At 44.9% G+C, this 72089-nt stretch overlaps 2 protein-coding genes across 2 annotated transcripts; one reads left to right on the top strand and one right to left on the bottom strand.

Moving 5' to 3' along the window:
- Window positions 1-12190: 12190 nt before the first annotated feature.
- LOC121590325 (antigen 5 like allergen Cul n 1-like) lies at window positions 12191-13958 on the bottom strand. Its single transcript, XM_041909904.1, has one exon. The coding sequence runs from the start codon at window positions 13662-13664 to the stop codon at window positions 12870-12872; it is 795 nt and encodes a 264-aa protein (XP_041765838.1). The 5' UTR covers window positions 13665-13958; the 3' UTR covers window positions 12191-12869.
- Window positions 13959-21757: 7799 nt separating this feature from the next.
- Window positions 21758-63145, top strand: LOC121589638 (homeobox protein slou). Its single transcript, XM_041908717.1, is given in 7 exon segments — window positions 21758-21802; window positions 31109-31183; window positions 39185-40453; window positions 41895-42333; window positions 61459-61615; window positions 61713-61836; window positions 61936-63145. Coding segments are annotated over 7 exon segments (2328 nt in total). The 3' UTR covers window positions 62155-63145.
- Window positions 63146-72089: the final 8944 nt, after the last annotated feature.

Raw genomic sequence — 72089 nt, 5'->3', positions numbered from 1 at the left:
GGTGTATGGTGAAGAATTTGACGTTAGAGATTTGATTCTAGGTCCAAGGATAACTCCTAAATAATTAAAAAATAATTCAAAGGAATCTGCACACATCACATCTTTCGTGACAGTTGAATTAATATTTTGTTTTTTGTTTTTATGTTTTTTTTTCTTACATATTTTAAAACTGGTACCCAACTCAAGCTGTACAAACCTGCCCGCGACTCAAAATGGGTTTGACATCACCGCTCTAAGGCATCCATTTTTGACAGTGCGCAGCAAATGTTTGACCCTAAAGCAGCGATGTCAAACTCATTTGATCCCGCGGGCCAAAATGCCACTGAAAATAGTAGCACGGGCCGCAGCCTAGTTTTTACATTTTATTATTTGTTAAAAAAACACAAGTCATTAACTGATCTTTGACGTATGAAAAATGTATAAAAAGTAGCTGTAGTAGATTATTTTCAATCGGTAATAGGCCTCTGATATTTCCAACATTTGCAAAGTTGAATGGCAACTAACAAGATTCAGCGTTAGTTCCAATACAGAGCAGTTAATTTTGTAAAGTAATTGATATTGGTTTGGATAAGTAGTTGATATTGGTGTGCACCTAAATCGTGAGTTATTTCTGTTAAGAATTGCTCATCAAATATGTGTTGCTAACAAATTTAATCGTCGGAAAGGGTTTAACATAATTTACATTGATTTTTAACTAGTTTTATAAAATTGGGCTGAATTCAAATGATGTTTGATTGTTTTTGTTTGCAATAAATAAAACTAATAAAATTTTATACATTTTATAGACAATTTTTACACCATAACATACATGCCATTTTCTTCTTTTACTCCTTTTTTCATATTTTAAACTAGATCAATGAAACTATTAATTTTTTAACTTCTAGCTAGTAATTTTGGAACACACAGTTTCAGTCGTAAGGTTCAATTTTGAAAGCGAAACAATTAATCTAGCGGCAACGACTATAAAAAAAGGAGAAAAACTATTTTGGTTTTATTTATCATATCATCAAAAAACAAACGGTATCGGTTTTAAAAATTATCGCAATAAAATAGAGGAAAAAAGCCGTCAAAATCAAACAGTGGATAAAGATTAAGAATGTAAATACTTTCTTTTTGGAGCCTTTTTTTGTGGTTAAAGTATAATCAATCAAACGCACCTAATGCGTTTTAATCACTTATCCTAAACGGCTTGTACTGTCGATTACCACCCCTGTCCCTTCCCCACCGGGCGCAACAGGAAAGCAAAGAAAACCAGTGTAGGAGAATAAAAATCAAAACTGTAAACATATTTAATCAACTGCTGCTCGGTGCCACGTGCCGCTCATTACATGGTCGAGGCCGCAGCACTCACCGCCCGGCTGCAGAGGGCGTACACACGCGCGGCGCGTATACATCTTCACACTCACTCCGGGCGCTGGGAAAAGGAGTACCAGCACAGTTCCCTGGACCCGCTCGCAACCAACAACCAGCGCTTCTTCAGGGCGGCGTGGCGAGAGGATGCGTACACAGCGAGGACACAAAACCATTGAATTCCCATAACCTGCCCTACCCTCGTGCGCCTGTTCGGGCAGCAATTTAGCGCTTTAACTAGTGTGCAAGGGCTGCGGAAGGGGCACTGGCAGCACAAAGCAGTCACAACGGCAGCAGAGCGCACCGAGAAACGAAAAGAAAAACGCAATCTGCTACCAACAATCTCCGGCCCAGTGTGTGTAGTGGGTTTGCCATCTGTCCTTGATTGTTTTTCCTCCCGCTCCGCGGTTCGGGGTCCATCCCTGCCGGCACGGGGTTGACCTCGCGCGAACCTCGAGGGGTCGGGCGGAATTTCTCCCACTGCCATGCAAATGGAGCGTACAGCGACGGCCTTTCATCATTCCTCATCTGCCGCCGCCGCACCATTCCCCGGGAGTACCTTGTTTGTTTTGTTAGGTTGGCCTCTTATTGTTGTTAAGTACACAGCGGTACTGAAGGACCTAGCGAGAGCGCGCGAGAGAGGGAGAGAGCGAGATAGTGAAGGATGAAAACCCACTTGCTCAATCATAATTGATTAGTTTTTCCAACCAGTGTCCCCGTGACGAACCACCCGTCTGTGGTTTTGAGGGGTAGCGCTGCTAAAACGCTGCCTTTGCTGAGATTTAACAGTTTATCGCACAGCTCGGAGCGCTTCTTTCTTCGGCATCAGCTGCAGTGATATCAGCAGGTCAGATATCGTTCTGCGCATCGGCGGAGAGGCGTTTGGCATACATAATTACTTTTGCATTTGTCTGCCCCTGCCCCTGTCATTGGCAACGGGGATACAAAAGGATGATACATATAAAGGAGTACTTGTTGAGATTGATCGATGGAAAAGAAAATGGTTCTGGCTGAACGCATGATGACATTCTTTCAAGTACGAGAACACTTGACGATGTTACTAACAAACAGATAAACGTGTTGAGCTCGTGAAATTTCATTTTGGAAGTAACACACTGTACCGCATGTGGTTCTATTCTTTCGAAAGGCTTGCGAAAGAGGGTCTCCTAACCGTAGTCCAAACCGCGACCCACGAGAGTCTCCTACCTCAGTGAAAAAGTGGGGTTGAGCGATATTTTCTAAAAGAATTGCCGTGTGAGAACGCGACAAATGAAAAATATCCTGTTTTAATAATAAGGATAAAACAGATTGCATGTGAGTTTAAAAGTATATTAAACATTTTTTAATAAAAAAGAGCACAATGAAAAATAACATCGCAAATTTTTAAATAAGAAACGATTCCAGATTTGAAGCGAGGAGTACAAAAAGTCAATTTTATTCAACAATAATGATTTTAAACAGTATTTTATATAAATATTGAGGTATGTTTTTTATTCTCAACTTTGCGGCCCGCGAATCACTGAAAATTTGTTTTTGCGGCCCTCTGATGAAATGAGTTTGACACAGCTGGTTAAAGGTAACATGTTAAAATGGCCATCAAGAGCTTGATTTGCCATATGATGTTGCCTGCGAACTGAAAAGCTTGTAGACCCCTCGAAAGCTTTTAATGGATAGGACTACTTTGAACTGTAATAAGAATAAACGTAGTAAGCCTGTACAAATCCAGTGTGTCCACGTACTCAAGTTACTAAAAAGGTGAACACAAAAAAGGAATAAAATAGAAAGAACAACACGAAAGAAGAAAATGAAAGAGAAAAATGGACAAGGAGCAAATGCAAAGAACGAAACGAAGGAGCAAATGCACGAAAGAAGAAAATGAAAGAGAAAAAAGAGAAAGATAAAATGCAAAGAAATCATAGATATGATAAAACGGAAGAGGAAAAAGAATATGTATTAAAATATAATAAAAAATGCAATGAAATAAAAATACAGTTAAAAAGAAACAAATATGAAAAAGGAAAAAATATTAAAAATATAAATAACTAGATTTGATGTACCTAAAAACAAGACAATAACAAAAACAAACACAATCAATGATAGAAATTGATGAAAAACGTAGCAACCAATCAAGTTGAATAGCGTTACTACAAAAGAAAAGGAAAAAAAGACCAATAAAGTAGATGCAACTGAAAGCATAAAATGGCAACAGTATGTAGATTCCATTTAACGTGTCCATTCAACAATCCAACAAGAGTACACCATTCCCAACAGTATTTACAAAGCAATGGGCCAACAAACAGACCGGGAAGGCCATCAAACTGTTTTGAAAAATGCAATCAAATCTTTCAAGTGCTGTCTGTTCGTAAAAAAAGCGATCGAAAGACCTACCACACACCTGCAAGTATGCAATTTGCATTGCAAAACTACTCCATTAGCGCGCAAAATCTATCGCCACGCAGTGATAACGCTGCACGGCGGGTTCTGCAGTTTCTGCTTTTGCCCATTTGCATCAGTGTCCTCGGCTTTATCAACCCTCTCCCATCGCGGCTCTAACGACGTCCAAAGCAGCAAAGGAGGCAAAGCAAAAAAAGATGATGAATAATAAGTTGCTTTCACTGCAGAGCACAAGCGACACCCGAGCCTGCAACAGGGAAGCCTCCGTAAATTGGCGATGAGCAACGAAAAAGAACTTTTCTACCACCAAACGTGCGCACCCTCTCACTCTCTCTCTTTCTTTCACTCACACACACACACACAAGGACTCGTTTCATCAGTGGGTTGAGATCTTCAAATTAATGATTATAACTTTATCGTTAAATCAAGTATGTTTATCGGGGATCACGCCAGAAGTTAATTTGGTAACAGAACTATGTAAACCCCGCTGCTCACTTGAGCACCCTTAACATGCACACGGAGACACACACACACACATGGAAGTCCTTTTTTTCGTGTCTCGTCTTGATGCAGGGTGCGGTTTTGCTTGTGTTCCGTTTATGTTTCCACAATCCACAGGCCGCACACACAAATAAATACAGCAAGAGAGAGAGAGAGAGAGAGTGAGCGGGGCTGAGATAAAGAGGAAGCAAAAAACATTCTAACAAAAATACAACCCAACAATAACTACAAAAAGATCCACACACACACACACACACAACAGCACACAAACATACTCACACCCCTTGGTTTTGGTTGTCTTGCTTGCCGTTGCTGCCTTCTACTGTCTATCCAGATCTGTGTTTTGTTCTGTCGTTGTTGATGCCGCTGCTGCTTCCCTTCGCTTCCTGTCCCTCCGCCGGAGTTACCCTCTCACCAAGGATCTGTATGTGTGTGTGTGTGTGTGTATGTGTTTGTAGATTGAAATTAGAGACATAATTTTTTTCCGACTCTAAGCTATCTTTGTGTAAGATTTCACTGTTCTATAGCTCCCTTTCAGCCCGCCACCGTTCCCACAAAACAGGGGTACCCCCTCCCCTGCGTCCCTTGGCTTTCCCGAGCACCCGAGGAAATGAAAATTGGACAGTGTGTGTGTGTGTGTGGCGCGCGGTGAATAATAACAGCCAAAGCGAGCGAGCGTACGATGATTTATCGCGTGGATGATGCCGGCCGGGGAAGTGGTGGAAGGGATGCGGAACAGTGGATTTAGAGCACCAGGTTCGGATCGATCCACTTCTTCCACCATGTGTGTGTGTGTGTGTGTGTATGCAATCGGATAAAGGGCCGCATTGCCATCCCCTTGCCCACCTACACAACGGATAAGCGCAGTCGTCGTCGTCGTCGGAGGGGATGAGGGGGAAGAAACATAAAAAGGTAATAATAATAAAAAAAAATACCCCCTCGATGCACAAAAAGGGAAACGGTCATGGAATGAGCAGTCCTTGCAAGGAGGGGGGGGGGGACGAAGAAGATACCTTTTGATGAATTAAACAGCAATAACATCGCACACAAACGATGAGTCCGGGGGAGCCGGCCGCAGCACAAAGCGGCCTAGCAGTGGAGTAAAATATTTATCTCTTCTTCACCTCCTAGCTACCTCCACCTACACCCCACCCACACCCCTGTTTTATTACCTGTGTCCCTTATTTTCACGCTGTTTGAAAACACGGCACCGCGGGGCAGCGCAAAACTTCAATGTGCATCTCGACCGCATCCGCATTTGATGCGCTTGGAGCGGGGAGGATGAAGGAGGTGATAATCGTACCAAACTTCCCCGCACCCCCCCCCCCCCCATTCTGCCCTTTCCCTTACTAACGCTTGTTAATTTCTTTCGATGGTTTTATGTTACATGCTGCGCATTATGCTGCGCGCCCGATACAATCAAAATATTATTCACATTTAGTGTCCTCTATTTCCGCTTCCTGTACCGTTCCAAGGTTGTTGGTGTGCTCCCCTCCCACGTGTTCTACGCGTGTATGATTTTGGTTCGGCTTTTTGATTCGCTTTCCACCCAATGGTTGCCTTTTAAGCAGCTAGTTTGGGGTTGCCATATTTTCGAAAGTGCGAAAGTGTTGCGGTGCCCCTGCGGGAAGCCCAACAGTTTGGCTGAAACTATCATGTGGCGGCATTTAGACTCATCCGTGGTGTTGCCGATGGAATGCGTGGTCCGTTGTGGGCCAGTGACTGTTTGGACGCGTTTTTTGAAGTCAGATGACCCTCCCAGCTCGTTGAAAGCAGCTCGTTAGCTGCTTTGCTGGTAGCTAACAATGTGGTGAGAGGTTTTGTCCCAGTATTCGCTTCCCCTATTATCCTTAAGCTATCCTTGATCCGTCTCGGGTATCAGCAAGAATAGCAAGAATTCAGATATCCTCAATAGTGTATGCTATTTGCTCTTATTTTAGTACCTTGTTACCTCTAAAACATTTGAAGTATCTTGATTCCAAAATCGAGTTTTGTATTTTTTGATCTTGGTTCTTGGATTTACATCCAAATAACTTTGTCGGATCCAGTGTCTGGAGGACGCGAGCTGAAGTTTTCTTCGCTGCTCCATGCCACAGTTGTAGTACTTGTGTTTTGGAGCTGTTGCACCAAGTGCTGGAAGATACATCCTACAGCATTTATTTAGATAGTCACAACTTCAGCCATTTTGTTCCAGCTACAGATTCGGGTCCTTTTTCATGAAGTTTTCTGCACTGATTGCACCTTAGTTTCCTATTTAACTATAGCTTCCTAATGTCCCGACATGTCATCGAAGTTTTCATTCGATCAGTGATAATCTTTTATCTTTTCCTCTTTGCATTGCTTCATTTCCCGGGGTCTCAGGTCTCAGCTTTCATTTCTGACCCTGAGGTCTCGATGTGAATTCTGTGGAAGCAAGCTTGATACTTGATCCCAACCATCCTGGGCAAAACCTTGCAGATAACTGTGTCAATAAACAAACTCTTTTGTTGTATAAAAACGATGTACATGATTATGGCATCTGATTTTGCTTCCAGTTGGAATTGAAACACGTCAAACAGGAGCCTACGCGTCTACTATAAGTTTTTGCGGCCATGGTTTAAGCACTAGGCCTAAAACATCCAGCAGGAAACGAGAATTCAATGTCCCTGCATCAATGATTTGCCTAGTCCTGGTTACTGCTTCTGTTTCAACTAAACATTTGCTTTTATTGCTATCCACAACTAGGATCTCATTACGGACCCAAGCATACATCTTCAGTTCCGGAGTTTGACTTAGTTTTTAGTATTCTGACGCGTATTCCAGCTCTTTATGAGTTTTTTGGGCCTTTTGTATTTGGTTACATAACGACCACCTTTTTAGCTATCACATCTCTGTCTGTCAAGGTTTAATCTTCTTCATTTTCCACTGCCCGTGCTAGTTTATTATCTCGACTAGATGTTTAATTTCGCTAGAACAGGTCTGTCTGTAATTCTTCAAGATTTTCTAAATTTAAGTTGTCGTCTCAATCGAGGCTCAATGTGAGTCACTACCTTGCCTATTCTAATCAAGAACTTTATCTCTTAAGACGCCTCCAGTTTTAGTTCACTATGTTAGGCTCCTCTGGTCCTCCTGGAAATTGATCCGACTAAGTCAGTGCTAGTTGCTGGTCGCTATGTGGTGGATCTTAAGAAATACTGTAATATCAACGTGTTAGATTTTAGTATTTTTCTCTTCCTATGATTACAGACCCTGCCCCCCTCCCAACACTGCTTGCAATTCCTTTTCCGTTATTGCTTGTGTAATCAACATTAATTCGGTACAGCTATCTACATTTACAACGCTTAATGGTGTTAGCGCTTTAGCTCATGTTGATTGGCTTAAAAACGCGCTCGAAACAGGCACTGTAAAAAGCGGATCAGTGTTCGCTTACCTTTCCGCTCGAGCCGTCGCCGTCGCTTCCAGTGGCAGTGAGGGGCGTTTACGGCGTGCTCGCATTACAAATCATCTCCTGCCTACTGCTTAAGCCCCCGGTGCACCGGATCATGACCCGATCAGGCAGTAACGGCACGACAAAACCTTACATGCAATACAAAAAAAGTGAAGCAAAAAAAACACACACACAATCCGTTCGGCCAAACAGTACAGCTTCACGCCCCGTCCGGCTCCGGCACACACAGACCGGTGCCGGCGTAATTACATGCCGGGTCTGCATAAAAACGTACCGTGGGCCGGAGCCACGAAGCAGCGGACCCCGCGGGAACCGTTTCCCGTGCGCCAGCGATACCCAACTGGAAGCTTCCGAAACGCGGGATTTCGAGCCAGCTCCTGGGGATGCCCCCGGGGCACTGCTGCATCTCGAGGTTGGAAATTATCGATTGTTTGCTTGACGGGGACCTATCGGAAGTAGCTGTATGACAGATATTTGACCTTCGAAGGCCCGAGGTGCCCCGGTTAAAGGTGCCCTCCGGCTCTGACGGCCAAACGTGTATGTGTGTGAGTGTTTTGTTCTGTTGTTTTGCTGCTACTGTTATTCCCACCAGCAGCAACGTAAAACGTAATCGGATTTCCCGCAACCGTGTACCGCGTTTAACAGTGTGCTGTGCATGCAACGGGTCACCGGAGAGCGCTAATGTAGGCTGATTGTCGTCAATTGGTTGATAATTGGTTGCAACTGACATTGGCCAACATGCCGGTGGGCAAGGGGGGAGTGGGGGTCACTTGGCTACAAACACGATCGTGTGATTACTTTTAGATGTTTATTTGTTTTTTTCCCCCATACCACTGTTTGCCCACCATTTTGCGTGCCTCAAAGGTAAAGGCAGCATCAAGCATTGCCGATGAGCTATTGCTTTATCTATAAAAAGCTGATTTTGTGCGGCTAGTAGCCTACATCTAGGCGTCTTGCGATAAATAAACCAGAGTGGAAGTAGCTGGTTGATTTATTTTCCCTTTTATTTCCCTTTATTAGATTGACAGTTATCAACAACAATTTCTGCCAATCGACAGCTGCCTCCTGGAGAACGCACGGCAGAGCTAAATTTAATTGGCGGCCATCGATTAGCTGAAACAAATCCGCCAAACTGCAAAGCGGAGCGAATGATGCAATTAGACAGTTCAATTATCCGCGCCCACAAAAACTGCCATCGGCGTTTTAGTTTGTGGAGGTGTGAACCTCTAATTTCTCTACCATCGATTGAACAAAACAATTACATCGGCAATGCGTGTAGCTCGATCGGTAAAAAAAGAGTCAATACTGTAAAGTTTTTAAGCTTTCCCCCGGAAACGATATCGGGCGCGCTTGTTACGTGCGACAGTACGACGAACAAATGCTTCCCGTATGCCCACGCCAAAAAGGTCAAAGGCACACAATCGGTTTGTGCTGGGGTCGAATTTCCCATGCTTCCGATCCCTGGGGTGGTTACTCCTTTTGTTTCGGCCAAATTCCGCCTAACCGGAACCGGTGGCGATCCGTTACAGGGCAGACGAGAAACCACTTTATTCGCAGCATAGTGGGGCCACTTTAATAACCGATCAATCTGTTTTCCGTGTAACCGTGTGTGGGTGTGTATTTTTGTGCCTAGGTATGCACATGTCCTCCTTGAACGTTCGCACGCAAACTGTACCCTTGCTCGCTGAAGGGCAGGGGTTTTCATCCGCGAAAGCTGGAAAGCGAAACTACTGGAAGCTGTGATAAAGTAGCGAGCAAAAAGCGTGTTTGAAGAGCCGGCAGCTTTGACGCTGCAGCTTTCCTCCAAACAATTGCTGATGTTTTTATGTTTTTTTATTATTATTTTTTGTTTATTTACATATCTATTACAATGCCTTTTAAATGTGAGAAAATAAAACAAATACTACTACAATTGAAAGGATATTGAAAGAACCGTTTATTTGGTTCGTTTGGAAGCTCCAATACCAATAAAGCTTTTCATTGTTGTATGCAAGCTGCACTTCAAAGTTAATGAAAAAACAGGCATGTATTGAGTAAGGCAGCGCACTCTTTGGTCCATCAGGCAGTTTCATACGTCACGCAGATGTTTTAAAAATGTTCATCGAACAAACCAGACAAATCTTCCAACAAACAAGTTTTTCGTACGTTACGATAATGTTCATTATTGAATCCTGTATCACCTGCTCTAATTAAAAAAAAAGTTTGCCATATTACACCGTTTACGAGCTTAAGTAAACAATGTTGAGGTGCTTTGGAACATTGTTCTATCATAAAGCAACCATTTGACGTCCTGAACTGAAATGCTGACCCAAGCGTCACGGATTAAGTTTAAACGACTAGAAAATCAGATATTCATAGAAAAAAAAAGAAAAAAGCTCCATAGCTTTGTTGGTTTTTGCTCAATAGATATTGCGTATTATATAACTCATCATTATATTGCTGTCCTTTTCTTGCAATGTGTTTCGACAAGTTTCATCTTATCGTGACTTAAATAGCGTTCTAACTTTATGAACAAAAATCTTTATGAATGGTCGTGTGGTCAGATACGTGGGTATCAACACCAACGACCATTACTCGAATCTCACTTGCTTCAGTGCTGGTGGTTTACATTGGAGTTAAGTAATTAAACAATCGTATCGCCGTTCTAGTTCTAGCGATGCATAACCTCAATGCGAAACCAAACAACAGTACAGAGAGACGGAGGAAGCTTTCAAAGCGAGAAAAGCACTCCACTAGTGGGGTGTCCCACCAACAGATGGCGCTACCAGCTTTTTTCTATTTTTATCAGTCGTTCACCGTCTGCTAAACGAAGTCTTTCTATATTCCGTTTAGGCAGAGAGCTTGAGTCGTTTAGAACCCGTTTAGTGGTCGTTTAGATTCGGATTTAGAGGTCGTTTGGATTTTTAACACTTGGGGATGCCTTTCTTAACCTTGTTAATTGATCAATCGCAAATAAACATTTGTTTTCTCCAATATTAACATACGTTTATATTCCTGGGGCTCGTCGCTTTGTTGTACATTGTGTTGCAATTAAATTATGGGGAGCTTGAGTTTAATGGAGCTCGAACTTATTTTACTGTCAATGAAACATCTTGAAGGTATCAAGATAAATTATTGCCAAATAAATTAGAACCTTCAGGGGGGATTTTTTACGATATCAGCCACCTGTTTTTTTTATATGGAATTTGACACTTTGCGGCAGAGTTCATGTCAACACTCCATACAAAACCAAACGTAAAACTATTCTCACATTTTCAACCTTGATTGTTTAGGCCTGAATAATATAAATAAATAAACTCCGATTAGAGGTATGCTCATGAAGTATTAACTTTTTTCTGAAGAATAAATATTTTACATAGCCGGTCTCGTCGTACGGTCGTCAACTCGTACGACTTAACAACATGCCTGTCATGGGCTCAAGCCCCAAATGGACCGTGCCGCCATACGTAGGAGTGACTATCCTGCTAACGGGGGGGATCAATAAGTCACTGAAAGCCAAGCCCACAAGTAGTGGTACAGGCAGGCCTTGACCGACAAGCCAAAAAAAGAATAAGAAGATAAATATGTTGCCAGGTTAAAGGTTAAACATTATTTGGATCGATAGTTTGAAAGTGATTAAAAGAACTATAACTCATTTCAAACAGTACCAAAGAAAGAAACAAAAGTAGTGAAATTCAATGCGGGAGACCGTAGCTGTCAAATTAATACAACCCGGATGATGAACATACCGCTAACAGGTTGAAGTTTCCAGCTTGTTGGCTTGACTAGTACTATTAAATTAAAGCACACACAAAGGCTAAACTCCACGAAGTAAACTGATCAACTTAGGCGTTTTAATTGTTTAGTAACGATTGAACGAAGTTCAGATATTTATCATTTAAGTTGAACGTTTACTTACAGTTGAACAACACTCAAAAATAGCATAATATTGTTTATTAAGGCTCGTAAACGGTTTAAAAAAAAATGTCTTTTAGAAAAAAGGTTTGAAAAAACATCTCTTAGGATGCAGATCATGCAAATTGAGCGTAAATGTATAGTTTTAGTTTTTTGTTACCTCAGTAACCCGTTGCTGAGTACATTTAAATGCATAGCAACCTTATACAAAGTTCCTAAGAATCGAATCCCAATTACTCGATGGAAAATTTAATATTGATAGTGGAATTATGCTAGCAATTTCTAAAGGTTTGCAATCACGTAATCGAAATCTAGAAGCTATGTTATGCTCGACCTGCTCAATGCATCATAGAGCGCAGCCTTACTTTCCAAAGTATAACAGTCTGAAGCAGTGCTCGCATACAATTTCGCACTGCCTGCATGCAACTGGTATACAAACTGGCAAAGCTTTCCCACCCAAATGGCTGCATACGTGGCAGCCAAAGTGCAAACAGCTAACAAGTACGCAGCCTAAACGAAATTAGCGTTTCAAATCTAAACGCGACAACGAGCAAATCGGCAAGACGTAGACCACCAACGGAAAAAAGGCAAAGGGAAGAATGAAATGAAACTCTTTTTGTAGCGTTTGCCTCTTCCTTCTCCGCCCGTTAAAGCCTCGGTATATGTCGAAAAGAACGGGGGGGTTAGGAAGCGGAGATTTATTTTTCTTTTCTGCCAGTAACAATGCTTTTAGCTATCCCGTGAGTCAGGTCTTATTTATTATTGGCTACAACAGAAGCGCAGAGTTGAGATGAATGAAATGAGCTTCGACACACACACGCACGTACAATCACATACACATACACTCTAACACATACACACGCGCAAGGTTATGATAACTGGCATTCGTCATGGGCGAATATTACTTAATGAATACTCCAAACAGCTACATTACACGAACACAACAACAAAACGGCAGCTACAACATCCTATAACAGCTGCAACACGTCACGAATGGATTGAATGGTTGATGCGATGCGATATTGAAGGTGAGAGTGTCAGTCACACCTGCCCGGTCACGCCTGATAAGACCGTTCCAAGCAGCTGAGCAGCGCGCCGTCCCCACCGACAGAGTAGAAGAGCGTCCGACGAGATCGTAGGGTGTGCTTTTGCAGAAATTAGCATCGGAACGGTTTCCTGCTACTCTTCCCTTGCGTTGATTGCCTTCGACAACTCTTCCGCTTGCAGCGCTTCCGCCAACCAGAGAGACAGAGCGAGAGAGAGAGGGAGAGAGGGAGAGATAGACAGAGAGAGAGAGATCGGTTCACAGACAGAGGCCAGGATAGACGACGCTCCGGCCGGTCGTGCAGCCGGCCGCTACCGGTCCCTTCGTGTAGGACCGGTCGCCGATCACGTTCGAGTAGCCGTAGTTGCACACGAGATAGTCGTTCGTCCAGACGTACCCGTTGTACGTCTCCCAGCTGACCATGCCGCAGCCCATCCGCACCGCCCGGTCGTTGACGATCTGCGTGAAGTGGGCAAACTCCGGCCCGACGTAGTTCACCGGGTACTGGTCGACGAAGGTGGTCGCGAGCGGATACTCGTTGTACCAGTGGTCGATGATGTACGTGTACACCGACTCCTTGGTGAGGTTCAGGCCGAAATGGCGGATGATCGCAATGTTCTGGCCGGCCCGCGGGAAGCTGTACGTGTTGCGGCAGTGGTCGTGCGCGTACACGCAGGACCGCGCGTTCACCTCCGCCAGGTACTGCAGCTCGTCGTCCCAGTACAGCTGCGGCATGTGGTAGGCCGGCCCGTACCCGGGCAGCGTGCCGAGGGCGAGCCGCTGCCGCTGCCGGTTGTGCTGCTGCAGGATCATCGCCTTCCGCTCGGGCGTCATCGGCACGAGCTGCGGCTTCTGGCCCTGGCAGGACTTGCCGAACGGCAGCTCCGCGTAGCAGCCGACGTGCGCATCGCCCCCCGGGCAGATGCTCCGCTGGCAGTAGTAGTTGCTCGTCTGGGAGCGATGGCCGGGCAGCAGCAGCAGTAGTAGTAGTATCAGCACCTGCAGCAGCACCATGCCACCGCCCAGCGTCAGCCGGTGCGTCGATCCTGCCATCACAGACGGCTGCTTCGGGGAAGTTCCTTCCACGGGGCAAGTCCCACGTCCTGGTGCTGGTACTACCGACCCTCGGGGGGGGGGCAAAAGCAGGCACGACACACACTTAGCACGAGCTGCGAGCAGCGACTGACGGTGACGATGCTGCCAAGAACGGTGCCGTGCTCCAGCATGGTGCGAAACTCGCCCAGCATGGTGGGGACGGTCTTGCACACACAACCCGCCGCCCTGTGCGAAACCGGATCCGGAGCCGCAGGAAGATACCAGAACGGGTTGGGGAAGCGGGTGGGGAAGTGAGAGGCTCGAGCGGTTCGGGATTTTAGCCCCAAAATTTCCAAACCACGGGAAGTCGCCCGCACGTGTGATAACGCGAACGAGTATCGGAAATCGCGCTCCAACCACAAGGCCAATTCGTAGCTTTTCTTTTTTGTGTTGTATTCTTGGCTTGCCCCACAGGTTTGGCGAAACCGGTTCTCCGATCGCACGACCAGAATCAGCGGGCTCAGGTCTCGGGTGGCCGTGGTTTAGTCATCCGCGGTTGACTGCCGAATCGGTTCGATGTCACCAAAGGCGAGAACAAACAAACAAAAAAGCAACAACGAAGATGCTAATGTAACTGTATCGGGAAAGTAATGCCCTCCCGAGACACTCTGGCACTGGAGTGCCAAGGTCAGTGGGTGCGATTCGTTTGATTGCTGGCGTTGTCCCGCACACCTTCCAGTGTTCGAATCAGCTGGGCTTAACACCTGCAGATCCCGGCCCGGCAGGTCGCTGCTGGCTTCGGCCTGGACGGTTGCGCTGGAGTTTCTTTTACTGGGCCGAAGGTAATAAATGGGAGTTGATGGATGGACGGAGTTGTGACACCGTATCGATGACAGAGCGTTCGGGTCGGGCGGGTCTGGCGGGACCTGATTCAAAGAGGACGCGAGAAGACGGCACGGCCCGATATTTGCATACTGATGGTGGTCCCGGCTCGCTATGGCATTTTAAAAGGTTGATTAGCTTACTCATCTTTCGGGAGATTGGGGTGAAAGATTTCGAAGACGCGAACGAGCTGGTGGGTAGAGGCCGGTCTATTTTAGAGGGTGTTTTAGTTTGGAAGTTTGTTGGCATCAGGTCGGTAGATCTCCATTTCAGGAAAGGTAGTATATCCCAGGTTGTCTACTAGTTGGGGTCTATGTGACGAGCTCTTCTTGCATCTTTATTAGTATACACATCTTTAGTAGACATTAGTGTACTGGTCTATCCTGATAACCTGTATTATTGATAGATTCACTGGGGGTCATTGCTTACTCAAGAATCCTTACTGTCTCAGAGTTGGATTAGAGAGTGTATTGAACATCAAGAATTAAGAATTAAGACAGGCTCTCCAATACAATGTGCTTTACTGGCCACGTCACATCTCAACTATATAAAAAAGAGAAGCTATTAAAAATTCTAAGTCTAAACATTGATCACTTCAGGTCACATAGATACAAGAAAGTGCGCTAGCTCTATACGATAGGTTAGCGTAAAACCTCGTAACAGCACGAATTTAATATTTCCATCGAACGCTCAAGGTAGTTAAGCTTGACCCAAATCTTATAGATCCAGAAAGCAAACCGCTATCTCCAGGGGGAACGTGGGGAACCCCTCGTTATGCTCAAATCGCTGTGATGGTTGTTCTGTCTAATTCAAATTCTGTGACATTTTACGAAATTGTAGCGCGAAAGTATTTGATTTGATGGCAGCGTTTTGAAGACCTGGGGAATAATATCTGCTGGTACTTATTTGCATTTCTTAGGAGTTTTCATTAGTTTGTGCTGTACTTATGCGGCCTCTTGCGACATCATATCATGTGTAGAGATAAATTGAGAATCTCTGTCAAACCTGTCCGTATTGAGGGAAAGTTCAAGGACAGCCAAGAGTTACAATGGGTAGACGCACCGGCTCCTACAATACCAGGAAAGAGAATAATACTCATGATGATGTGGCCGTGAGTTCAATCATATGTCATGGTTAACCAGTTGCTCTAAAAAAAGCTAGCGATGACTAGACTTACTATAATTGGCGTTCCAAATAAGATAATGACAAGTACATTGATGTCATCTAGATCAAGTCATTTTTGTTCTAGAAGAACTAGATATTGGGCAATTAAAAACAACTGGCTCGTCTATAATATCTTGATAGTAGTTTGAAACTCCAAGCTAGAAGGAACTCCTAGCATCAAACGAGTACTCGATTTCATCTGTACCTTCATTCACACTTTTGGCTCCACTTCACTATTCTATGAATGAAACTGTTGAAGCTATGTACGCAGAAGAAGCAGCAAATCAATCCTTCCCACACCATCATTCTCACTGGTTAGCATTCGGTGACATTTTCGTTACTTGTTTGCACACTTTTTCTGTTAATCATACACCAGCGAGAAGCGAAAGCGAGAGAGAGAGAGAGACAGACAGGGCGAGAGGGTGCTAGTTGATGGCCGAAAGAAAGGTTGGGAAGAGGATCAAGCGGCACGAAACATCTGCCGATGGGCTGCCGAAGATATTTACTGCCCATGATGGGGATGGTGGTGCGCGCTAGTGTTTGCCGATGATCGGCACGGATCTAGCCGCTGGCGCAGGGTAATGAACTCACCGCGTGACGCAGACGCCTTTCTGCCACCGAAACCGAAACCGGGTTTCGGGTGCGTTCGTGGAATCGTTGTGTGTCGTATGCGAAAGTGTCTCTACCGCACCGGCTAGAAGAGGACCGCACAGTTGCTTGGGAAAGGTAAACTGTTCCCATCATCCGGCTTTCGAACTGACGTACTTCGTTCTCAACGCATGCACGGAGACTCGCCCAGTTTTAAGCATCGCTGGACCTGGATCTGCGATCTTACCTGGTGCTGATAAATGGTTCGCAAATATGACACGTTGGTGTGTTTGTTGTTCCAATCAGCTCTTTCGAAAGCACCGCGCATGAATGAAGAAGCACCGAGGCAGCGGATAGGGTGGCATAATTTAAAGATCCCTCTAGAGGCCCCTTAGATGCAGGTCACAGACGCGTGTGTGTAGTGGGACGCAACATCTGCATCAGTTGCCGTTGCCCCTGGAAACTGCTACTGCTACGAAGGAGCGTACCATCATAAACCAACAAAGAACGTTGCGGAACCAAAAATAGGTCCTCACAGATTCCGCCGCCTGCGAAATGCTGCCAATGCAAAAGCAACAAAAAAACCCCTACACAAGAAGTGTTTTATACTTAATGCCCCATCAGCAACGCAATCGATTAATTACTCCCTCGTAGTGCTCGCTCGCCGCTCGTTTGCGACTGCGCACGGGAAATCCCGAGGCACGAAATGTGTGCAGCACTGACAGCTTACTTCGCCCACCAGTTTTGCAGTTTTGTTTACTCCCAGGCGCGCGAAAAGCGGAAGAGGCGAATTTTAAGCTGCGAATGATGGATGGGAGGGAACGGCTTTGCTCATTAGTGTGGAATAAATGGGCTGACAGTTGGTAGTTTATCATTTGAATCCGCGATCGCAGGGTTTCCACAGTGGCTGGCTTTTTGGTAGTTCCAGTGACGCTGCTAGTCGGATGGATGCCACTTTAAAGGACGCTGATGGAGCGCGATCGCGGACGGAAACGGTTGACTGCTAGCCAGCGATACCGGTTGATGCCGTTTAGCCTAATGTTGTCCTAATGCACGATGAATGATCGGTGCCCGCTCGGCTTCGGTGCTGCTAATTTGCGGCCTCGCCTAGCAGACGGGTGTGGCATGGTCGTCGACTGCAACACTTCAGTCTGCATCATGTGAGGTGGAAGAGCTGCATTGGCATTCGGAACTCGTCGAAAATCGTTCTTGATCGCCTGGAAAGTTCGTCAAGGGTGTAGCTTGTGCTATGGAAGCATTTTTTGTTTTACTATAGATGATATAGTTCAACATGATATGGTTCATGGGGAAAATAGCTGAAATGTACAGCAATCCTTTTGAGCCCAGGAGAAACATGTTACCTTGCAAAGTATGAGACCCAATCAAATTAATAATTAGATTTGAAATAAAGCCGTTTAAACGGAAGATTTGGAAACGACTCTCCTTGTCTGGTCAAGAAAGGCATCCATTCTTTTATTTTACTCGCTATCAGCTTCTTGTTCCCAAAACTCTATCAAACAGACGCTCAAAAGTGCCCAAGTACTGGCGACTGTTACACTCTTCTTAGGTGATATTAGCGCTCTACATCTCTCATCTTTTAGCTAATCGTATATTTCGTCTAATGTACGATAGTCTTCCTCATGTTCAACTAAATTAAGTACTCCATAATCCGCCTTATTGTCTTCATGAGTTAGTTCCCTTTTTTAGCATATTTTTTTCGTCTTCTTATTGGGCACAACAACCGTTGTCGGTCAAGGCCTACCTATACTTCGGATGGGCTTGGTTTTCAGTGACGTATTAATTACCAGAACAAGATAGTCAGTCCTACGTATGGGAAGATTTGGGGCTTGAACCCATAACGGGCATGTTGTTAAGTCGTACGAGTCGACGACAGGCCCAACGTTTAACATTTTTACCTTTGCTGAAATCCTCAAGTCTTACGAATTCTTACCAAATACCCAAATCTGTGCCTTGCTTAAACGATTGCAATTTGGAAGTAGTTTTGTTGTACAGAACAGGATATGTAAGAGAAAAAGTATATTACAATATATACTTACCCAAATATCCCACACTGTATCAAAGCCTAGCTGGTTAGCTCATCGAGCAGTGCGCAAAAATGGAAAGTTGAGCATATAAGAGGACAACTCAACTGGCAATGGAGAGGCTTAGCTTGTAGCCTGCAGATGAAGGTAAAATAATATAAACTTTTGAATAAGAAAAAAATAACAGCTAATATAGAAAAATCAAGAAATTCTTGTATAAGATATATACAAATGTAATGATTCCAGAAAATGTGAGACTTGCAGAAGGCATCAATTTGAAGCTTCAGGAAGAAGGTTGTGATATTCTGGCTAAACTTAATAGCCAACTAGTATCCTACTTCTTCAAAATTTCCATTGGTAAATGAACAGTTAACGCCAGCGACTAAGGCTTCAGAGAGCGCTTATGATCATGTTCATGTCCAAGCGAGTCAACTCCCTAGCCCTCTTGGAGGCCTCCAACTCACAATAACATGGGGATCTTTCTAATCGCCTTGGGCACCATTGAGATCCCATTCTTCTTGCCACAAACAAACATCATAACCTATGATCCACTCGGATCTTTTGTTTGGCCGTCAGCCAAAACTTCCAAAATGCCGCCCCAAAACTGGGATGATCCCGTCCCATAAACTATTTCTCCTCTGCATTCCATCACTTGCCGTCCTTTTTACGAAACGCGCGCGCGTGTGTGTGTGTGTGCGTATTTAACATTCCTTCAACGGAATGATCTATCACAGGATCACGGACCCTTAATTCACGTTTCAAACGAAGCGAGCGAGCCCTGGAAGCTGAACCTCCGGTAGCAGGCGGTGTCACACCGCATGAGGACGGCTGTCAGACGATTGATAGATGGAGATGTATGTGCCCGCCCGGCACGCCCTGCCCGGGGACCGGCTACGATGACGAGGTGACACAACCGAGAGCTAATTTTAATTAAGCGAAAACAAATTACGCATTCCCGCCGAGCGGCAGAGCGCGCAAACAGGGATCGGGACCCCGGTCCCTTCCACGAAGCGAGGCACACAGTGGGCTCAGCTCGGGTGCTCAAATGGGAAAAGATGGGAAAGATGCCGGCAGGCTCGCTCCCGGATGCCAGGATGTTGTTGTGAAAGTATGAGCATATTTTAAATTTATTTCAGTTAAACAGCGAAAAGCAGGTCAAATGAAAAGCATCAAAAATACTTTTTTTGAGTTAAAAAAAAACCCTTCAAAATAGGACCGGACAAAACAGCGCTTGCACAACGTTCACCGTGCGGCAACCGCAACACACACACTTGACACTGGCTGTGCCTCTCGCGCACCCTAATGTGGCCGCTGGCCAACGGGTGCGACGAAGTAATTTCCCAAAACATGTGTTGCGGGGCGATGAAGAAAAAAAAAACACCAAAAAAAGAAACGAAAGAAGGAAGCACTCCATCCCACTCTCCATCGCGGCGGCGGCATTCTCTCTGCCATCCAATCATGCGTGCCCGACCCGATTGCCTTTTGCCGCATGCTACCGTCGGGCTTGCTAGGGGCTACGCTTACAATCACGGCGCGCCGTGTCGCTTTGTGATTTATGTGATTTATTACGAACGATGTAAATAGCTGATTATCTCGGGCGGGTCGGCCGGGCAAGGTGCCGGGTGCTGCCCGTGGTGTAAAATATGTATAAAGCTGGGCGGCGGTGGGAAGGGCGAAAAGCAACTATTTACTTTTACGCCTAATCGATCGGATGGTTCCGATCGTAAATTACCTTCGTAACTGCGGTTTGGGAGGGTGTGTGTGTGTGTATTTTTTTGGCAAGAATAGTATGGATGTAGGGGACCGAAAACCTGATGTTGCCCGAAAGAAGTTTGGTTGAGGTGTACTTCTTAAAACAAAGGTGCTAAACAAATTTTGAAACATGTTGCAAACGATGAATGTGAAGCCAAAATAGTACATTTCAAGCTTCCCAACGCAACCCAACCGAGCGAAAATTGCACAAACACAAAAACGGAAAACGGAAGGCCGAAACACGCACCAAGCAATAAAATAAAACCAGCGAAAAGTGTACCAGTTACAGAAACTGTAAAGTGAACCAGACATCAACCCCGGCCACCCGGCCAACCCAGTAGCACGGAATGTGTGCATGTGGAGAGTGTGGAAATAAAATTTAAAAGGCAACACGCGGCAACAACTACAGCCCCCGCCAGCCCGGGGTGCAGCAAAATACGTTTACGTCGAAAACTTTTACGTCCCTCGGCTTTGGTGGAAGGTGGGGGATGGACGTAAAACCCACGCGCCACCGTCCGCTCGCCTGCAGGTGGCAAGGATGTGTAACAGTGCAGGACGAAAAATAAGAATCATTCAACGTTGCGCCTACAGGTATGCAATGAGTGGTTGCCAGTGAAGAGCATTATTTTATAAAATTTCAAGATAAGTTCGAGTACACTGCTTTATGTTTAATCTAGTCTTGAAAGACGTGTCTTGCCACTCCAACGCTTTACACAAACAATGTGTTGTAGCATCATTCTCCTAACCACTTTAGGTTGCAGTGCTTGAAGGAAATACGCCTTACGTTATGCCACATGCTTAACAAATGACGGTGATGTTGATGAGATGCTATTTTCGGTGAAAATGTAATTATTTTATTTATTGTCAAAAATATAAAAATCTTGTTTTTGCTTCAATCTACATTTACCTGCATACCTTCAGGGTGTAACAATAACTATCCCTAATGTATACGTTGCATACTTTAAGGTGCTAATTACTCCACATAGAGTAGCACAGGGTTTTCCGAGTCAATTTGCAATGTCAACAACATTTTTCATTGCTTGCGTTATGTTCATCACGCATCAGCTATCAGCTCATCAGCTATCAAAATGTGCCATCTCAGTACTCCCACAAGATTTTCAACACCTCTCACGCTGGATTGAGTTTGACAGTTCTTTGTCATGTGTAAGAAAATCATGAGTAAGAGTTGCAATTTTGACGCCGTGATTTGAAAATACCTGTAACAGCGCTGGTTTTATTATGCGCCTAAATGTATGCAATGATACTGACTTTGTTTTTGTTTTATTCCTGCAGAAAGGGAAAAATTGCTTTGATATTTTTTTCATACTACTTTGCATAAAAAAATGATTTTTTGCATTGGTCCTACCAACAAATTTCTTTGAAACGATTATTGAAAACAGTTTTGATTGAATTTTGATTAAAAAAAAGGGTAACTGTATTATGTTTGCATACTTTTAGGCGTTTTAAAACAATATTATTTGTGGATGACTGAGACGTAAAGTGACACAACACATCCATATAATTAACTAAAAAAAAGTTATTGATTCCGAAACAAAGATTCGAACTAGCGTCCGACTGAGTGGTAGACCCAGCGCTTAGCACGACACTTCCGTACCGGGCTGCTTTAAGGGACGCTACTAAGCGTTAAAACTCAAGAATCACTGTTGCAAAACCAAAACAGCAATGGAGCGAAACATATTGCCACCACTGTGGCAACGATTCCGTCCGGTAAGTTGTAAGTCCACCCATCGCTCCATCCTTTCCCCCTTAGGACGAATGAAAGCTTGTACGCCGCGTGAATGTGTGTGTGTGTGTACCGTGCCCGTGAATGAACAGGAGGAAACAAATCCTTGCGGTCGTTTCCCCCCCCCTCCCCACAAACCCGGTGCTGCTGTTGTTCAGGGGGTGTGCCGGTGCTGTTGTTGCTGCCACATTTTATCGTCACCGTGTTGGCTCTGTTGCTTCACAGCACGGATCGTTTTGGCGGATCGGTTGGAAGCCGATGCTGATGCACGGCAGTCTCGGTATGCTGCCATAACATCTGGCTATCAGCTCCTCGTCCTGCTGCTCCTCCCACCGCGGTGCCGCAAACCGCATCCGCATTTCGCAGCGCCTTCTGCCCGGCCCGGGATGGAGTAGCATCACTAATGCTCGGTTAGTTCGGTTTTTGGGCCGTGATGCTGCCACCCCCGCCTGCTCGCCTGAACGGCGGTCGTGTTCCACATGGCGACGGTGAAGTGCATTATTAAATATTTATTTCGCAATCTACACGCGTGAGCGTGCTGAATTTTTGATGGAGGCGAAAATGTTCACCCGCTCTACGCCCCGTGTGTGTTTGGTGATATATGTGTGCTTGTTAGTGTGTGTGTGTGTGTGCGGGTTGCAATCATCATCGCCACCGGTGAGAGTGTGTTCGAAGAAGTGGCCACCGGTAAAGTCTAAAAGCGGATACACGGATGGCGTTCGGGGTGTGTAGTCGCGAATTTTGCTGACTGGTGAAGGAAGCGACTTCTAGGGAAGGAAGTTGAAGCTACGGGAAACCAACGGGAAACACGGACAAGGACAAAGCCACACAAACATGCAAGCAAACAAACGATACAAGCAGCTCCCGCAACAAATAGAAAAACGAATCCTGCGAGAGAAAAAAAAACACACACACTAAAACACAAAAAACCACCATTCGGCAATTCGGTTTTACGGAGGTCTTGGTGCCGCAGACCGTGAGATCTCCTGTGACGCGGCGCAACGCACTCAGGCGGTTTGGTTTTTGTTTCTATTTCTTGCCCGACCGGTGCTCGCAAAAAAAAGGAATCGAAACGCATCAACAAATCAAACCCGGGGTAAGCAAGGGCAAATAAAAATCAAAATTCAGCCACCGACGAATGCAGACCCCCGGCGCAGATCGGGCGGAAAAATCTGTTCCCTGCATAATTTAGTGCGGAGGGAGAGTACAAGAATGAGAAGCGAAGCCATGCCGATGTATGGCACAGTGCGGCAATGTGTGCGTTTTTTTTGTGGGTGGCTGTTATTTTTATTGAGCTCGAACGAAAAGAATGAGTTTTCCATTGATATGGCAATTGATGGAATGTTGACGACCACATTATCTATGGTTCCAGTGGCACTGGAGCATCGCAAAACAAAAGTAACAACAACTCAAGGGAGAGAAATGGAAGAGAATGTGTTGGAAGAGTTTTAGCAGCTCAACCTCAGGGTAGCTATTTTTAGTATTATTAAGCCATTGTTTAGTACCATTAAATTTAGCTTAAAAGAAAAAAAATAGGAGCAGTTAGCTGTAGGCAGCATTTGCTTTAAAAAAATAAGATTAGATGTAGTTTTTGGGCCGTTTTCCGTACAAAATAACCGATGAAAAGCATTTTTTTGTTACACAGATGGTAAACTTTATGGCAGATATGTGTAATACTTATAATTTTAATAAATATATATTATTGCACCGAACTGTAAAGGCTAGGTAGCAATTGGTTAAAAAGAAAAATATAAACAATTCTAGATTGCAAACATTTTGGCGGATTAATCTTTATCTTTTTACGCGGTAAATGTATAAACAATGACGAATTGCATACATTTCGGCGATTTTATAGGAGCAGTAACGTTATTGCAACGACAGTTTGCTATAAAAAAATCCATAATCAATGCTTTTCCCTACTTTAACGAGAATCTTTGCATTAATTTAATGAAAAACTGTTGAACATTTCAAAATTGCAACAGCTTCTGAGGAATCTGATTGCTGTCAGTGTGCAGTACTGTCAGACGATAACCGTATCGAATGGAAATTCCCTCACACACCCTCTTCGAAACGAAGCACACGTACACATTCACTCCCGAAATAAAGAAACCATTTCGTTCCACCTTTCTCCCTCCGGAAAGCAGGAGAAAGCTATTGGGGGAAAAAAAAACAAGCTGTCAACTGTCGGTGCAGCACCCGCGCACCGAATACAGCTCAATCCTCAAAAATTATTACCCTCGACGAAGCGGTGGCCGCCGGAAGTGGTGTCAGTGGCCACGCCAGCGACAAAAACATCCCCCCCTCGTCGGCCCACCCAGCTCGGTGAACGGGAAAAAATCGGAAAAATCGGAATCTGATTAGAAGCGGCGGCGCGCACGCCGCAACCCGAATCGGAAGCAATAAAGTGTTTGCGTGTGTGTGTGTGTGTGTGTTTGTGTAGCAGCAGTAGTAGTGTGCCACGGTTCCACCGGCGCTCGATTGCCTTTACGGTGACATCATTAAGCAACTCATTTATTTATTATGGTCCCCGGCCCCGGCGGTACGGCAGGCCTCGCCGGGGCGTTACTTTACGGTTGTGCGAGCTCATTAGTTAAGCTACGGTTGGCACTCGTGTTTGATGATTCTTTTCTCGCTTTCTCGGATTGCTGCGCTCGGGCTGGGCGCACGGGGTGCGAGGATAGTGGGGAGAGTGTTTCAGTAAGCGAGGCGTTTACGATCGCTTGCTTTCTCGCGGGAAAGTAGCGCAGGATGCTGAGATATTCTTTTAATATACTGCTGGTTAGGTTGGCTGTTTTGGGTCTTTGTGTAAACTGAATCTCTGAAATTCCAACTTTTAAGAATGTTTGCTTCCGCTTTGTTGATAAAAAAAGACATAAAAAGTGAGACAACACTTGGTGTGAACGAGATGGGACATGATAAGACACTGGAATTAAGTTCCGAGACAGGACTATCTAAATAATGGGACTCTTCATATCGACACTGGGAAGGAAATGAGAAGATCAAAGGCGGTAAACGGTGGACAGGGACTGGGATATAGACTGGGAAAGGAACAGACGACCAGGACAGTTTTCAGGTTATAGTCGATGGAAGAATTGGAGAATAGAAATTGAAGAATTTGATCAATTCCTGGACCCAATTACATGATCGGAGTAGGTAATATATCAGTACCTAGCGCAGGAAAGGCTTGTGATCTGTTCCATTACTAAGACTGATCTAGATACAGTAATGGGATCAGTTTAATAAGAACCAATAGAAGTTCAGAATCAGTAGCAGGTGCGGTATAGATTCTAGGATCGGTGTGGACTTAGAATCAGTTCTAGGGCTGAAATAAGTTCAGAGTCATCTCAAGGATCGAGATGGATTTCTGGACTAGTTACAGTATCCATGTAGGTTCTGTATCAGTTTAACAATCGCTATGTACTTTGGATCAGATCTAGAACGGATATGGGTCCAGCATTAGTGCCAGGACGTATGTGGTTCCTGAACCGTTTCAAGCATTTTAAAGGGTTCTGTTATTAGTTCCAGGTCTGGATTGGGTTATGTATTAGTTCAAGGATCAAAATGGATTCGGAATGAGTTCAAGGACGGAAATGGATTCGGAATCAGTCCCAGGGCCGATATGGATTATGTATTAGTTCTGGAATCAGTATGAGTTCTAAGACCAGTATGGACATATAATCAGTTCCAGGACGTATAAGGGTCAAGAATTAGCTTCAGGAAGAATAGGGATTCGAAACCGTTTCCAGAACCGGTATGGGAGAGAGATCATTTCTAGGACCGTTATGGACTTTGTCATCTGTTCCAGGGCTGAAATAGGTTCGGGAGCAGGTGAAAGAACGACATAGGTTCAGAATTAGTTCCAGGGCCTAAATGAGTTTTCTATCGGATCTAGGACCGGTATAGGTTATGTGTCAGTTCCAGGGCCAAAGTAGGTTCTAGGACCGCTATGAGCTGAGGATCTGTTCCAGGACGGATATAGGTTCGGCATCAGTTCCAGGACCAAAATGGAACCGGAATCAGCCTTAAAACCGATATGAGTTCTGTATCAGTCTTTGAACTGGTATGTGTTTCAGATCAGTTCCAGTTCTGAAAGAGGTTCGGAATCTGTTAAAAGACGGAAGTGAGCTCAGAATTAGTTCCAGAAACGATATGAGCTCTGTATCAGTTTCAGGAACGACATGGCGTAAGGAACAGTTATGGGTCCAAAAAGGTATCTGAACAAAGTTCCTGGAGAGCAATCTCAACTCCAGGACCGACATTGATTGACATTGATCTGGTACAGGACCAGTCCTAGCACCAATAAAAATAGAAAACAAGTTTTACAATCTTAGTATGAATTCAGGATCTGTTACAGGACATTTAATGGTTTGGCTTTAGTACACCAAATGGAATTTGAGAGCTGTTTCTTTTGGTGTATACCAAGCAGTTAAAGGGTATTTAAAAATCTGTGCTCTGTAACTGGGCCAAATGAACAAGTTGATTACTAAAATAAACAACAAAACAGGTTACAAGTTTACTTTCCGTAATTTTATTTCTTTCCTCCAGCTCGTCGCACTTGAGTTAAACATCGTTTTGCCTACCTTTAGGCTGCTACGCGGTAAGTGTATCAGTCACAAAGCGGAAAAAGCCACACACACACACACACACACACACACACGAACCCCGAAATGAGGAAAGGGAAAGCAATATTAACCGGATGATAAATTTAAACGCGTTACAGTTGAAAGTCATTAAAGAAATCATTGCCTGCGCGTAATAAAGTGTCGTCATGTTTTTCGACTTCCCCTCGTCCGTTCCCTGTTTGCTCCCCCCCCCCCACCGCTGCACAGTTTCCCACTGTGTTCCGGTGGTTGTTTGGGGGCAGGAGGGCAAGGCAGCGAAATGAGTTCTCGAGGCAATCAACGCTCGGCAGAACCGGGCCGATCGTTAGCGCTGGGCGAGCGGCAATTCTCCACACACTCGCGCCGAGCGGTTTCCCCGTTGATGAGGTTGTTTGTTAGCTCGTTGTATCAGTGTCTCGCGAAGATGACGAGCCTGATGATGTTGCCGTTGCCAAAGTGTATGCTACACACACACACACACACACATGACAAGAAGGGCGAAAGGAGAAAGACAAGCAGACGAAAAGGTGGAAAGCGGGGAAAGCGGGCGAGCCGTTTTCCACTTCGAGATGTCGCAGCCAGTGAAGCGTGAAAGCGGTACCGCGTCCCACCGCGTCGTCCTCCCCATGCCCGACACTGTGCACACGGGCGTGCAAAGGAATCTGCCGACGCGGTGATGCAGGCACGATGATAAAATTTAATTAGTATGTCCAATTTGTTTTTAATAAATGGTTCACAGCTCCGAACCGCGGGCCTAATGAGGAGCTCTCACATGTGTGAAGCAAATGCTCACAAAGAGGAGGAGGGCGGGGGGCTGAACGCGAGCGGAAGTGTCACCGAGACCACCAAAGCGGGTCGAATCGTCCTCCGCTTTCTTAACACTCAGCCAAAGCAGTAGCCCGTTTGGGCGAAAAGGTGGCAACATGCGCAACAAAGTAGGGGATTTGCGCGGTTTGTCATCGCCCCTCGGCCCACGCGCGTTCAATATTGGGTGTCGGGATGCTTTTTGCCGGGGGGGAGGGAGGTATTACAGCAATTTCGAGCCCGGTGTCAGCTTGCCAATTGCCTACACGCGTCAAACACCTCATCGATCTGGATTGCTGCACGAGCTTGAAGAAAACTCTTCAAACCCCAAAAAAAGGGAAGCACTGACCAGACGCGGTTTAATTCACAAAACGCGTTCTTGCTGTGGTCAAGTGGTCCCGAAGCGTCCTAAACAAACGCGCGGATAGAAGCTAATCTTGCTTGCCGGTCTGTTTAGCCCTAATGCGAACCAAACTCGGATGGTGTTGGAGTGTAATTAGGATTATTTTCGCTAAAAGAAGGAACGTTATTATCCTTTTGCTGGTGTAAATATTGTTTTGTTAGCTCATTTTTAAGCCTTTTTATAATAACAAACATTTTTACTGACATGACGTTGAACAAATAGAAGAAAGCCCTACAAAAATGCCTTAAGCTGCTTGAAGAGCTCATGGGACGTCTAACGGTACTTGTTAGCTGGTTAAGTAGGTTGAGATGACCGTTAATAAGCTTTGACGAAAAGTTGGTAAAATTAAAAAAAAAACCCTAGATGACGGATTGTAACAATAGAACATGTGTGGAAACATGGGATAAAGCCACGCAGTCAGTAACTTTTGTGTAGATTGTTAAAACTCACAAAAAAATATAATAACGAACCATCTCGCCCGCCTAGGACTAGAAATATGCTGCGGATATCTTATTTTAGATCCAGTGCCAGTCGGTCAGACCCTACGACTCGTATGTATGCGGAGCTCGATAGCTGATTTGAGGCTGTTTAACAAAAAATCGTTCGATGTCTTACATTGTGGCTGATTAAGAAATAAGAAGTACTTTGCGGCGCAATGGCGCTTTTTAACTAGCACTCAGTACTCTTTGGAACCTAGCGGCTGATTAGCACTATGTGTAGGGTTCATGATGGAACTTGAAAGCTTGTTAAGAAAGCGTACCGAACTTGGTGGAACTTTATAGCTGTTTAATGCATGGCATCTGTAACAAGGTGGCTCTTGTCAAAGTGTCAGTGAAGAAGGGATTTTGAGGGAAATGATTGAAATTGTACAGTAAATTGTGATACATTCCGTGCAATTTATGAATATAAAGGATTTAAAACTTTAAAGGACTACAGGATTTAACAGGATTTTTTAAAGTAAAGGATTTAAACAGGACCACCTGGAACTTTGATGCCGTTTATCTACTGCAAAAGGCGAATTCAAGTAACGATCTTTAGCTTGCCAAAATTGGCAGCTTAAGCAATCTTGACTATTTGGGTATTATCATCATTTTTGTAGAAAAAAGCGTTGTTGCAGTGGAACGCTTTTATTTCATTTGTAAATCCTGTAAATTTTAATGATAATTGTAAACACTTGCTTTTTTATCTTCCACTAGGTCATTGCACCCGTTGAATTAAATTAATAAAATAATAATAATAATAGTAATAATAATAATATAATAATAATAATAATAATAATAATAATAATAATAACAATAATAGTTATAATAATAATAATAATAATAAATAATAATAAAATAATAAAATAATAATAATAATAATAGTAATAATAATAATAATAATAATAATAATAATAACAATAATAATAATAATAATAATAATAATAATAATAATAATAATAATAATAATAATAATAGTAATAGTAATATAATAATAATAAAATAATAATAATAGTAAGTATATATAATAATAATAAAAAAATAATAATAATAATAATAATAATAATAATAATAATAATATAATAATAATAATAATAATAATAATAATAATAATAATAATAATAATATAATAATAATAATAATAATAATAATAATAATAATAATAATAATAATAATAATAATAATAATAATAAATAATAATAATAATAATAATAATAATAATAATAATAATAATAATAATAATAATAATAATAATAATAATAATAATAATAATAATAATAATAATAATAATAATAATAATAATAATAATAAAAATAATAATAATAATAATAATAATCATGATGATAATAATATTAATTAAAATTCAAATAAAGATAATGATAATAATGATAATAATAAAATTAAATCATTCGTATGAAACTATGTGTAAACCATTGGTCTCTTTTTAATTATTAATAGTTACAATGGATAAATAAAAATAAATTAAAAAAACATGTAAGATAGCACAGCAAAAGAAAAGCTACTAAAAGCGACAGTAAAAACGAATTGAAATATCAAACAAAAACGTATAATGTGAATAAACATATTGAATGATGAAAAAATGACACTTCAAAGCATCAAAACCAAGACTACTAAAACAAAGCGGCGAAAAAGAAAAATCGTAACAAACAAACCGATTATTCCTCTTCCACGCAGCAGGAGCTCAATTGCACTGTAGCTTTGTTTAGACATAATTACGGGAAATGCTTATTTATCGCGCACAACACACACACACACACACTTCCCTCGCAGCCACAGGGTGCCACTCACCGGGCGGCCCGACGGTATGCAAAACGCAACGAGAGGCTGGACCGGGACCGTCATCATCATCATCGTCATCATCATCCAGAAATCGATAAAAATAAAACAAACAAGCGAGTGAGTGCATCATAAATTGTGAAACAAGCGGCCCAGACCAAACGAGAAACGGTACACCCGTAATCGGAGCCTTGAGGGTTGTCTCTTTCTGTATGTGTTTGTGTGTGCATAAACCCGTGGATGAGACTTTCTCGCACTGCGAAAGGGACCCTTCGCCCGGTTCTGCCTTCTTAAATTGAATAAACGAGCTCTCGTGCCGGATTCTGCTTGGGCTTTGAAAGAAAGGTCCTGCGGTATCGTCCCGGGGACACATACACACACACACACACCCGGGGACCAAAAACCCACGGGCATGGTGCGCGCGGCAAAGCCAAGTGTCTGTGTCAAGTATGCTGTTCATCTGCCCCGGTCCAGTGCGGCACCGGATCAGCCACACTGGCACTGTGGGCGGAATGTTCCACTTGCTTGAATTCTGTTTGGCAAAAATATTATTTTCTTTTTTTTGTAATTCTTTAAATACAGCATTTCCCCGAGTAACGCGAATAATGAGTTCCAGAGGCGTTCGTGTAACTCGGATTTTCGCGTAAGTCGAATATAACGTTTTACATGCAAAAAAATACTAGAATAATAATTATTTTTTTATTAAATTTATTTCATTTATGTAATATATTAATTATTCAATGCTATTTGTGAGGACAGATCGGTTATTTATGTATTTTTAATATTTTCAAACTTTTAGAAAAATTTAAAATTAATTTTCATTTGACAATTGATGGAGAAAATGGTACTGATTTGACATTTGAACTGTCAAAAATAAATATTCGTGTAACTCGGAGAAAGACTGTAGGAACACTTTTAGCCAACAAATTTTTATCATCAAGTAATATTATGGTAAACAATATTAACTCTAATGGTTATTCATACAAAAATGGGTAGAAAAAATATTGACTGAAACTTGACTTTTTCCTTTTTTGTTTAATATTTCTTCCTCATCGCTTTGATCCCAATTTTCCCACTGTGAGCATCACTTTCATTGTATCCTTTGTTTTTCACGCTTTCCGCACACACAAACACACTCCATTTCTATCTCCCTCTAATGCTCTCTTGTTCACTCTTTATCCCTGTATCATCCACCAAACCCGACAGTCACGTGCCCTACCATCTAAGCACGTCCTGGCACTCCAGTTTGTCAGCACCGGACCACCGTTCGCACCCGGCGTGGTGAGTCGGGGTTTATCTGCGAAAAATATCATATTATGTTTTAATATCCTTATACGTTTATCTTAATTTGAATCTCGGCTAAATTGCTTTGTGGAAAAGTAAGTAATGGTGGCGATGAAAAAAGGGGCGACAGGCGGCAAGGCGCGCGCGCGCGGGACGATAATACCAATCTGCCATGGGCGAAGAAAGAGCCAAACCCCGCTCTAGCTGCACAGACCGGCGAAGGTGCTGTAACGCGGGCACGGACAGAACGGGCACATTGTCTACCGAAATTTAAATGGGCGAAAGCGGCTGCCCCGGACGGTTTCGTGCGCAGGTCAGACAAGTGTGGTACGCAACAATTTCTTCAAGGTTTTTTTTTGTTGCGTTTTGGGGTTTGTTTTTTTGAGGCTTTTTTGCGAGGATTGGAGATAGGAGGCCCAAACGAAGCCGGGAGATGAGATGTTGTTGTGATGAAGCAAACCGAGTTTGCGTTAATTCCTGATTGGAAAGGCTGCTCTCGGGATGTAGTAGACTACAGTGGAGAGTTTTGAAAGAATTTTGCTAAATTTACCCATAAAAAAATGTGTTTTAAATCCGAATGCGTGCTATCAAAAGGAAAGAGAACAAAGCATGACCTAGCTGACAACTGGGAAAGTCTCTGTTATCACAACTATCACTGGTTTAAGGAGCATAACGATGTGTCGTAATTTCCAATCAGTAATTCATTTTCTTATTGTATTTCAAACAATCGCCAAATGGATTAATTAAACAGCCATTCATATAAGAACAGTTTGTCTGATTTTAACACAGTCCTATTTGGACACCTTGATGACTGTCAATTTCATTATAATGGCAGTTGGTACAACCGAACACCAGCGACAGCAACAAATTCGGCAATAAAAATGAATTATTCCCTGCAAATAACTATTAAAACTATATGATAAAAATTATATTCCAACAACAAATATGACTTAGTGTCTCTGTTATTTTTCATTTTTGCATAGTTTTGCGCAAACAAAAACAAGATTTGGTGCGCAAAAATAATGGCAATAACAGGCAATAGCAACCCAGATTGGTGTATCCAAGGTAGAATTATTCTTCTAAGTTTATGATAGTCTTTACGCTCTACCTATGTTTTTTTTTCTTTCGTTAGGCTTAGTTTTTCATGAATTATTTTGTTTTTTTGCTAGGGTTTATTTACTTTTAAGTCTGCTTTATTTAGCCTTGATGGCGGATATTGAATTTATAAATGAAATGAAATGAAATGAAATGAAATGAAATGAAATGAAATGAAATGAATAGATAATTTGATGTAGATAGTTTGGTATCTTTTTGTCATTTATGTACGTTAGAAACAGTGTTTTTTTATTGTTGATGCTGCCCAAGGTCCATACATAACTACAGGTCGGTTCGTCCATTTCAGTCTTCGTCTGGGACTGCTTCATAGAAATCTTAATTTATTACAGCGACCAAAATCAGAGTCATAAGCCCACCTGTAGTCTATATAATCTCCTTGATGTTGGCTGACGGAAGGCTATGAAATCTTTTGTAGCATCCTATCAAAAGTAACACGTATTGTGCTGAAAAATCAGATCTCAACTGCAACACATGCCTGAAAAAGGGTTCGTCCTGTTCCTTTCCCAAAACAATATGGCAAGAAAGTGTCAGAGCTTGCAGTTTTGATTCGTGCTGGTTGAGCGATTACAGGAATTGATCTGTCGGTCACGAAGTACCTTGATTCATCAATTAAAAATTGATAAAAAAGGAAATATTTTAAAACCGCATTGCAGTATGTGTCGGTTAATTCTAGCCATTTATAATTGTGTATGAGTTTGAAGCTAAAACTTCAAATGTTTCATCAAAAAACCCTGTTCAACAAATTTGTTTTCCTAACAAATTGATTCATTCGATTGGGTTAATAAAGAGTTAAAAGGCATTTCTTATTGATTGTGTAACCATTTTACCAAACAAAAACAAAATCTCCGCAATTAAATGCTCGTTTTCCTCAAAATACACATTTTTGGGTTTATCTTCAATGTTTTTCTTTAATTTTTTTTCTTGACTTCAGCCAGTTTTTAGAGTTCGTACCTTTTTTGTGTGCTTCCATGCATACATTGAAGGTAGGGCAAAACACCGATAAGCTTTTATGGCGACGCATGGTCTGGCAATTGGTAGCGAAATCTGCAAAGTTGTCCAGAATAGACTGACATGTACTGTAGAAGCAGAAATGCAGAAAAAATGTTGGTCTCAAGTTCAAAATGATCAAGGGCTCCTCAGTTTGACATCTCTGTTTTAAACCATCCCATGCACTTTTATACCTGTCATTACAAACGTTTGATTAAAACTTGAATATTTTACTTTTAATTCCGGAGGAACGGTCAAAGCCCTCATTATATGACTATGTCATCTCATAAATGAACAATTTGGTAATGTAAAAGTAAAATTACTCTAAGGTACGAATATCATAGGATTAATATCATCAATATAATAGGATAACTGTTTTTCTTTCTATAAACAGATTGATTGGAGAGGATTTATTTAATTTGTATTTCACTATGTCCACTTGGCTGGGAATTGATATCCATCTGACAGTGTCAAAACGAATTAAAGCAATCGATGCTACTGTTGAGCCGTTCCAAACGCCGCCCGCTAACAATCCATAACGAGACAATTGCATGGGGGCATAAAATAAAAATAAATAAAAATAAAACCAGGAATGCAAATGAGACGCTTTGCTCGCCCAAGACGCTATTGTGGCTCATTAATTGTTCGCCAAGACAGAAAGCCCGCACTATAATTAATACGACCGTAAAGCAAGATAGAGAGCGAGAGAGAAAGATAGAGAGAGAGAGAGAGAAAAAGATGCGAAAAATGTTAATAATAACAATAATAACAACAACGAAAACGCTAAAACCGAAAACGTTCCGTCAATTAAATCTCTTCCAAAGGACCTTCGGCAATTAAAACCAAGCACGACGCGGCAGTCCGCGAGTCCCCTCGCCAAATCCACCCGTCCTTTGCCGGCCGCTGCCGGTGCTTTCCTAGATTAGGACCCTTCCAATTTGTACCGGCAGCGCCCTTCCGCGCCCCTGCGCCACGCCACGGTTGCGGTTGGTCGTCTATTTGTCTAACGGATTAATTAGCGAATTGCTGGGCACGGTACGGGCGGTAAAAGGGCCACGCACACACACACACACACACACACACACACACACACACACTAAAGTCCCAACCGCAATGGTGAATAATTTAGCAAATTGGGCTTACTAAATTAATTTTGATCAGACCCGCGCCCACAGCGAGCGGGCGGGGCGGGCCGCCGCGGGGACCTGAGGGAAGATAAAATGGAGGCCTGTAAAATGTATTTTCTTTGAAATTCCTTCACATCGTACGAGCGAGGGAGCGAAGAAGGGTAGGCTGGGGGAAGAAAAGCGGCCGAGAACGGAGAAAACATTTACCACAAATTAAGCGACCGGTAAAATACTCCCTAACACACACAGTCACACACACAGACGTCCACCACGGACGTGAATTGATTGTATGCAATCTCAGGGAAAAGTTGTCCCTCTTTCTCTCTGTCTCTTTCTCTATTCTCCCTCTCTGTCTCTCTCTCTCTCTCCCTTTCTGGTGTGTCGGTAACACTCCATCGTTCGCGCGTTCTTCCCATCTTCCCTCTCGATTACCGCTGCTCGTTATGAAGCTTTAAACGATTACACGCATTTGATTCACAGCAAATTGAGTTTGCCGCTCTCGGACTAAACCTACCTGCCCCTGTGTGCATGTAAGGATATACGGGCGGAGGCGGCAGCCGCTAACGAGCGAAAGAGAAACATGGCAACTGCTCGCGGCATTAATTAATAACACGGGCAGAGCGTCCCGATTGGAGCAACGGCGTGGTGGGCGTGGCCTCGCAGCGTGCAAGGACGGGGCGGTACCTGTTCGTCCTTTGCGCAACCACAGGATGCCCGGTGTGCGAGTGGAACATTGCGGAAAAATCGGAACGAACGAAAGAGATAGAGAAAGAGAGAGAGAGAGAGCTCCAGGGTGTGTGTATGTGTTCGCATTTCGCTTTCCTGTGCGATTTGTTGAACATTTTGGGCCCGATTTTCCACCCCGCTGCCCGCGCCGGGCCGGGTGCCGCTCGACGGGAAGGCGGAAAAGAAGTTAATAGTCAATCGAAATTAGGAGAGAACACTTTACTGGTTGCTGCCGTGAATGAGGCCGTGAATGGAGTAATGTTTTGTTTTGTTTTATCGTTGCTTGTTGGGTGCTTCGCTACCGCTCTACGGCACCGTTGACGTTTTGTAGTGCGTTTGAGCGTTTTGTGCTGAGGGAGAGAATGGTTAAAAAAAACACAATGCTAAAACGGGGTTTATTTATCTTTTATGCCATTGCCTGATAATAATTGTCAGAGCTCGATAGCTTCCCAAGCTGGCGGAGGATGGAAATACAATGGCAACGCTTCAGCCAGCTAGCAAGCGGAAGTGTTTACTGCTGTGATGCGCCACACGGTTCTAATTATAAACACAAGAAATCGAGCATTTACAGCTCTTCAAAGCTAAATACAGACAAAGCAAAGAAAAAGTAGTTTCTAAAAGTGTCCTGAAACAAGCACGGATCGCTCTGCTGCAACATTTTGCCCTTCCATTACTAAATCGATGCCCGGCCACACACGGGCAGCCTTTAAGCAGCCTACACGCTGCCGCCTCTTGACCCCAAACCCTACAGCGTACAGACCGAAGTCAATTTTCGGCCAGTGTGTGAGCTTTCGATTTTCGCCGCTAGATCGACCATTGGAATGCAATCGTCCCCAAGGGACAGCGGCAACGGGTGGGGCGCAACGTGTTGGGCAGAGGATTTTTTTTTTGTTAGGGTGGCTTCGGCAGCTCCCGACCACCGAAAGGAGGCGTTTCACGGTGCTGAGTTTCGGTGTTGTGTGCACGCTTTTTTCGTCTGTCTCTCGCTCGCTCCTCTGCAATTGGCTGCTAAGGCTGATAGACTTTTTGGCGTACACAAAACAGGAGAGCAAAGAAAAAAAAAACCGATCGAGTGCACAAAAAGGAGCTTCCTGGTGGTAGCTATTTTCCGACCGAGTGCATCGCACTCTTTACACCATCACATCCTGTTTGCCTTTTTTTTACTGCAGAAAATGTTCGTTTTTTTTCTAGTTTGGTTCATTCACAACTGCAGTAAAAAGGTGGAAACGATTCTGTGGTCACACAAGGCGGTCTCCTCCGCTGCCGGGTGTTGTCTGTTGCTTTGCCAGCTTTCAGCAAGGACAAAGCAAGACAAAAAGCTACGCTCTCCGAAGCGACGCTTGAATTACTGATGTGCGACGGTCGAGTAAGTGTTTTGCGGGGAAATGTATAAAACAGATTATTTGCACCAGTGGTGCTGCTGACGGGGTGAGAATTGAGCTGGTGTAGGGAAGTTTGTTACGTACTATTAGCTACTATTGTATGTACGGCATCGTTAGTTTGCTTAGAGTAGTTGATTTGTCTGCATTTAGGCGCTAGATTAGAAGTTTTTCTTTATATCCGGCAATGATAACTGGTTTTTCTCTAAGATAGTTCACAGCAAACTGTTATGTGTGTTATTGATTGCAATAGTATTCCTGTAACCGCTAGCTTGCAAAAATAAACTGAAAAGTCTATATTTAGGCGTAATATAGCCTACATTTAGGTGCCTAGTACTTTAAATTTCCTCTTCTTACTTTCTAAGATGCCTAAAAGCAACACGATTGATCTAAGGAATGCAAAGGAAAGTGGAATACACATTTTTATCAATATTGTAAGCCTACATTTAGGCGCAAAATAACATTTCTGGCGATAATTTTTTGTTGTAAGAGCTTTTGATTAATATCTTCCTATTCTTTTTTGTAAATCTTATGCAGAGGAACATAAAGTACGTATCATTATTTGCACATCGATACAATGTAGTGCTTATTCGCCTAAAAAGTTTTACAAGCCTAAATTTAGGCGCTGCAATCAATAGTACGAAACTATCAATGTGTAATGTATCGACATATAAGTCTATTAAATTTGGTTTTTTATTATTCGATAAGGATTAAAAACATTCTTTCATCGCAAATATGAAATCTTCACTTTGAAAGAAATGTTTTTTAGTCACAAAATCCGGTTCGAAGGACCGAAACTAAACAAATTCGCCCTCTAAAATGGCAAACATCGCGACAGGTTGCCTCCCAATCGGGTTAAATCGCTTCACACAAATAGCTATCGTCCTGGTAGCAACAACAACAACATTACCCTCTTCCCCCCCCCCCTCCCCTCCCCCAGGTCGAGACAAACGATCCGAAAAGCGATCGATTACGGTGCCGGATTGGCACGGCGCGCTATTATCACACTCATTGAATTAGTAAAATTCCTAAGCAGCCCGAGCAAAACGCGCGGAACCCGGCGGTCACCAGCGGTGGGCAGAACCCATTAGCAGAGCTTAACGAAACGTGACAAAGCGCGCGCAGAAAGTGGAGTGGCGCGGATAGGGGACGAAACTGGGGCGGAGGAGTGCTCGAGGAGTAATCTTTTAAGAGAAGCGTACATATTTTAATTACTTATTGTGCTTAATATGATGTAGACATTTTCCTCTTCCCGCTGTTTTTTCCACCTTCCTTTCCCCCTGGAACGGTCAAGAGCTCCGGGCAAAGGAAGAAAATGCAGGTGCTTGTGTGAGAGAGAGAGAGAGAGTAAGAGAGAGAGAAGGAGCACGAGAGGAGGATAAAATAACAGCACTTAGGTCGTCACAGAACTTGTAGCTGCAAATCACGTCTTGTGCCGCGTGCATTGTGTGTGTGGCCGGGTTTCCGTTTCACCTTTTCCACGGGCTACGGGAAAACACACAGCCATCTGAGACTGTATGTGTAGTCGAGAGAGAGAGAGAGAGAGATAGAGAGAGAGAGGACGTAAAAAAAGAGATGAAAAAAGCAGCGAGCAGATTTCCCACAGCGTAAGCCCAAGCGCCTAATGACAGTTTAATCGTACAGCGAGCTGGCTGCTGGCTGGAAAACCGTTTTCCTCCCAGGGGTGGGCGGAGGAGTGGCGAAAGGGACTTACAGCGATAGCCACCGCCGCCCTTCCTTTCCTGTCTAAAAACCCGCGGCAATAACCCGACAAACACAAACCATACCCAACGTAGGCGCAGCCAAACCGAACCGGGGCGTGGCTTCGCCATGGTTTTCCGGAATCGAGTGTGTACGTGTGTGTGTGCGCGCGCGCGTGTGTGTGTGGTTTGGCCCGTCCCACTGCGCGGCAGCGTTCGCAAGCCAGGGGGTTTTCCTCAGCACCGGGCAGCAGCTCGCCAGCAGTGTGCCCGGCTGGGACAGCCTCAGTCGATTTTTACCATCGCTGCCCGCCTGTCGTGTGCTGTGTGTGCGCGTGCATACAACCCTACTGGGCTGTGTTCGTGATTTTGGACGTTTCTTGTGCCACTGGCGAGCAGAAGGAAAAAAGAAACAACAACGCTCGCGAGAAAAACAACGGCTGACTTTGGTTTCGCGTTCGCCGCCGACAGACACACAATCAAAAACGGTCCAGCGTGCCAAACGGGATCGCAACGACGCGCTCAACTGACCAAAACGGAAGCAACAGCAGCAGGACGCAGCCACGGGGCTGCATAGCGGGTGTGGCACCGTGCAAGTGCCAAAAACAGACTGGGCGAAAGTGTATTATTTTGTGTGTGTATGTGTGTTTGGGTCAGTGTTCTGTGCCCTGTTTTTTTTATTCAACTTTGAAGTCTTTGAACTTGCCGAGCAAAAAAAAAAAAACAAAAAAAGAACAAAAAAGCAGCCAGCAAGAATTGAGTGTCAGTGGGCGCCTAAATGTATGCAGCGCGCTGCAAAAGCTGCTCGAACGGTTTAAAAATGATGCAAATTTGTTTAGCATTTGCCGATAAACGCTACTGAGTGGATTGCTGAGCCACAAAAAAAAACGAAGAAAAAGAACTCCCAAGTGAGTGTGTCTGTGTGTGTGTGTGTGTGTTTGTGTGTGTAAATGTGCTTCTGAGGAACGGTTGTGAACTATGGTAATGATGCAATCGCCAATGTCTGATTGCGGGCAGCCGGAAAGCCCATCGCTCTCGCAGCCCAACTCGCCGCCCGCCTCGACCGAGCCGGCGTCCCACTCGCCCAAGACGATTGCCCTGCTGAAGGGTGGTGGCGGTGCCGGGGCCACCGCGAGCACCACGCCGACCAGCAGCTCCCAGGACGCGTCCGAGCCGGGGGAGCTGCTTGTGCGCGGCGGCGGCGGCGGCGGCGGCACCTTTCTCGATCTGCGCGCCAACAGCAGCCACAGCAACAGCAGCAACAGCACCGACAGCGAACCGCTCGACGGGGAGCAGGAGGCGGCGGACGGCGGGTGCGACACGTTCGCCGACCAGCCGGGGGCCGACCCGCGGCAGGGCGCCTACTCGCCCGCGGACACTCAGCACACACAGCCGCCACCGTCCACCGGCCCGGACCGGTCGGTCAAGTTCTCGATCGAGCGGCTGAAGCACCTGGCGGACGGGCACGGGCTGGCGGTGCGGCACCATCACCCGCTGCACCATCACCAGTCGGCGGCCGAGCAGCTGGTGCTGGCGGCCGGCGGCCACTTCCCACCACCCGGCTCGGCCCATCCGCCGGTCGGCCCGGGCGTGTCTGTGATACCGTCCGGCGCCGTGCTGCCCCCGCTGCATCCCGCCGTCCTGCACCCGGTGCATCCGGCGCACCCGGCCCACCATACGCCGGTGGCGGCCGGTGTGGCCCCGCTGCAGCCGTCCTCGTGCTTTCCGCACGCGTCCGCGACGGCGGCGCCCCATCCCCATCAACACAGCCACGGCCATCAACGTCACCATCAGGCGGCGATCGCGGCGGCGGCGGCGGCGGCTGCGGCGGCTGCGGCGGCTGCCGTCGCTTCCGGCTCCAACCATCCGGCGCAACCTCACCAACAGCACCAGCAGTCGTCCCCGCACGATCCCACTGCGAGCCCGCCCGGTCAGCCGCCGCCGCCGCCGCCGCCGGTCCTGCACCCTGGCCACCCGTTCGCTATCAAATATCCGGCGGGCAGCGCGTCGCCCACCGATCTCGAGATCGAGCGGTTCAAGATAGCGCGCACCGCGATCAACAGTACGGCCGCGTTCGCGGCGGCCGCCGCCGCCAAGGAGCTGTCCGACATCGGGTTCAGGATACAGCTGCAGGACGGTGCCGGCCAGCACCACGGCGGGTACGCGCGCAGCGACACCAGCGAGGAGCTGATCGTGGACGGCAACGAGGAGAGCTCGCAGGACGGCATCTCGGTAAGTGTGGCTGCAGGTGCAACCAAAGATGGACAGATGCTAACTAGCCGCTTAGGGAGCTGTTGTGGCTGTAGAAAGACACCATTTCCGAAATTATGAGGTCCACCAATTCTAGAAAAAAAAATTTGATTACAACATCTGAGACGTTATTCGTACCTGTGGTAGCTACTTGCGTCCTTGCAGTAGTTCACCTTTATATATCTCTCTCTTTTATTTGGAGTTCTTGAAGCACACGCACCTAATTCCAATAAAATATAACAGCGGCTAAAACCTAATGACCGAACTCATTTCTTGTCTTTAAAATACTGAAGATCTTCTCGTTCTTTTTGGGTAATGTTCCCGGTGAATTCCCTGAACTGAATTCTTAAGTTCAGAGTACCTAAGGAATTCAATATCTGATACAGTTTGAAGAATGATATCGATGTAATCTCCTAGAGTGACAGTATTTCTTGGTTAATATCGTCAGAGTAGCATCGTGTTACACCAGGACATATCCAAGACGGGATCACTGCCACAGTTTCAAGAAGATATTCATTTACAAACGTATAAATAAGCTTTCCAAACAGACTCTCAATGCATAGGTGTGCTTTGAGGTTTATTTTTGAATGTTTATTTTGTGATGCAGTGTAAGATATATTTGAATGAGTGACCCACTAGTAGTTAGTTTCAGGTGCATTGCACGAATTTGGCTACATTCAACACGTTTTGAGTGCACTCGTCCGAGGATCCGAGATAGAACTTCCGTGTTCTACGAATGTAGTGCTTCGATAGTGTGATAACAAGGGAGACTGTTGTGCTTAAATGTGGTGACGTTCCAAAACCAACCAGTACAGTTGTCCGTCCATGTGCATTCTAAAAAGTGGCGAAGTCTGTGTCTTACTATCATCATTATAGCGTGAGATAATGATATCCAATTGGGTTACAAAAATCCTTATAGGACAAAATAATACTGTTTTAGAGCCTCGAGATCTTAGCCCCCATCTATTGCCATTAATGTTTGAGGATATTTGGGAGATTGTATTTCTCTTATTTACCTTGAGTTTTAGCACAGTATATCTAGGGCATAGTGCTATTCTGCTGACTGACATCATGGCATGAGTCAATTTGTTTCTACTGAGATGATCCCAAGAAGATTTCTTTACAGTTAAAATGTCTTGTCTTGTCCGTTTTACGTCATCCTCTTTGGCGCGTCAACCTATCTACTTACCTCGAGCTCTGCCTGGAAAGCAGCAGTTGAAAGCATCATCCACGGAGCTCGACGGCTCGTAGCAGAAGAGTTGTTTGTTTGTGAGAAATTTTGTTAGAGGACGAAATTGATCCACAAACTTCACGAGTGTCGCCATTTTACATAGTCCAATACGCACGTACATCAACATTCTCATTTGGGTATTATTTCTCTCTCTCTCTCTCTCTCTCTCTCTCTCTCTCTCTCTCTCACCAGGGCTGCCCGGTGGACCTGACGCGCTCCATGGACAACGGTGGCGACACGAAGCCGCACGCCATCCGGGACACCGACAAGGAGGCCGCCTCGAAACGGTTGGCCTTCTCGGTGGAGAACATCCTCGACCCGAACAAGTTCAACGGCAAGCAGCACTGTGCGTCCGGGGGTGGTGGTGGCGGTGGCGGTGCCGTCACACCCATCAGCGGCGGCATCTTCGGCCCCAAGCTGAACGGGACCAAGCTGGGCGGGCCCGCGCTCAACGGTGCCGCCGGTGGCAACTACGCCACCAACAACAACAACTGTACGGTTAACAACAACAATAACAACAACAACAACAACAACAGCATCAACCACAACAACAACGCCAAGTTCTGGGGCCAGACCGGTGGGCTCGAGCGGGACGACAAGCTGGACGACGATCACAGCGATTCGCGCTCCGGTAAGTGCTGCAGTGGGACTGGGCGAGCAAAGGGGGAGATGGGGGGAGGAAAAGTCTAGCGAAGGGTTGATGTTGTTGTTTTTTGTTTGTTTGACTTGTCCCCGCCATGTGCTGTGCGCCGGAAGAGCAAAAACATATCATGTCGCATTAGGGGCGCGTACAAGTGTCAGTGCATCGGACCGTTGCGTTGGCCGCAGTGTATCAACAAACAGGAAAGCCAGTGTGTGTGTGTGTGTGTATATGTGTGTGTGTGTGTGTGTGTGTGTGTGTGTGTGTGTGTGTGGTGTGTTGTGTGTGTGTGTGTGTGTGTGTGTGTGTGTGTGTGTGTGTGTGTGTGTGTGTGTGTGTGTGTGTGTGTGTGTGTGTGTGTGTGTGTGTGTGTGTGTGTGTGTGTGTGTGTGTGTGTGTGGTGTGTGTGTGTGTGTGTGTGTGTGTGTGTGTGTGTGTGTGTGTGTGTGTGTGTGTGTGTGTGTGTGTGTGTGTGGTGTGTGTGTGTGTGTGTGTGTGTGTGTGTGTGTGTGTGTGTGTGTGTGTGTGTGTGTGTGTTAGAAGGAGTAAAGCAAACGCAACCAAGCTCCAAAGCCCAATTTGTTGCAACCAGTCAACATCAAAATCAACCTTTAAATAAACAAATTACTACCAACGGCGCCTTAATCTATGCAATGCGTGTTGCAAAATTAGCTTTCTATGGCGCTTCAAGCGATTGATTCGCCTATTCAGCGACGGACGGCTGCCGTCTTGGTCACGACAACGTAAAACCAGGTGGAAAAACCAGTGTCCCTATCCCATGTCTTGACCGGCACCGTTCGGTCCGACCGACAGCATCTTGTTAAGCCCTGCCCGTCCGAACCTCCGGGCCGGGCGGGCCAAGCTGGATGAAGCCAACTATTAGCTAATCGAAGCTAACATTTCCACCTTCTCCCAGCCCGGCTCTGTTTACACCGCTCCCACGATGAGTGCCAAAAATGGGTCCAAAAAGCCAACAACTGTCTAAAAGGGGCTTAGCTGCGCCGGTACATCTGTTGGACACTGGTCACTGTGGAGCGAAACCAACGAAATAAAAAAAAACAGTCCACTCAAAATGTCCGGCAACCTGAATGGCTGAACGCAGATCGAATGGTTTCCTGAGCCGCGCATTACACGACTTCTACAAATAGATTCCACCGGTGCCGTGCCATGCCGTGGATGCAGTTCCCGGTGCCCGCTGGATGCAATACGCAATTCGTCGGCCATTCTTGCCAAGAGCGCGCGCGATAAACGTGTACCGTATGCAACAAAAAACTCCCCAAATCCTTGCATCAAAATCTTTTGCAAACTGCAATGGTGCACACGGGGTCCACGGATGTCGGAACCGAGCCTGTCGTATGGGTGCAGTTTCAATGGGCTTAGCCTGCCGTGATGGATGGGGAGGGCAAGAAAAAACTCTCCGTCCCGGTTGGTTTGGAAAGCAAATCACGGCCGCATCACGGATGGGAGTGGCAAGAACCGACCAGAAGGACCAGCTGCATAGCATTGAGGCAACTGCAACTGAAGCTAACGATATCGGCAGCTTCCTCTATCTCTTTTTTTTAATCTCTCTTTCTCTGCTCCTGTTCCCTGCAATTCAAATTGGAATTGGCCAAAGAAAAACAAATCACACCGGTGCCTAACCTTTGGGCGCAAAGCCGAAGGTAGATCGCACTTAAACAAATAGCCGTTGCAGTGTTGTTTGCCGACATGCAGGCGCTATCAGGCGCCGTGCACTGCCCGGCTGCATGCAACTTTTCTAGCCGACTGTTTTTTTTTTGTTTTCGTTGTATCGCGCTTTGCATCAGCTCGTCGCGATCCTTCTTACTGCACACTCCACGCCTTGGCGCAGTCTCGTCGCTCGATTAAGTGACACATGCACAAACACACACACACACACGCAAACGCTCTGCCAACCAGTGACGCTCGCGAAACCGTTCCCCACACTTGCCGGAAACCCAGACGTGACCGGGGAGCCGATTGTTTTCCTTTGCAAATCGAAAAACCGGATCACACTCGGCCACTATCGCCAATTTCCAATTTGCGATGCCTCCCCGCTATGGTTGTTGCGGATGAGAGGGGAAGGATGGAGATGGAAGCATTTTTCCACTTTTTATTTTTGCTCTCCCTCTCCCCCCGTTTTTGTTGGCATTTCTTTCGCTCGGCGCTGCTCTGGGCAGATTTCTGGCTCGGTCATCTGTCTGGCCGTTAGCTGATATTGGCGGTATCGCTGCAAGCGTGCTGGTTGCATTTTGCAGTTTAATTTTTTGAAAATCGATACGCGCGGTACCATTTTTTTTTGTTTTTGCAATTGAGACGCTGCTGCCGCTGTCCGATAAGCGATCCATTTAGGGGTCGTCAGCAAAATCGTTTGCGGGACATTTTGCTTTTTATTTGGCGTACCCGTACATTTGAGTTTGTTGTCTGGTGGTTTGAAAACGAGCAATGGTATGATTTTTGTAATGTGTAGTAATATTGAAACATTAAAACAAAGCTGTTTTTTGCACCAATACCTCAGAAAACCAGAGTTTTGTCGAACGGGTGGCATACATTTAGGCGCATCAGTACCAAATGTTTGTTGCTGGTTTATGCTTTGACTGCACTCGAGTCGAAACATGTTGGCTACAGTCCCACCTTAAAGTATAAAAAAATGATGTAGATGTGCGTACTCCTGGTGATGTCTTGCAGTCCCAACAATAAAAACCAACCAATAAATCCGTTTTCTTTTTCCAAGCCAACAAGCTGAAATTGCATTCTGTCAGTGGAACAATATTCAAAATCCGGGTTGTATCGATTTTAACAATTACATTTCGCTATTTTGGATTTCATAATTCGTATACACACATAGACACACAAAGCATTTTAAAATCGTTTTGTCTTGTCTTTATTTTGTATAAAATAGCTTAAAGTATTTTTTAGTAAGTTTTGAAATATCAATCCAAACAAATGTTAACCTTTTTTGACGTAATATTTATGGTTCAGTGATTAAAAAAATATCAATCCTTCATCGAGCATGCGACGATTCCGCATTTGTTTACAAACTTAATAAGCTGAAATAATTTAGGCTAAAAATCTGAGGCTAACTTTGCATTTTGGATGGAGTGTTGACGTGCTTTCAGCCGCCAACTGTCATACTCCATATGAAAGAAAGATAGATTTCAAAGGTTTCAACTAAAATCAAATTGAAAGTTCACTTTAGTTATCACATAGCATACATCTAGGCGCACCTTAGACTTATTTTTACTTAACTTACAACGTTTAGATATTTAAATCATGCAATGGAGATGAGAGGGACCTAACGCACTGAGCTTGTTTTCTCAATTAAAAGGGCATACCGAGACGCCGAGTAGATTGAGTGATATTTTTGTACTGCGATTTTTCTGAAATTATGCTCAATTTAAAATATTTACTGCAGCTACACAAATGAAGCTTTTTTATCGTATTTTGTTTGTAGAGCTTTGCCAATAACTTTTGGTCGTAGAATTTGAGCAGCATTATGCAAAACATTATTTGAAAGAAAAACAAACAAAAAACTTCAGGACGAAAATACAAAAAAAAAGTTTAGTAAGAATATAACATACATTTAGGCGCATTTCGTTGTACTTTAATTGTGGAATTCGGACTTCCAGCTTACACTCGATTACAATGGCCAGACAGAAAAGACATGTTATGAAGGCAGTTACCAATTACAGTGCTAGTATTGTGCAGTAGTTAAATGCTTGCTAGTGAAGGCGTGAAGCGCCTGAATGTATGCAAAACAAAACAAAAAACACATTATTTAATTACCAGAGCTGATATTTCGAAAACGATTCACAAAGCATTCTGCTGCAATTAATCAACCTCTTTTGTGCGACAAATAGCATACATACAGGCGCACAAGTGTATCGCTTGATTTGTAATGTCACACGCGAAGGCTGTTAAACCGTAGCTACTACCACATTTACTTTGAAATAGTGGTAGCGTCGTCCATTTTTTACTGCACTTCGACAAAACAAAACCCTCTCGAAAAGTGAGTAAAGGCTACACACACACACACAGTAAACCATCATTACCACCCACAGCGGCAACCAGTGCAAACGGTCACCACTTTGCCGACCGAGTTTGCAATCGATTAGCGTGCAAATCGTGGCTAATTATAATTACCGTACACTGGCTGCACGCCCATGCACGCGTGGTTTTGATTTGTGCCGCTCTCATACACACACAACACACACACACACACACACACACACACACTCACACGTCTGCATCGGCACCGGTTGTGTAAAATGGTGGTAAATGTTTCCCTTTTTTCGCTGCAGGCTAAGTTATGGAATGACTTTTTGGTGCATGTACACGCACAGCCCGTGTGTCTGTATGTGTGCATATGTGTGTGTGATATACGTACAACCGTCCACGCGGGTACGGGTCACTGTACTGGGCGTTTGCTTTCATAGTACGGCAGCAGTTGGCGGCAACGGGACGATGGCGAACGCGAACTATTTATAAATAAAATATTGATCAATATTTAGTGGGCCTAATTAGTGCCGGTTTTAATTATAATTGTCCCACCCTATTAAAATCTCACCCACCGCACACACACACACATACACCCACAGAGAGAGAGAGAGAGAGAGAGAAGGTGTTAAATGAACACACTAGTACAGTCACTAGCCGCCGACGGGTGAAGCTGTTTGGAAGCTGTAACGTAATGTCGATCATTGGACCCTTCACCATATACGTGTATGTGTGGGGACTGGCTCACTCTATCGTTGCGAAACATTGCCGTCACACAGGTGCTGTGATTACAAATTAAAAACACGCACACATTGCGAAACGCACCGGCAAGCTGCCGGGGGGCGACCAACGAACTGTTTCGGCACTTCGACCCGGGCGTATAAAGTAGCCCAAAGGCGGAGGTTCGGTTCTGTGAAGGTGTAAAATGGCTTACTAACTCTCCTCTCTCTCTCTCTCACACACAACGAACTCGGCGCATGGATTTTCAGTGTGTGTGGAGCGTGCGGAGTAGTAGATTGGATTGAAAAGGGCTCACACGACACACTAGATTGACACCTCCCACAGCCCACTGGTACACGCACACAGCAAACGTGCAGAAGAAATCAAAGCCCTTTCCTTTCTACCATCACACACACACACAGACGTACATGAATAGAAATCCTAGTAAATCCTACGCGTGTTGCTTCGTTGGCGCAAAGCCCAAAACTTTACAACCCACGCGCGGACAGGGCTGCGGCTAACCGAACTTACTTAAATCCTTCCACCCTTCTGTTGGGGGGAGGAGGAGGCAGAAGTTTTTTTTTGCTTCACCTTCTTTCGAACTCTTTCGATTTGGTGCGAAAAAAGGGGGGGCGCAAAAGGAGATGTTTTGCAGTTTGCTCCGGTCGCGACGATTTCCGATCGGCAGCCATCTTCAGCCGACCCCAACACGGACTTCCGGGCTCCGGTTTGACGGTTCACGGTGTCATTAATTTAATTACACGGCTGAGTGGCGGCTCCGGAGTAAGCACGGCAGGGATAACGAGTTTCCGCTCCAATGGCTCGCCTGGCACGGCAAACCGCAACCCGAAAGGGGTTTTTTTTCCTGCGGACGGAGGGGGAAAGGGGGGCAGTGATTTGAAGGGGTTGGATGAAAACCGCAACCTGGAGGAGGGGGGGGGGGCACGCCGGTTTGGAATTTTAATTTCCACCGCGTTTGCCGAAGATGGTCGTTGCTTTGCTAGTCAGGATTATTGTGTATTAGTGTAGTTAACCGAAATTGGAATCGCACAGGTGGGAGCGGGGGAGTGGGGGGAGGGATTAGCGCGTAGACAACGGTGCGAACAAGGGCTGCTTAAGGGCTGCTTAAACGGGGAGCGCCTGGAACGCTTGTGCACAATGCGAAAAGGGGTTTTTAATGGACCATTGTCACGTCGTCGTTAATTATTTCATCATTTACCACCGCCGCCCATTGCGCGATCGTTTCCGAAGATGGTGTGACAGCCGTGTTTGTAGGATGTTATACTTTGGGTGGGAATGCTTTGACGCTTTGACAGCAGCGGCAGCAGGTAGCGGCCAATCGATTCGAGCAAAGTTTGATTGACTTTTTCCAAGCCTTGCAGCTGTCAAACACGCAACCGAAATGTAAACAATCTTGTTTTATAGGGCAATGTTGTCTATGCTTGTTTTTAATATCGCCAATTTTTGCGAGGCAGGATTATGCCGAAAATTTTTTTAACATCATTGTATGACTGTGATGAATAAAATGCTGCAATTTTTGGAGCAAAACGAAACACACATTCTGTAGTCTTTGTACAAATAACGCCACATAACGCTTTAAATCTGTTGAAAATAATAAAGTTGAGCTGCTTTGGAACGTTGTCCTGAACAGTAAGCAAACATTGGACGACCAATCGTGACGTCAATCTCAACAGTTGCATTAAGGAGTTCAGTTGGTGGAATACAGAGCATTTCGTCGTTCCAGGATTGAAACCATTTTTGACGGTCGAAAGAATTATAAAATTCGACCAGAAGGGAAGGTATGCAAATGCAAATTTGACAGTTGATATGTCTAATCAGTACAATTTGCCCAAAGAACTGTCAAATTTAGAAACTAGAGGTACTAGAGGTACTGTGTATCTCGGGGACTACCTTTAATACAGAGGTCGAGTCATCCCGAACATTTGATCAAAAACCGCGGGAAAGTGTTGACATTTGGATGAAACAGCTTAAAGAGTTTTACAGTTTAATCGCAACATGAATTCAGGATTTAGTAAGTGGTGGATGTATGCAGTGCTCTGAATACATTTTCGATCATGTTTACAACGTTTTTTTTTCATTTATTCTTTTAAAAAAATACGAATATCAAGAAAAGATAGAAATTATAACAAGCGCAGTGCCCAAAATTAGGACGGAATCACGTGCATCTCATTAGGGCGAAAACATAAATAATTGTGGTCTTCCATATTAACGGATGTTTATATTATACGTGCTCATTTCTTGGATGTTAATGTAAGAGAAGGCAACAAGCTAAACTCGACCAAAGCAATCAAATCAGCATGGAGATATCTACTGTTTAGTAGCGTTTGAAAAATTTTCGGAAGTAGCTCAGCATTATAAATAACGTTTTAATTAAGACAAACGCTCTTTTTTCGGCTAGCTTTAGAGGAATTAAAATGAAAAGAGATGTTCATCCTTTGGTTTACTATATACAGTCAGCCCAAAAGGTGTTCGTCTACCTGAATATTTTACAGAAAAAGGCGAATTATGGCCGCAATATGCATGGGGTGGTAAAAGTAATCAAGGGGTTTGATAAAGGTACTATCAATACACACATACTGCTAAAAATGAGCATTAAAATAAAGCAATAACAACTAAATTATTTTTAAAAAAACTAAAAAAAGTCATTTGATTGGTGCGCAAAAAGTATTCGTCTATCAGACTTTTGGCGTAATATGTGTATGAAAACAAAGGTTATGGAATAAAAAAATGTCCTGATCTTGTTTTTTTTTTATAGCATTTATGACTATTGGTGACTACTTGCACAACGCAGGAACTCATTTGAACCTTAAAAAAGGCGTATTTTGACCCACTCTTCCTACTTGTCTTGTTTCAATTAATCTCTGGGAGAAATATTGCATTTCCGGATCACGTGGCCTAGTTCCATTGAAAAATTGGCAATTGATATCATATTGAGAGTCTACCAAATCGTTTTCATCAGTATGGTTTCAGCAGGTTTGGTACTTTGGGCAAATGGCAATACTCTGTATGTTCTCCAGCTCGACTGTTCTTGAAACATGTGGTACTTTTTATGTACTATTTCTCAGAACTGGCTCCCAGAGTACTTAAAAACTGCATGAATATGTTTCCCCATCTCGTCTCCTATCAATTTGAATTATTTTTCTAGCTCACCTTTCCTCAATGAGCCCTGGTGCAATGGCACCATCGTGCTATCGGTACACGAGATTTTGCTGCTGCGTCTTAGTAGACTGTTTTCGCTATGGTAGACGTCGGCCGCATAACCTTGGCGATTTAAACATGCTTTAATATGTTAGTAGAGCCTAATTTCAAATAAATTCCTGAATTATTTGATGCACCTTAACAGATTTGGCTACTTTCTGGGTATGGTATTATTCAAACAAAACATGTTTGTAACAACTCACTCATTCAAGCTATTACATGACCAGCTACGACGAAATGCAGCATGACCCATCAGCCAAATGTGACCCATCTATTTTCCTGTTCTTATTGGCCATCACAAAATGCACTAACTACTGAGTAATATTTAGTTTTTAGGACATTAAACCGCATCTTTCGTTAGATTAACCGTCAAGAATGGCTGATTACATGGCAGTTTGTCACACAATTAGTGTCAGAAAAATGCCCAAACTCTGAGCAAATGAAGGAACGAGACCTCCCACACATTTTGTAACCTTCAAAAAAGGGTAGAATAGGTTATGCATAAGTTAAAGATACGATTTTCGCCATCATGCTCCAATCATTTAACTACCTCGCCTTTAGTGCCTCTCTGACCGCTGGAAATGCAATGGAAACAACAGAAATGCTTTAATTTAGAAGGAAGTCACCAGCAAATTGATAATAATTTATTTAATTCACGTGTTTGTCCAGCGTAAATAATTAAAAAGCTAGATGGACGAATACTTTTAGCGCGCCCATCAAACGACTTTTTTTTAGTCTTTTTTTAATGTATTTTGGTTGCTATTGCACTATTTAAATGCTTATTTTTAGTAAAACGTGTGTATTGATGGTCCCTTTATCAAACCCCATCATCACTTTAGTCGCCCCATACGTACTGGGGCCATGATTCGTCTTTTGCTGTAAAATATTCAGATAGACGAATACTTTTTGGACTGACTGCAGGTTTACTGGCAAAACAAAATCTACGACCTTGTGAACAGCTTGTTGTCAGTTATCCGGAATTTCCGCCTGTGCGAACGAAGACATGCGTGTAGGCATGTTTTTAAGGTCTACCTTCGATTTTTATAAGTTCCTCCCCAGTTATCGGGTCAAAATTGTTGAAGTAGTGCTTTGATATCATGCTGGTTCAGCAATTCTCGATGGGACACAGCTGGGAGAAGGTTCGCGTACTAGGGTGTCATATCGAAAGTCCGCCAAAATTTGTCTAAAATGATCGCATCGAGTGTTGGCGTCATTGCTTGCCGCTGTGAAGCCAGTTGACGCGATTTCTGCTTCTTCAAATGTTTGTGCATGTTTCCCAGGTACTATTTATCTGTTTGGCTACTTACATCGACCTTCCCAGCCAAGTGAACGGAGCATTGTAGCCACTTTTACCTCGGGCATCATCTTTCTTGGGAGCTTCTAGCCGCTCAAGGTCGTCAGGCATTCGGAACTTGGCTTTCTTTCGATGCTTACGTTATTTACGTTATTTTACGTTATTATTCACGTTGCAAACATTATTTACTTAAGGTTGAAGTGCCGTGTTTAAATGCAGCTGAACACTATTTACCGTTTAATGCAGCTGAACATTGTAAGGCCCGAAAGCGGAGTAAGTGACCAGCTAACGTTAATCAAAATTATTCGTCTTTTGATGGAAGATTGACAGCAAAAGACGCTATAGCATTCTTTGGACCTTCAAGGGTTACCTATAAATTATGTTACGTTTAGTTGTGCATTCAGATGTGAGATTATTTTCCATAAAGCTCTTTTCTTCGAAGTAGAAATGATCTTGAGTGAGTACCAAACCCATCAGGAAGGTAAAAATCGAAAATGAAAGCTTACTAATGCCACAAACCATTATCACATCGAGCTTCTACTCAAACCACGTCGCTTCTCATCAACACTATATGCAAAACTAAAACAAAAGCAAGGAATATATGGTTCAACATATGAGGTCACACAGTTGCTATCCTACACAGCTCCCAGGTGCGTCGACACTCTGCAGTTCAGGTTCCGCGCGCTCCCAGAAGCGTGGCCGCATTGCAGCAGCTCCCGCCGATAGCCGGCTCAATCAATTACAGCGTGGAGCGTGCAGGATTTTGTTCGAAAAAGCGCTTTTGGTGTTGTGTCACCGCAGCAGCAACGATTTACAGCACCCTAGCTAGGGGGTCTCGATGCGATAATGCACCACCAACTCTCCATTTTTGGATCCTTCCGAGAGATCCGGGTGTAGCATGCGCAATTTGTACATTGATTACGAATAAATATTAAACCCCCCTGCCGGGCGAGGAGTCGCTGCCTATGGTTGGCGCGGTGCATCGTAATCGTAACGGTGCAACTGGGACCTGGACCATCGCCCATTGGAGCAGAAATGCTGGGTGGTGTGGAGTTGGCATTTGCCTGGCACTGGTTGGCCCAAAATACTCAACAAAGCGTTTAAGCTGCTTCATTGGCCCGGTGCAGCTCGCTCGGACGACCATTACCACATTGTGCCATTGGAGTGGATTCCCCCCTCTCCTCCCACAAAGCACCAACCGCAAACCACACCAGGGACCATGGATCGTCCAAGGGTTCGTCCGTGTACCGACGCATTATCCGGGCAGCCGCTCCATAATAGATGATATCGTACCAGAACACCGGTGCACGACAAAACCGGCCGGATTAGATTATGGTCAGAATACAATGTTTGAGCGCGTGTATGTGTGTGTGTATGTAGCCATAATTAAAGGACTTAGTACGCACAGGCTGGGTAAAAAGTGTGTGGACAAACAGGGCGCATCGGGCGAAGCCTCTCGCCGGCGAAGATCCTGGAGCACAGATTAAGTCCTGCATTTCTTATCCACGCAAAAAGGGGCCGTTGTCCATTGTCACAGCATGCTGCTCTGCTCCCATTATGCTGTGGGTTATTTAATTATTTACTGTTGGCAACCCATCGCCCGGGGCCGCGTTGTCGGATAAACAATTGCGACAGCATTGCCAGTGCGAAGGTTTTCAGGTTTTGAGGCCGGTACAGAAATACCGGCAGTACTGCACAGCTCCTGGAGCACCCTGGGTCAATCTAGGTCTCAGAATCAATAGCCCAGCCCCGAGTCACAAATTGCTCCACAAAGAATGCCGGATGCAGGGTCCCGGGCATGCAACAGCTCCACTCGATCTGTGCTGACGATGACGATGATGATTTGTTTCTCACAGCCGGACAGCAAACGCCGGCACTGATAATGGAGCTGTGCACTGCCACTATCGCACCAATCTCGCCGGCCTCGCCGTCGGCCGCAATCAAAAAGGATCCAATTAAACGTACCGACTGGGCCGTGGTCTGGTGATTATCCGGTTGCCCGCGCGAATCTCCATTTGCAAAACGCCCTCTCAATGGCAGATCCAGATCCGGGCGTGCCTGGTGCGGACAGATAAACTTCCCGGTTCGTGCTTATGCTAAACTGGGGCTCGCATTCAAATGTTCCACCCGACAAAACCCTACCCAAACACACTGCCCAGAAGCGCCGCATCTTGGGGATCGGTCGCCAACGCCCCATTTGGATCGATTTCCTCGGCGGTACGGTTGCCGGTAAAACTTGGCCCATTGTTCGCCAACTCCAAAGTGGCCGGTTTGGTCAGCGTTTGCTGGATGAATGCCGCCCAAACGCCCGGTAACTTATGTCCGACGGACGAGCGCTATCGATTAACCAACCGAGCCACCATTTTGTAGCCTCCGACCAACCGTGCACTATCCGACACTTAATCAGGCAGCGCCATCTAGCAGTCGGAACGGGGCCACCGTTATCGCCACGGCCACACTACTCCCTCCACTCTCGCCGTTCATTGCCAGGCGTGGGGCAGCTGCGAAATCCTCCCTCGCTCGCGCGAGTAATCATAATAATAACGCCGGCAGCTCTCGCAATCTCCCTGCTGAAACCCATTTCGAGCAGCGTGTAGCACCAGCCAGCCAATTGGGGTTGTTCGATAGCGGCGGGGGCGACACATTCACCGACGCCATGTTGTTGGTGATGATGATGATGATGGGACGCTTAATTTTAATACTCGCCCTCGCCCTCCAGCTCGCCCTCCAGCGGCGGCCGGCCGCAAAATGTTGGTAATTTTATGACGGTTTAGTAGAGTGCGCTAATTAATCGAAATTTTATAATTACCTGACTTCGCATCCACCCCCACCCCCGGGGGGCCGGGTGGTGGATGGGCGGGGGAGGGGGAGGGAAGGAGGGTAAAGTTTTCCTTCTCTGCTTTTTTGGACGGGAAGGGACCGACCACCGTTCGGCAAACGTTTATGGACGGTTTGATTCGAGGTGCAGGGAGTGAGAGTGAATAATTAGGGAGAGAGAGTGTGTGTGTTGAATGGACGAGAAAAACACACAACCATGACGGGCAGACATTTGCAGTGTTCGGTGTCGTTATGAAACCAGTCTACTATAACGCCTCCTGCTACTGCTGGGAGCGTTTCTTGGGTGCAGGCAGACCAAAAACCAAAAATGGCCCAATTTAAACGCTTCACTATTTTTAGCAGAAAGTGTATCTAAATTTAACACACACATACACACACACTCGTACATATATAAAGTAGTAATTAACTAAGGTATAGCTGGACACAGCGTATCCTTCCCGACACGCCTGGAGGTCTGCAATGGGGCGGTTTCGTTGTAATTTACAACGGATTTTTTTTTTTTTGTAATTTCCCCAACTAACTTATTCATAACCATCGGCATTCGATATGCCAGCTCCACCTTTCGGTAAGCGCCGCAATCTAATGGGAAGGTTTTGAAAACCTAGTAAAACATTCACGTTACATTACCGGACAAAACGTAATTTATTGCAAAACACACACACACACATACACACACTTCAAATTCGCCCGAAGGAATGTGAGGGGTTTGCCTTTAAAATGCTTTTCCTTGTAATGATTAAGACATGTTCAAAGAACTCCCACTGTCTGATATTTCTATTGCGCCCGCAGTTATGCAATGAGATGTTTTGTTGTGTGTTGAGATGTAATTTCAGCCGAAAAATGCGTTAGTTTCTCACTTTTTCAACTTGTTAAGGTTATGTTATTATTCATAACATTCCAATTGAACAGTGCCAACTTTCATATAACAACAGCAAAGGTAAACTTTACACCTCACCTAAACCGCCTAAAGTTTTGCGAATGGGGATTGTGAAAATTAATATCGATTTTGTTTTTAAAAAATAGTTAAATAGTGAAACTTAAAAAAAATCTCAAACCTGAAGTCTATCAAACAATTTGAAGCGATAGCTAATGAAACCCCATTTTGTTTCTGTTTATGCGTAAAGTCCAGCAGAGATTCTGTAGCTTTCTTTAAAAACTAGAACATGCTCGGAAATTGCATACCTTCAGGCGCCAAGCCGACGGGTAATGTTTGTTTTTCTTTTTTGAGTTGACAACTGAAACTGTAAAATTCCAACCACATATCAAAATTTTATGATAATGCTAGGTGAAATGTTTAGCTTAACTAGTATATTACATGAAATAAAGACTTTCCCCGAGTTACGCGAAAATGCGTTCCGAAGACATTTACGTAACTTGGATTTTCACGTAAACCAAATTTGATACTTTTATAAACTTAATTCCGTATTTTATACAGCTAAAACTTTATACAGCTAAAGCTTAAACTTGTAGTAAAAAATGAAATTTATTTGGCAATTAATAATTGATAGAGACAATTGTACTGATTTGACATCTAAACTGTCAAAATAAAGAATTCGTGTACAAGGTGTGTATTAAAGTGTATATTACAACAGCAACTTACCTATCTCTCTTATTGAGCTCCAGAAGAGGTAATTGGGCGGGTCTTGGACATGTTTTCAAAAGTAATTGTAATTTTTAAAAGTAAATGTGAAGATTAAAATCATTCTTTCCTATGATTTTGCTTCAAATATAGATATTCAACGGCCTTTAATGCAAGCTATTGAAATTCTTTCCATTCTAAAACCAAACAGAGACAGCCATTTTACTTCTACCTTTAATTGTGCTACATCTCTTCAATTATACTCGCTGTGTACTACTTAAGCTACTGTAAAGTCAAACTATTACAAACGAGCGTGTTAGCGTCACCTTCGATAAGTGCGCCAAAGTGTAACTAACACTTTCGCACGCAGTCCAGTGCAGTGACCGTTCGGATAGCGTCGGTGTGTGTGTGTATCTCTCTCCGCTAGGTGTATGTGACCCCGGTTTTGACCTAACCGTGCGGTCATTATCTGTCGCGGTGCCGCAGTTCAATTAAAGAGTTCATTGCGCGATAGTGTGTCTGTGTGTGCTTTTTGTGTGTGCTCTTCTGCGCCCGCTCTGTACCGCTGGCTAAGCTGCTCATCGTCGCGCGCCCAACAAAGGCGCGGGTCATTAGCACCCGTATCGGTCGAGTGGCCTGTGTGACGATATGGTGTCAGCAACTTTAGCGGCCACACAGCCCGACGGCAAAACGGGCCGAGGCTGTCAGCGCAAGTGCTTGGGTGCTTTTGTTTACCGCAGGACATCGATCGCTGTCGAAGGACCAAAGCGCTCATTTATGACACGTTGGGTAGTTGTTATTAGAATTAGCTTCTTTTTTGTTTGCTGGCTGCCACTGAGTGCTATCGAGTGTGATGTGCTCTTGTGCAGTGAGCAGTTGTTTTCGGCCTCTGGTAAGCAAGTGCGTCGCTTGATCGAGACTATTTGGTTTGACTTCGATTCCCAGGTTTTTTTTTTGAGCAATGGTGGTGCACGTACCTACGTAATCCTACCGACGCTATAATTGTAAATTGGAAAATAAATACTTTTGCCCTGCTGTCGTCCGGCGTGTTTGTCTCGCAAGCGTTCGTACACAGTTGTCCCGGAAAAATACATCGATCAAAGCGAAACCCTAGCTAGCCCCTTTAGTACCAGTAATCTCTGTGTGCGATAAAACGGCGAATTGAAATGCAATTAAAGGGAATGGTCCAACGGATGTACGTGTGTGTGTTGCAAGCTACAACTGTTTATCAAAACCCTGTCAACCCTTGGCAGCACGCGCAGTAACGTGCCGTGCCGACGGTCCCCGAAGGGAATTTGCCGGTCCCGCGCAGGACGAAGCATGTGGCGACCGCACGGAACATGTGTAGCAGCGGCAGAGTCACCAACCCTCGCTCGACGACACGCCGGTAATCTTGAACTAATTGATGGCAACTGCTATTCAATTACCCGCGCTGCAAACGAACGACCGAGCAGGACACAAACACGCACGAAACGACCGACCGAGTTGACAGCGATAATAAGAGTGCAGTGCAGTGATAGCCACCTGTCCTGTTCTGCGATGACCGGGCGTGCGAGTCGCAACCATCTCACGCACACATCTCTCTCCCAGAGCGTAACGCCCCCAAAATGGAGCCAAAAAAAAAATCAATTCTCTCCGGAAGCAGAGACGCAGCAAAAGACACTCAACCGCCAAACCAATCGGGGACAGCAACAAACTGCCTGTTCTTGGGATGGGTAAAATTAATTCAATTCGATTCCAATAAACCCCCGGGGCGTGCGGTTTGAGCCGAACGAGCCGTAACACCGGGGTTTTTATGTGTGTGTATGTATGTGGGCCGGTAATTGATTGAGGTGCGGATTGCCACTCAACGCATCTCTCTTCGGCGTCCCTGGCGCAATCGTTTTTTTTTTGGTTTAGTTCTTTACCTCCTCTCCCCCTTGATTACCTTCCTGTGTGGGCAAAGTGTGTGGCAAGGCAAGAAGACGTAACAAGCCGTGATTTTCGGGGCGGATGACCATTTATCTTGGCCCCTGTAGGCCGGTGTAAAGATCTGTCCCCAAACGGAGTTGAGAGTTGCTCTTTTCTTTTTTTCCGATTGCCCCATCGTTATCCTAATCCTGCCATGACACACACACACCATGCCGTCATCGCGATAATTGGTCCTTAGTAGTCTTGGTTGCGCATTTCTTGCATTTTTTTGCCTGCTTGCTTGCTTGCTTGCCAGCCGACTTGCGGGAGCGATTGCCTAGACGACCTCGGGCCTCGGAGCAGACGACGAACCTGAACGGCAAACCCAATTAATTGGATCAAATATTACTAAAAATCACTCACAAACGGACGGGCACGGCTCTAATGGATCGTTTTGTTGGTATCGTTCGGTAGTGACACTGCCATTGCCCTGGTTGCTGGTGCGAATCCCATTATGTTGTTGCTTTGATTTTGCTGTGCGTTCTTTTTTTTTTTTTTTGCTGTCTACTTTAGCAAAACGAGAAGGATATTTGTGCGAGCCGAAAACTGTCGGACCGTTTAGGTGTTTCCGTTCTTTTTTTTTTGTTGTTGCGCAATAGACATACACACACTCACAGTGACGAACCCCGCAAAACATCCTCCTTTTGTTTGGGCATGTGTGTGTGTGTGTGTGCGTTTGTGTGGGAAGCAACCAGAAGTGACATACGTGTCCGGGGCGGGATGGTGCGCGGCGCTACCCTTACCGGCAGCACGGAAAAGAGATTTTATGCAAATTGATTTCCGATTTAACGGTTCGGTGGAATTTACTTTTGCGTGCCCGGGCCCTGGCGATGGTTCCGTGATTTCGGTCTGATTAGTATTTCAATTCCCGCCTGTCTCTTCTTCATCTTTGTCCTTCTGGTGTCACTGCATGTGTGTGTGTGTGTGTTTGCGCAAAACCCAAATTGGGGGAGGTGAGAGTGAAATTAATTACTTCTTCAGCCAAGCATTCGATTCCTATTTGTGCTGTGTCTCCACGTTTTTCTCTGTCTCTCTCCCTCTCTCTCTCTCTCTCTCTCTCTCTCTCTCTCTCACTCTCTCTCTCTCTCTGTCACTCTATTTATTTCCTGAGCTGAGATTTGCAGACAGACAAGGATTCCCAAAATCCCAACCCTGAAACAGATCACAGTGCCAAAACAGGGGCAAATCCATAAACAGCGTCACGCAAAGCATGTGAATTTTTGCCTGCGGAAAATTGCGCTTCTCTCAATTGCGTGGCAGCTTTGCTTATCTCTTTTATTTTTGTTCTGTTTTTGTTCCTCAGAGAATTCGGGTTTTTTAATAAAAGGTAGATCATTGTCCTTGCATCCTAGTAAAAGCCATCACAAGCGATCTACTGTCGAGTGTATATATTGAAACTACGGACATCCAGTATATTTTTTTATTGATTTGCTCCATATCTAGTTCCCGGTCATGCCGAGAATAATTGCCATGATGTACTAGAGTCAATTAAAAATATGTCTGACTCCTAGTAGATCTAGATGTCAGGATAAATACCGGGGGCACTTTTGTTTCAAATCGTTTTCAAAGTAATTTCTTATATCATTCCTACAAATCTGGATCAGATGCTTTTAAGTACATCGAAAATCACCGTAGAGTTACCTAGCAACGTCAAAACAACGGCATTTCATGATATTGTTCGGGAATTTTCAGAAAAAATACTTATTTCATTCTGTTCAGCATAACAATATCAATATCACAGTGATAATAACAACAACAAAACTCAAGGATATTTGAGGATAGACGTGACCAATACCCTGATGGCCTTTCGGGAAATACGAGAATGAAAACAGCATTCAGAATTGGGTGTTCGGTCCTTACACAAAGTTAATAACCTAAACACGTTTATTGTATATGTGAATGTGAAGATTATCAACAACATTTTGAAGCTGTCCGTTATTCTTAACGTCCATAATTTGAAACATAAACTCGAAACAATGTCCGTAATAGGAATCAACATATCCTTGAAATTTAATGAGTTTTGAGTAAAGATATAGGAAATCTTTAGTTTTTTTCGTCAAACTCAAACATTTGACTTTTGCTTCAGTTTAATGAGTTAAGCTGAGGTACGAGGTATGATAGATTACATTTAAATTAAAATTTGAAATGGACACGTAATTTATGGACGATCCCCTAAACGAAAGGGTAGTTAACGCCTCTGTAACGATTTCCGGCCGTCCGTGATATTACATCATCCAGGAACCATCTGATCGGAAAGTGATACATTCGGGGTTGACACAAAAAAGGAAAAGAAAAAGACATCACATTGGAGGTTGCGGGTGGTTCGCCGCATTCAAACGCGAATACTAACCTCTGCACTAATCTATAAAAAGATAAAAAAAAAATTGTAAAATTTGTTCGGAACGGGATGCTCCCGGATGCAGCAAAAATGTCCTCACCGTGTGCTGCGATCTACATTTACGCAACATTTTCCCCGAAGCAGCTTGACAGCTTGATCCGCGGGTTTGTGGCACGAGCTGCTGCCGAAACTTTCCAGACTGTGTCCACGGGGCAACTACAACTTCACTTCACTTCTCCTCCGGCTTGCGACGCCGTGAAACTGATCCCACAACAACGGAAAACGGAACCGGCCTATCAGCAAACTTACCATCAACACTACGCAGCTACGCATAAACGTAACAACAAACACCCTTTTCCGCTCCAGGTGCCGGTAGAGTTTTAATTGCCATTTAAAACACACAGACACACACACACACAGAGTGTCGATGGAAAAACTTTTGTCTTGCGCGCGTTTCCTTCGCTCCCGCTATGTTTGTCACCACCGCAGCTCGTCATTGGGCGCATAAGACGAGCCGAGGCGAGCTCGGGACCGGAACTGCTTGCTCGATAAGCCGCGAGGCGTCGAACGGCATGCCGGCCGGGAATTGATATGTTTACTGAGCTAATAAATTGTTACGACCGGAAGGTGGCGGGCAATCTACAGCCATGTTTTGTGCGGAAAAGTTGGCCAAGAAAACAAAGCCTCCACAAGGAAAAGGGGGAATGTTTGACGGGCGGACGGGGAAGGGGGTATGTCAAGAGCGACGCATCGCTTCACTCACACCTAGGTTTTCCGCACGCTCGATGAATTCATAAAATAATTGCCATAAATTATAACGCCATCTTGACGCTCTCGCTCGCTCAACGCGCTCGCTCAGCCTACTCAATTACCTACTCAATTACCCGCTCCTGGGGCGGAGCGAGTTTTTGTTGCTTGGGTGCGGCAAGCGCGGGGCGAAACAAAGCAGGCTATTTTTGACACACGTGAGCTGCACGCCGGCTGTTTACGAGCTGCTTAAGAGCGAGGGAGGGGTGATACTTCCGGCGGCGACAACAAGCAGAGTTAATTAACGAGCTGTGATAGTGATTTGCGCTCCGGTAATAAACCATCATCATTTGTTTTCTCTCTTCCCTTCTCTCTCTCTTTCTTTCTCTTTCGCTCTCTCTCTCTCTTTCTCTCGGCCACACTTTTTTCGCACCACAGTGAAGGATGTGAACGATATCGACCAGGATGACATGGGCGACGACACGATGGGCAGCGACATGGACGACCACGCGAGCGAAACCGACTCGAAGAAGGACGGCTCGAACAATCGGAGCGGCGACGGCAAGTCCCAGGGCAACAGCTCCAAGCCGAGACGGTAAGTGGTCCAACCGAGGGGTCCAATCGAGGGGGCGAATGTGCACGAACCGCACGATCGATGACACGCGACGTTCTATTTTCGGACTTTCCGCCAGGGCCAGGACGGCGTTCACCTACGAGCAGCTGGTTTCGCTGGAGAACAAGTTCAAAACGACGCGCTACCTGTCCGTCTGCGAGCGGCTCAACTTGGCGCTCAGCCTGAGCCTCACCGAAACGCAGGTTGGTGCCTTCAGTGTCTGCTCCTAACCAAACGTCAAACGTGTATGCCGATCCGTCAATGAACAACCTTTCCATTCCATTCTTGCCACCCCGCGACAGGTGAAGATCTGGTTCCAGAACCGCCGGACCAAGTGGAAAAAGCAAAACCCGGGCATGGACGTCAACAGCCCGACGGTGCCGCCGCCCAACAGTGGCGGCTCGTTCGGGCCCGGCTCGTACGCCAGCAGCCTGCTCTACCCGCACGCCATGCCCTACCCGCCGTACGGGCCGTACTTCCATCCGCTCGGTGGCCACCACCTCGGCCACTCGCACTCGTAATCGTCCCTGCGTGCAGCTTTCTTCTCTCGGTTGTGCAATAAGCGTGAGCAGGGCTCCTCGTCTGCGAGAGCGACTAGGTAAAAGGTAAAACAAAAAAAACGCAACACAGAACCATTTCATTTAGGAGTATTAACGGAGAGCGAAAGAGAGATGTAGAGAGAGAGAGAGAGAGAGAGAGAGAGAGCGAGAGAGAGAGAGTGAGAGACAGAGGAAAGTAAGCGAAACAACAACAAAAACATAACAAAACAAATCAAAATTTTTAGCACGTAAGATCTACACTCGTAATCGGTGAAGCGTTCAACTGCAAGGAGAGCAACAAAAAAACACACACACAAAATTCCCGTTTATTTTTTCTTTTTGCAAACCCATTCGTCCATACTCTCCCCGTTAATCATAGACTTTTGGGGGAGGGAGAGCGAACCCACGGAGACCCAGAGCGACCCAACGGGATCCAGCGTGGTGCGCTCCGTGTGCTGGCGCTCTAGCAGTAGTGCATCACAGTCTTCGGCTTAGGTTTGTAAACGAAACTTTAGTAAATACCAAACAAAAAAAAGAGAAAAAAGGCAACGGTTGGATGCTACAGCGCTGCAGGTGGCGATTCCCCCGATGCCGCCACACACCATACGCAATGTACAGAGGTTAGGTTTAAGGCTTCCCGAAAGCAGATTCGTTGGCGACTACAACGCGTGAAGCAGAAGAAGAAAAAAGCGAGCTGTTTTGTTTTTAAAATATATATATAATACTTTACATAAGCGAATTGTACATTTCATCTGTAAAAAAAAACAACCCCAGCCACAACATGTCTATCGTGTCCTTAGCGCAATAGCAAAGAGCCCAAACATGAGAAAGAGAGAAAGAGAGAGAGATAGAGAGAGATAAAGAGAGCGAAAGGGATCGTGCATACGGTGATTGAGAGTGAGAGGGGCGGGAGATAACAACAGAAAATAATGAACTATAAAACAAACAAAAAACAACTTACAATACTTATGCAAAATCGGAACGATTGAGTCTTTGTTTTTAATTCTGAAATGCGTAGAAAGAAATGGGACTGTGTTTGTACTGGTAAGTATACCGCTTTACGTTCACGGATGTCGATTATTCTTGCATCTTGGGGGTTAATAGCTTCTCCAGGGATCAACGAGTCATCCAAGGGGATGTAGATTTGTCAATATTTGATGACCTTTCTTTGGCTCATAAATCTTACAGGATTCATGGATGCTAATTTATAAATCCTTGGAGATGCATTGATAGAGTTTGCCACATCATCTGTTACTGTTTGAGTAAGTCTACATCGAATGAATATCTACAATATCTACATGAATATCTACATCGTTAAACGTTCACGTTCTGATCCTATCAGAAAAAATCTTATGATCCAACTATCATATTTCAATCAAATTCCCAAAATGCTCTAGGATACTTAAGATCTTCACAAAACACACAAGAATCTTTGAAGAAACTTTAATTTTCGATGGATATTTGAAGTCTCATGAATCTTTCTTCAATTCTTGAAGAATTATGATATACTTAGCTGCTGTATGAATTGTAGTTAACATCAGTTCTTGAATCTCTGCGTTAGGTTGTAATAGAATAAAGGCAACTTATGGCATCAGAAGTCAAGAAGTCAACTGGCTCTATAAATTCTGTACCTAGATCCGGAGGGCTAATACTCTCCAAAAATTCATCCAGAATCTCCAAATCCATGCATTCTTCCTTCTGATTCAAAAATCTTGCAAATGCTATGTCCAAGATGCACCATAAAGATACGATTCATAACATGCGAACGGCTCGTTATCAAAGATTGCCAACCTCGGTGCGGGAAAGACTCGGCACTTCTACTTATGGACGCGATTAAAACTTTAAACCCCCCCCCCCCCACCGTTGCCGATATGTTGCGAGGATGTACGTGTACGAATCCCATTAGCGCATGTAATGAGTCTTAAACGAAGGACATTACGCCGGGAAAAGGACACGTTTGAATTGCCGCTTTCCCCTTTCATGGATGCAGGCGCCCCTCGCGCGCTACCAATTCCCAAGCGAGCCAAAGAGGCAACAGCGGCAAAGGGACAGGCAAAACCCATTGTTGACACCTATGGCACAGCGGCACTCGGCGAACAAACTTTGACAAACCTGCACCGTCCCCTTTCGTGCCACCAATCATAACAACAATAGCGATAAATACGCACAAGCACATTCATTCTCGCGGAACTTTTTCCTCCATTATTTACAAATGATCGTTCCATCTGTCGGGCGGACGACGAACCCCCTTGTTTCGGGTGCAGGCGACTTGGGTTTCCTTCCACCCGTCGGTCGGAGCGCTCGGTCGTGCCGGCAGACGGAAGCAATAATCCGTCCGGGACGGTGAGCGAGACTGCTGCCGACGAGGGGATAGGCAAACTTCCCGAGCCACGGCAAACCGCCACTATCAGCAGGGACACATAGCGAGCATATTCCAAGTATAGCGCTGGAAAATGTACAATTAAACGAAATTAGGGTTTTGCCAGGATAATAGTGGAAGAAAGGACTGAGCTGTACAGCAAATACAGAAAAAAAAACGCAGCCAAGCACTCCGGAAAGTTATTTATCGTCCCGTTTCCTTTTTTTTTGTGCGAGTAAAGGAAAAAAGAAACTTAAAACTCCCAGCGCGAGCGCTTGCAGCTCTCCTGGGAGAATCATTAATTTTGACTGTCGCCTTTAATTGTCGCCGAATCTCAGCCGCACTGGGATGCTGGCTGCTGTTGCTGCCGCTCGCGTGCTAGTTGACAGCTTCGTACCCCTTTTGCTCTCTTTGCATGTTGGCTGTAATCGTTTACGGCTGCAACGCGCCCCTCTGCTTTGCTGTTTTCGAGTGGCCTAAGCAAGATTAGCGAGCTCCCTGCGGGCGAGCATTCGTCCACTTATCTGGCATTGAGATGGTGATCGCCAGCGGCTTTTGTTTGTTTGGTTGAGCTGCCGAACATCCGAACAATTATTGTTTGCAAGCAAAAACAAAAAAAAAACAAAAGGTAAACAAAGCGGAGACGCTCACGACGCGACGCGACAGTCTCAGTGACAGCTGTCAAACTCGCGCATAGGACGCCGTAGTAGACGCGGTGTAGATTCAAAGGCCCGTGTTAGTGATCGTGCGCAAGTTAAGTGAATGTTTTGATGCAGTTTTACGAAATAAACATCAGAATAATGTGCTTGGAGGTACAGAGTCAATCATATTCGGATGTATTGAGTGTGATTCTAGTACAAATATTTAAATGTAGCTATTAAAAATTTGTAAACTTTAATTCAAAAAACAACTTAAAATGAACCTAATCTTCTAAAGGTTAAAGCGCTGTCATGTGTCATTTTTTAATGCTTTTGTTTTTGTTCGGTGGCTACCTCCACTAATCCCCCTTTCGATTTGGCAATGTATCAGCAATTTGAACCTACGACTAGATTTATGTCCCGTGTTGCGTTACGCGCCTAGTGGCGCCGTACAGACGACGGATCATCATCGGATGATGATGGCCCGAAGCGAATGAAGAAGAAAAAAACCGATACCGATTGCTGCACCAGATTATTAATCGTCTTGGTCGCTCGGGAAAGGAGGAGGGTGTGGAAAGAGGGGCACATAAAATGGACACAATTTGCCTGCGACCGAGCGACAATGGTGGTGGCGGCGATATGACGCGTTTGCTCATTACCGCTGCACGTATCATTTTCTAATGAGCCTCCGTCGCTCACCTCGTCCTCCTCAACCAGCCATTTGTTAGAGGATGGCCTACCTCACACACACACACACACACACACACACACAGCTCTCGGGGGAAATCGAGTTCGTCGGTCGCTTCGGGATTGTCACTGATGGGTTTTTGGGTGAGTTTTTTGGGTTTTGCTTGCCTCGTTTTGCGCTACTGGTGCGTTCCCCTCGCATGCACATATTTATGCTATTATCGAGTTAATAGGGACGGCACTTGCGCGATTTCGTTGCCCTTCCCATCCCTCCACACACACGGTTGCTGGGCCTCATGTTCGTCACTTTGCTATGGTTATTATTTTGTGCCGTAGCGTGGTGGTTCAGGAGGACCGGGGCAAACTGCTCATATTTTTGTCACCCGTTGCCGAGGGGACCGCGGCCCGTTGTCTGCGTAACTGTCTTGGCGACGATTAATCTCCTCACACACACACACACACACACCCAACAGATCGTAGATTTGTTCGACCGGGACGAGGAACACCTACCGAGGGTCGTTGCGTTTTGGTCTTTTGCCCCGCTTGGAGTGAGTTTGTCAAACATGTTTGGGATCATTATTTTTTAACTCACTGCACGAACCAACAGGAGGGTTGCCGTTTTACCGGACGTTGTTGCTCTTGCCGTGGCCGTTTGCAGTGGTAGAGCACTACATCTCTCCCTGCCAGAACGCTGCCCTTTTTTTTGTTGCAATATTATTCGTACCCCAGTAGGTCCTCATTCTTCAGTTCCGGCAGTCTTCAGATCCTCAAGTCCACGGTGCAGTGTTTTGCTACACCCGCCCGACGCGGCCACAAATCAAAGTGGTTGATGCAAACGGAAACGAGCTTTGACGCAAGGTGTTAATTACTTTCGCACTGCTTCGCCACGGACACACACACACACACAACACACAAGTTGCCGAAAGCCGCAGGCCTCAATCAATCGCTGTCGTGAGCAAGGAAAAGGAATTATCTACCTCGACCGAGCCGCAGCTATCGCCAACTGGCGCAGGAAGGCCAGCGGCCAATTTGCTCTTTGCGAAGACACCCGATTAGCCGATGTTTGGACATTGGAGAAAAAGCCTTGCATTCTTCATTAGGCTGCTTCTGTGACAAGGGTTCAGCTTCGGGCTGTGTAGACAGCTTCGGGTGTGTAAAACGCTTCCGACATTGATGAAGAGGTGCTGGCGTTAACACTGTTGGGGATTCGTGCGGCAATCTGGTGATGGAATTGGTGCCTCTGGATATTCCCGACCTGTGGAGTGATAGCAGCCCAAGCATTAATTCGATTGCGTAGAATTGGATGAGTGTCTTAAGCGGACATTCAGCTCGGAAGAAGTTCACCCTGAGCAACAGTTTCTATACTTTATCATTTGCTGAAGTCTTAATGTAGATAACATCCCAATTCTTCAGAAATCACTTCTTCACCAGTAAATCGCTTTGTTTCGTTGTAGAAACATATCTTTTAGGTTTCATTGAGTGTCTGTATCTTAATCTAAGCTTGCTAGATTATCCTATTGTTAAGTGTGCTCATCAGCGAATGCCCAACAAGAAAACTCTTCCTACGGACAAGTCTCGGTTTTAGGTACCGCTGTTATTTCTGTGGTGAAATTAACGCAACACAGCAACATTAACTAACCAAACCGAACCCATCTGCCAGCATGACACTTCGAATGAATCTCCAACCTGCGCCGGTCCCCGCTATGGTTAAATATTTATTCCAAAACCGGAGCGTACCTATCGTACCAAACTTGCCTGTCAAAGCGAACAGTCTTCCCTGGGCGAATGTTGATTAATTTGGTAATTTAGCTGACTTAATGACTCTAATTATACTCCTTTAAAAGTTTGCCTTTCGCCTTGCTATCGAACGATCCCACCCAGGAGGCTGCGGGGCCATTGCTAGCGCACAGTGCCCGGCTCCGGAGACATTTGGGTTGGGTTGCATAGTTTTTTCGTGGTTGTTGGTTTTGTTCCTGGCCCAAGCAAATTGCAATGCCACAGCGGGAATATATTTATTTATATATGTACACAGTCACACGACAAATTGAAGTTGAGCGGATTGTACATTGTGGGTTTTGTGCTCCATCCCAGCAAGTGTACGTCCATTCGACCATTTTCTTATGAATTAAGTCGCGTTGCCAGGGGAGGGAATGCTGTTACCGCTGAGCCAGCGCCCGGAAATGGCAACACAGGGCGGTGGTAAAATTTATTTCCCTGCCAGTAGTAGCCACAAACTTTCCCCCTTCCCGAAAACTTCCGACACTGCCACGACAAGATCACACCTTTTTATCTACACCGATTAGATAAAGGCTCTCCGTCTCTTTGTCACCATCTCCCCCCCCCCCCCCACTCCTCCTTCGTCCCAACACCCCGGCACCCAAAGTTTTCTCTGGCACGGTGGGAGAAAAATGCGATAATGCTGCACGACACGGCAGCAAATTGCGCACTCCTTTCCAGCCGCTTTGTTTTGCCGGGTGGCTATGTTTATTTATTTCTTTTTTTTTATACTTCTAAAGAGTGTTTTAAACTGGGGTATGATGCGGTTTGTATAGGCAGTAATATCAAGCATAAATCAGTATGCTTCGTTTTAGATGATCTATTTGCATGTATAGGAGCGAAAAGGGAAATAAACAGCTAAAAGTATGTTTTGTAGTTATAAAAAGTATAATCAATTGCATACCTTCTGGCGCTTCACAAAACTACTAAGAAGCATGTTTGCTTGTGGTAGCAAAAATGTTAAAATAACTTTCAAGTATGTATTGAGCAGGTAAATGTCAGTAGTATGCAAGCGAAGTAAGATTATTTACAAAGCAAAAAAACAAATAGATGGAACATAATGTGACTACATTGCACAGCGTAATGTGCTACACCGTAACAAAGTAGATGCAAACATGGATCAACAAAAAGTGCGCAAAGTGCACCAGACAAGTAAGTAAGCGAAAGTAAGTTCCAAAGAAAGGGTAAAAGTTGTTGCGCATTTAAGATGATCCTAGCATACAGTTCAGTGCATTATTGCATTTTGCAAAAAATAACAGCCTAAATGTATGCAACCAGTGTAACAATTGATGGATATTAACGAATTTTTGGGTTTTTTTTATTTCTTAATTGCTCCTGTTGGATTAAAACAAATCTCAATAAATACAGCTCGAACTGGATACAATAAAATAGCAGCCAGAAAGCAAACCAATACTGCACACAACATCTTGCCTCGACACTGGACACCTGTGCGGTACGGCTCGCAATGAAATGGGGAAAAAGCAGCTCCCGCCGAAAATATCCCATTTCATCCCTTGCAGGCACTGCGCAAGGGACCTTTGCCGTCGTCCACCCTGCCCGGGAACAGTCTACAATTTCTCCCCACATCGCTTGGAAACCATCCGCACCGCGGGCTGATGGTCCGGAATCCACCCACGAAAAAATTACACGATTACGCCAGTCGTGACCAACTTTGCGTCGGTCCAACCCGAGCGTATCAGTTACATTTATAATTCAAAAATATAATTAGCGGTTTGCTGAACCCGGGCTGGTAGCGGGCTGTCCTCGCCACCTCGCCAAACCCCCCCCCGGTTCGATGTCGCAACATTGTACCGCAACTGGAGGCGCTTCTACAAAGAAAGTGCAAAGAAAGCCAGTTTCAAAAATAAAACAAAATCGATCCTTCTTCTTCAACAGCTTTCTCGCTTGCTTTCATTCTGTCTCTCTCTGTCACTCTCTTGCTGTCCCTGCTGTGCTAAATTTACAACAGTTTGACTTTGGGCCCCCTCGATGCCATCGGCACCCGCTTACGTCCAGTCGGTTGAAAGCGAAAGGACAGTCTCTTCCTTCTCCTCCTCGCTTGACCCCATCATTCATGGGGGGGGGGGGGGGCTGCCGCTACGGAGCACTCCAGTTGCTAGCTTATCCACACGAAATTGAGCATAATTTGTTCTCGCGAAAGGCCCCACTCGCTACGGAGTTGCGTCCTTTCGCCGCTCCAATATCCCTCATCCCTCTGTGTGTGTGTGTGTGCGGGGTTGGAAAATGTGCGAGTGCGCGCACGCGTGGAAGCACACACACACACACACCCACGAACGCACACAAAAGGGACCAGCAGAGCATCCTAAACTCCCGCTTTCTATCCTATCCTATTGCTCCCAAGTGGAAATATGCTCCTCCCGTTTCTTCGGCACCGGCTCGGCACAGGAAAAGGGTAGCGAGAGGGGTAGGGGAGAAGCGGGGGGGGGGTGAAAAGTGATAGCATGCTAAATAAGTAAGGCGAAGAAATGGGGATGGGGATGGGGGACGACGACCCACGCTAAGGATAACGCGACACCGCGACACCGCCTTCTGCTGCCGCCGCACGCGCAAATATGGGGGGAAAATGTTAATCGAAGGATTAATAATTCAGCAATCATTTTATTACAGATTGCTGGCAGAAATCGTTCCTCCAGCTCGTTCCCGATGGTTTGGCTTCTTTTTTTCTGTTTGTTGTTGTAGGAGACATTCAGCCAGGGTGGCGTTTGCTGGAAATGAGAACAGTTTTTCCGGCGTATTTTCGTAGCCAAAGAAGACCCTAGCGAGCGTTCCAAGGACCCTCCTTCGCCCCGGCACACACACACACGGAGAGAGAGATTTCCCAGCAGAGAGATTTGGCAGGTGTAGCTCTCGGTGCTCCGAAGCGACGGCAGCAGCCGAACGGCATGCAAGCCAACCACGCGTCACGCAAGACCTCATACGCACACAGCCACAGCCGGCTAAAGCCTGATCAGCAAATTTATTTTTATTTTGACAGCGCACTCCGCACACACCGCCGCGGCCGCGTGTTTACACAGTCATATAGACGAATTTGCTTCAAATTAATGCCACTTTACGCTGCCTGCCGTGCAAACGCCGTGTGTTTAAGCGAGCGACAGAGAGCGACAGAGAGAGAGAGAGAGCGAAAGGGACGTACAGGGCTCTTGTGCGTGAAAGGGATAGCGTATGGGTTGGAGAGAGGTAAAGCCAAACGCAAACGGTTGCTGGCTTGCGAGCAGGGGTGCACGTTTGTTTACCTTTGCGTGTTTGCGCCCGGAGTTCAAGTGGTCTGAATTGGATTGCCGGTTTTGTAAACGAAACGAGTTAGTGTAATCTAGTGTGTGAGAAAGAGTGAGAGAGAGAGCGAGAGAAGAAGCTATTTAGAAAATTAGCTCACATTCCTCTCGGTTTGTTTTTGGCTTTCTGGTCGCGAACGCCCCTCTCCAATAAAAACGAGTGGTTCCCCGTTTGGCTCGCGTTATCAAGCGGCCGCCGTTGCTTTATTACTTGTGCCAACAGGTACGACCAGCACGGGGTTGTCGTGGTTGTTGACATGTACTTGCCGTTTAAGAAACGGCAAATAATGGCGCTGTAATGGAAGGTACGGCGCAAATCGGGCTCTCTCCTCTGCTGGTTTTGCTCCGCGTACAGCTTGAGGACGCTTTTCGGGACGCGTAGATACGGCTGAGTTTAATCTACTTGTTTAATAAACACATGAAACCGTAGTAGAGAAACAAATTAAGAGCTTGAAGATAAACCGTAGTAGAGAAACAAATTAAGAGCTTGAAGATAAACGTTTTCCATAAAAAAGAGCGCCTTTATTTATGCAATTTACCTCACAAAACAACTCGGTTAATACTCTATTAGCTTGCGTTCTTGCTTCCTCGTGAGGTTAATGTTAATGGCATTTGACAGCTATAATTAACAAAGCCAAACAAGTATCAGGTTTCGTTATTCGCAATGCAACAAATTGCAGCCATCCTATGTGGCTTAGTTTGTTATTTATTGCTCTCTTGTTCGTTCCATTGCCGAATGTAATTCAGTGGCTTGGACGCCTTGTACAGATCTTTGGCTTAGTAGGATTGAATCGATACAGCGTAGATTAGCTCTTCGTAACGTGGCTGAATCAGGAACATATGCCCTCATACCTTGAAATCTCTCTTTTAAGATTTGAATCGCTTAAACGCCAAGTCGGACAGGCAAAATTTATAGCAAAAAAAAAAACAAAAATAATCAAAGAGATTGCTGCTTGAGAAATATTAGTTGACCTGGACATATATAAACCAGAATGTAATTTTAAAGAGAGGGACACGGCCTCGTAATGCTAGTTCATTGCATGCGAGTAACTCACCTATATTAGCTATGTTGTTGTTATTGTTTTATTTTTTACGAGGATTTTTAGCATTCACCTCTCGTAATTCACAATTGACAAACTACGAATAATATTTGGGATAAAAAAT

This window comes from Anopheles merus, chromosome X, assembly GCF_017562075.2.
Source record: "Anopheles merus strain MAF chromosome X, AmerM5.1, whole genome shotgun sequence".
In the NCBI taxonomy this organism is placed as follows: Eukaryota; Metazoa; Arthropoda; class Insecta; order Diptera; family Culicidae; genus Anopheles; species Anopheles merus.
Note: the sequence above shows the minus strand (reverse complement) of the source record. Positions and strands in the feature narration are given on the sequence as shown.

Coding starts and splice junctions, on each gene's coding strand:
- LOC121590325 (XM_041909904.1), bottom strand. CDS start 13,664: ATGGCAGGATCGACGCACCGGCTGACGCTGGGCGGTGGCATGGTGCTG.